The 72,089-nt window shown below is 43.9% G+C and overlaps 1 protein-coding gene across 4 annotated transcripts; it reads left to right on the top strand.

Moving 5' to 3' along the window:
- The first annotated feature begins 18,764 nt into the window (after window positions 1-18,764).
- On the top strand, window positions 18,765-62,658 carry TSKU (tsukushi, small leucine rich proteoglycan). 4 transcript variants are annotated; one of them, XM_056560301.1, is made up of 2 exons: window positions 18,765-18,928; window positions 61,313-62,657. In XM_056560301.1, the coding sequence occupies exons 1-2, from the start codon at window positions 18,877-18,879 to the stop codon at window positions 62,374-62,376; spliced, it is 1,116 nt and encodes a 371-aa protein (XP_056416276.1). In that variant the 5' UTR covers window positions 18,765-18,876; the 3' UTR covers window positions 62,377-62,657. The 4 variants fall into 4 exon arrangements, with proteins under 4 accessions (XP_056416276.1, XP_056416277.1, XP_056416279.1 ...); XM_056560302.1 differs by lacking the exon at window positions 18,765-18,928 and adding an exon at window positions 40,579-40,699; XM_056560304.1 differs by lacking the exon at window positions 18,765-18,928 and adding an exon at window positions 50,507-50,528.
- The last annotated feature ends 9,431 nt before the right edge of the window (window positions 62,659-72,089 follow it).

Below are 72,089 nucleotides of genomic sequence, written 5' to 3'. Positions count from 1 at the left end.
TCTTCTGACCCCTATAACTTTTTTATTTTTCCGTGTATGGGGCGGTATGAGGGCTCATTTTTTGCGCCGTGATCTGAAGTTTTTAACGGTACCATTTTTGCATTGATAGGACTTATTGATCACTTTTTATTCATTTTTAAATGATATAAAAAGTGACCAAAAATGCACTATTTTGGACTTTGGAATTTATTTTGCGCGCACGCCATTGACCGAGCGATTTAATTAATGATATATTTTTATAATTCGGACATTTCCGCACGCGGTGATACCATATATGTTTATTTTTATTTACACTGTGTTTTTTTTTTTTATTGGAAAAGGGGGGTGATTCAAACTTTTAATAGGGGAGGAGTTAAATGATCTTTATTCACTTTTTTTTCACTTTTTTTTTGCAGTGTTATAGGTCCCATAGGGACCTATAACACTGCACACACTGATCTCTTATACTGATCATTGTTATCCCATAGGGACCTATAGCACTGCACACACTGATCTCTTATACTGATCATTGTTATCCCATAGGGACCTATAACACTGCACACACTGATCTCTTATACTGATCATTGTTATCCCATAGGGACCTATAACACTGCACACACTGATCTCTTATACTGATCATTGTTATCCCATAGGGACCTATAACACTGCACACACTGATCTTCTATGTTGATCACTGGTTTCTCATAAGAAACCAGTGATCAACGATTCTGCCGGATGACTGCTCATGCCTGGATCTCAGGCACTGAGCAGTCATTCGGCGATCGGACAGCGAGGAGGCAGGAAGGGGCCCTCCCGCTGTCCTGTCAGCTGTTCGGGATGCCGCGATTAGCCGCGGCTATCCCGAACAGCCCGACTGAGCTAGCCGGGAACTTTCACTTTCACTTTTAGCCGTGCGGCTCAGCTTTGAGCGCGCGGCTAAAGGGTTAATAGCGCGCGGCGCCGCGATCGGCGCTGCGCGCTATTAGAGGCGGGTCCCGGCTTCACTATGACGCCGGGCCCGCCATGATATGATACTGTGTAACACCGCGTTATATCAGAAGAGCAGGACCAAGGACGTACCGGTACGTCCTTGGTCCTTAAGGGGTTAAAGGGGTACTCCGGTGAAAAACGTTTTTTTTTTTTTTTTAAATCAACTGTTGCCAGAAAGTTAAACAGATTTGTAAATTACTTCTATTAAAAAATCTTAATCCTTCCATTACTTATTAGCTGCTGAATACTACAGAGGAAATTATTTTCTTTTTGAAACACAGAGCTCTCTGCTGACATCATGAGCACAGTGCTCTCTGCTGACATCTCTGTCCATTTTAGGAACTGTCCAGAGTAGGAGAAAATCTGCATAGAAAACATATGCTGCTCTGGACAGTTCCTAAAATGGACAGAGATGTCAGCAGAGAGCACTGTGCTCATGATGTCAGCAGAGAGCTCTGTGTTTCAAAAAGAAAATAATTTCCTCTGTAGTATTCAGCAGCTAATAAGTAATGGAAGGATTAAGATTTTTTAATAGAAGTAATTTACAAATATGTTTAACTTTCTGGCAACAGTTGATTTAAAAAAAAAAAGTTTTTCACTGGAGTACCCCTTTAACCCCTTAAGGACTCAGCCCATTTTGGCCTTAAGGAATCAGACAATTTAATTTTTACGTTTTCATTTTTTCCTCCTCGCCTTCTAAAAATCATAACTCTTTTATATTTTCATCCACAGACTAGTATGAGGGCTTGTTTTTTGCGCGACCAGTTGTCCTTTGTAATGACATCACTCATTATATCATAAAATGTATGGCGCAACCAAAAAACACTATTTTTGTGGGGAAATTAAAACGAAAAACGCAATTTTGCTAATTTTGGAAGGTTTCGTTTTCACGCCGTACAATTTATGGTAAAAATGACATGTGTTCTTTATTCTGAGGGTCAATACGATTAAAATGATACCCATTATAACATACTTTTCTATTATTTTTGCGCTTAAAAAAAAAATCGCAAACTTTTTAACCAAATTAGTACGTTTATAATCCCTTTATTTTGATGACCTCTAACTTTTTTATTTTTCCGTATAAGCGGCGGTATGGGGGCTCATTTTTTGCGCCATTATCTGTACTTTTTTTTATACCACATTTGCATATAAAAAACTTTTAATAAATCTTTTAGAATTTTTTTTTTATAAAATGTATTAAAAAAGTAGGAATTTTGGACTTTTTTTTTTTTTCGTTCACGCCGTTCACCGTACGGGATCATTAACATTTTATTTTAATAGTTCGGACATTTACGCACGCGGCGATACCAAATATGTCTATAAAAAAAAATTTAAGCTTTTTGGGGGTAAAATAGGAAAAAACGGACGTTTTACTTTTTTATTGGGGGAGGGGATTTTTCACTTTTTTTTTACTTTTACTTTTACATTTTTTTACATTTTTTTTTACACTTGAATAGTCCCCATAGGGGACTATTCATAGCAATACCATGATTGCTAATACTGATCTGTTCTATGTATAGGACATAGAACAGATCAGTATTTTCGGTGATCTTCTGCTCTGGTCTGCTCGATCACAGACCAGAGCAGGAGACGCCGGGAGCCGGACGGAGAGGGGACCTCCGTGCGGCGTTCTGAATGATCGGATCCCCGCAGCAGCGCTGCGGGCGATCCGATCATTCATTCAAATGGCGCACTGCCGCAGATGCCGTGATCTGTATTGATCCCGGCACCTGAGGGGTTAATGGCGGACGCCCGCGAGATCGCGGGCGTCGGCCATTGCCGGCGGGTCCCTGGCTGCGATCAGCAGCCGGGATCAGCCGCGCATGACACGGGCATCGCTCCGATGCCCGCGGTTATGCGCAGGACGTAAATGTACGTCCTGGTGCGTTAAGTACCACCGCACCAGGACGTACATTTACGTCCTGCGTCCTTAAGGGGTTAAGGGGTACTTCGGTGGAATTATTATTATTATTATTTTTAAATGAACTGGTGCCAGAAAGTTAAATAGATTTGTAAATTACTTCTATTAAAAAATCTGAATCCTTCCTGTACTTATTAGCAGCTGTTTATTATATTGTGATTTCTTTTTTGTCACGAGCACAGTGCTCTCTGCTGACACCTCTGCCCATTTTAGGAACTGTCCAGAGCAGGAGAGGTTTACTATGGGGATTTTCTCCTACTCTGGACAGTTTCTGACATGGACAGAGGTGTAAGGAGTGAGCTACATGTTTCTAATGAATAAAAATAAAGTAACATAAATCGGTATACACTGATCCCTCAATTTACAATGGCCTCAACATACAATTGTCTTTTCTGGACCATTGTAACTTGAAACCAGACTCAACATACAATGTACAGACAGTCCAGATCTGTGAGACGTGTCAATGGCCGGAAGAACCGACCAATCAGAATAGACATTTACACCTGTACTACTGAAGTGTATGCACTGACTGTCTGGTAATCCCTCCTACAGTACAGGGAGGTATTACATGTCCTGTACTCTTTACCTGTATTACTGAAGTGTATGCACTGACTGGTGTCTGGTAGCGCCCCCTACAGTACAGGGAGGTATTACATGTTCTGTACTCTTTACCTGTATTACTGATGTGTTTGCACTGACTGGTGTCTGGTAGCGCCCCCTACAGTACAGGGAGGTATTACATGTTCTGTACTCTTTACCTGTATTACTGATGTGTATGCACTGACTGGTGTCTGGTAGCGCCCCCTACAGTACATGGAGGTATTACATGTTCTGTACTACTCTTTACCTGTATTACTGAAGTATATGCACTGACTGGTATCTGGTAGCGCCCCCTACAGTACAGGGAGGTATTACATGTTCTGTACTCTTTACCTGTATTACTGAAGTGTATGCACTGACTGGTGTCTGGTAGCGCCCCATACAGTACAGGGAGGTATTACACGTTCTGTACTCTTTACCTGTATTACTGATGTGTATGCACTGACTGGTGTCTGGTAGCGCCCCCTACAGTACAGGGATGTATTACATGTTCTGTACTACTCTTTACCTGTATTACTGAAGTGTATGCACTGACTGGTATCTGGTAGCGCCCCCTACAGTACAGGGAGGTATTACATGTTCTGTACTCTTTACCTGTATTACTGAAGTGTATGCACTGACTGGTGTCTGGTATCGCCCCATACAGTACAGGGAGGTATTACACGTTCTGTACTCTTTACCTGTACCAGGGTTAGCTGCTCCTTTGGACACCAGGTGAGGGCGGCTACATTTTGCGTGTACTGTACAGAACCCTGAAGAAGCTCCTGTCCTCTATATAGACCAGTCTTTCCCAACCAGGGTGCCTCCAGCTGTTGCAAAACTACAACTCCCAGCATGCCTGGACAGCCTTTGGCTGTCCAGGCATGCTGGGAGTTGTAGTTTTGCAACAGCTGGAGGCACCCTAGATGGGAAACATTGACATACACAGTGATTTACAGCTCCCAGCAGATCTTTATTACTTTTATATGTAAGGATTTGCTTTATCTATATTAGTTATCTATTTATTTTTCTTTAATCCTCACTTTTTTTTCTATTTTTGGATGACATTTTGGGAGCTTCAGAACCAATTACCAGGTTTCCATAGAGTTATGGTCTCAACATACAATGGTTTCAACATACAATGGCCGTCCTGGAACCAATTAATATTGTAACTTGAGGGACCACTGTACAGTGAGTTCCCTCATAGCCGGCAGGTGACTCTGTAGACTCGCAAGGGTTTCCCAGCTGCGGTCCTCCAGATATTGCAAAACTACAACTCCCAGCATGCCTGGAATTTGTAGTTTTGCAACATCTGGAGGACCGCAGTTTGGAGACTACTGCCTAATTATCTCCAACCTCACCAGCCATTGCAAAACTACAACTCCCAGCATGCACTTGGAGCTACTGGACAGCCCCAGATTGGGATTCTCTATCCAAGTGTTTCCCAACCAGGATGCCTCCAGCTGTTGCAAAACTACAACTCCCAGCATGCCCGGACAGCCAAAGGCTGTCCGGGCATGATGGGAGTTGTAGTTTTGCAACAGCTGGAGGCATCCTGGTTGGGAAACACTGCTCTATCCATAGGTATATAGCTTACACATGAATCATGACGTTTGTCTTAACCTTGGCGAGCAAAAGGTGGACGGATTCCTCTTATCTATTAATAAAACCATAATGTTTTATGAGATTCTGGCTGTTATGATCTGCAGGGAAGGCGCATTTTGGGAGGGAACTGCATTAAGCCCATTTACCTCCATTGTTTCTAATTAAAAGGGAGTTAATGGGATTCTGTCATAACCGGACACCAGACGCCTTTACTGTTCTGAAGAATTCTGAAATTTAAAAGGACAAGAACAAAAAAAACAAAAAAAAACAAAAACAAAATATATATATATAAAAAAACATATATATATATATATATATATATATATATATATATAAAATATAGAGAAAAAAATATATATATAAATATATATATATATATATATAGATCCAGCAGATCTTCTCCAGCTTCTACTTATGAGAGACCATAGGAGGGGTGGAGCTTAGGTTGAAGGGTGGAGCCTAAAGGGGGCCGTCCAGCTAAAGAAGCAACCTGTGTATGGTGATAAAAAAGTATAATAAGGCAACTTACTAATATCATGTTATTAGCTATAATGTACAGATCTCTTCATATCAGCTCTGCTTTCTCCCTTGTAAGCTGTGACGTCATGTCACAGGCTCTGAAAGCAGTCTGCTCCGACAGCCTTTGGCTGTCCAGGAATGCTGGGAGTTCTAGGTTTTCAACAGCTGGAAAACACTGCCATAGACAGTTCCATCAGATTGATTTCACACTCCTTTTACAGCCTATACTTTGTCTCTTTAGAGCCGCAGCTCCTGTCATTTCCCGTTCCTCTAATATGGTGTCTTCTTCTAGTTGGGTGTTCCTAGTACATGCATTGGCCAGTGCACACTGAAGATCTGCTCTACCCCACTAAATGCTTTCTGACCATATCTTCTTCTCCGGCATTAGTCATGTGACACAAAAAAAAAAAAAAAAGTTTATTAGATTCTGCAGTGTTTTTCTGATCAGTGTTCTTTGTTCCTGACCCGACGGGTTTCCTGACCAAGATTCTTCATCGGCCCTGACCTACTGCTCATTTTCCATACTGCAAGATCTATGTCCCCAGCTTGTCTTCCAAGCCTGCCCTGACATATGACCTGACCGACTACATCCCCTGTCTCCTCCTATGATACTGCACTTGTCACTGATTACTCTGAGCAAAGCAAAGTCCAGATCCCTGTACAAGGAATTCCTGGGGCCCCTTAGACTCTGACCCTCATCATAGCCATAAACCAAATTTCAATGGGCACTGTCATTAAAACTATTTTTTGCTATTGTACTCCTTATGGTAAATAAAAAATCTTTCTAATGTACTTTGTTAAAAAAAAAAAAAATGACGTTTTCTGTTTTATTTGTGCCAGTAGGTGTCTCCCTACTTGTCCAGAGCACATTATACCTCATCTCTTGCACAGACTTTGGACACCTGCTGGCCTGGCAAAAGTCCAAAATCAGGAAATGCAGCCTTAGCCAATCATAGCTCATCTCACACTGAACTGCTCTGGGCTGTGTGTAGCAGAGTGAGGGAGGAAGTTCTCCCCTGTATGGCTTCAGATGATGTCATGCCTGCTGGGGAACGCCCCTTCATAGTCTGTGAATATGACTGAGCAGAAAATACAGAGCAATTTCAAGGTAGAAAACGAAAAAATAATAAAAAATAAAGGCCGGGGGTGATTTATCAGGATGGGGGCAGGGAACTGGGAGGATTATAAAATGTAACAAGATCGTGACAGGTGCTCTATAAACCAACTCCACAAAGTCACATCCTCTGCCAAAGATAATTAATGATAATTAATACTGCATATTAGTGCCATAGAATTCAGTGATAGGTTTCTGTCTACCAATAGCCACCACTAGGGGGAGCTCACTGCATACACATTTAAATATCTCACTTTCAAGAGTACCTGTCAGTTGATAAAAACTTTTTATTGGTTGGAGTGTTCAGACCCTGACCTATCCTAAGAATGATCCAGTTCTTTGAACCGGTTCTGTGTCACGTGACCTGTATGAACTCATAATGTAAGTTTCTGGGGCCATCCAAGTCTCAGACAAAGAATGGGGCGGGGAGGGCACAGCTGCTCGCTTCTTTCCCTGCTTGGTCTCTTCAATGGTTGGGGTCAGAGCACTCAGACCCCGACTGATCAAAACGTATGAGATGCTCCTAGGAAATGTCATAAGTTTCTTAAAGGGGTACTCCGCCCCTAGACATCTTATCCCCTATCCAAAGGATAGGGGATAAGATGTCTGATTGCGGGGTCCTGCCGCTGGGGACCCCCGCATTCTCCCTGCTGCACTCGGCGTTCGCTTAGAGCATCGTGTGCAGTGCCGGAGGCTTGTGACGTCACGGCCACGCCACCTCAATGCAAGTCTATGGGAGGGGGCGTGGCCGTCCTGGCCACGCCCCCTCCCATAGACTTGCATTGAGGGGGCGTGGTCGTGACGTCAGGAGCCTCCGCTCCGCATGGAGTGAAGTTCGCTCCGTGCATCGGATATCTGGGGTGCCACAGCCAAGATCGCAGGGGTGACTACGACTAAGTGACTACTATATCATACTGTCGAGACAGTCGCCAAACAGACTTGGAAGCCTTTTTGTCATTTTCGTAACACGCGAGGAGCGCGGTTCCGGGAGACAACAATATACTGCAGACTTCATCCGTGCTAATGGATCCGCTTATTAAATTGATGCATTTTCTGAGACGAAATGCCGACACAAATGATGTCTATGAAGCTAAAGTGCTGTCTCTGGGGGACGGGGATTGTTTATTTTCTAGCACCCCGGGTACTGTAATTGGATTTCTGTATCAGTCCTCCATCAGTAGTGTCACAGGCACCGCAGTGTATTTCCTCCGCTTTGTGAGCAGTTTTCATTCTGTTTAGTAGTGAGGATTATTCTACTGTTATCCCAGAGGTGCAGCAATGTGCCCCTGTGTGTACACTACCCTCAGTGCTTACAATCGTATCCAGTCTAGACAATGCTCTGTGAGCGAAACATCCTGGACCCCAGATTGATACATTGTACATAGCTAGTCCTGCTCTCAGCTGAGAAGTGATACAATTGTATCCAGTCTAGACAATGCTCTGTGAGCTAAACATCCTGGACTCCAGACTGATACATTGTACATAACTAGTCCTGCTCTCAGCTGAGAAATGATACAATTGTATCCAGTCTAGACAATGCTCTGTGAGCTAAACATCCTGGACTCCAGACTGATACATTGTACATAGCTAGTCCTGCTCTCAGCTGAGAAGTGATACAATTGTATCCAGTCTAAACAATGCTCTGTGAGCTAAACAGTCTGGACTCCAGACTGATACATTGTACATAGCTAGTCCTGCTCTCAGCTGAGAAGTGATACAATTGTATCCAGTCTAAACAATGCTCTGTGAGCTAAACAGTCTGGACTCCAGACTGATACATTGTACATAGCTAGTCCTGCTCTCAGCTGAGAAGTGATATAATTGTATCCAGTCTAGACAATGCTCTGTGAGCTAAACATCCTGGACCCCAGACTGATACATTGTACATAGCTAGTCCTGCTCTCAGCTGAGAAGTGATATAATTGTATCCAGTCTAGACAATGCTCTGTGAGCTAAACATCCTGTACTCCAGACTGATACATTGTACATAGCTAGTCCTGCTCTCAGCTGAGAAGTGATATAATTGTATCCAGTCTAGACAATGCTCTGTGAGCTAAACATCCCAGACTCCAGTCTGATACATTGTACATAGCTAGTCCTGCTCTCAGCTGAGAAGTGATACAATTGTATCCAGTCTAGACAATGCTCTGTGAGCTAAACAGCCTGGACCCCAGACTGATACATTGTACATAGCTAGTCCTGCTCTCAGCTGAAAAGTGATACAATTGTATCCAGTCTAGACAATGCTCTGTGAGCTAAACATCCTGGACTCCAGACTGATACATTGTACATAGCTAGTCCTGCTCTCAGCTGAGAAGATACAATTGTATCCAGTCTAGACAATGCTCTGTGAGCTAAACATCCTGGACTCCAGACCGTTACATTGTACATAGCTAGTCCTGCTCTCAGCTGAGAAGTGATACAATTGTATCCAGTCTAGACAATGCTCTGTGAGCTAAACATCCTGGACTCCAGACTGATACATTGTACATAACTAGTCCTGCTCTCAGCTGAGAAATGATACAATTGTATCCAGTCTAGACAATGCTCTGTGAGCTAAACATCCTGGACTCCAGACTGATACATTGTACATAGCTAGTCCTGCTCTCAGCTGAGAAGTGATACAATTGTATCCAGTCTAAACAATGCTCTGTGAGCTAAACAGTCTGGACTCCAGACTGATACATTGTACATAGCTAGTCCTGCTCTCAGCTGAGAAGTGATATAATTGTATCCAGTCTAGACAATGCTCTGTGAGCTAAACATCCTGGACCCCAGACTGATACATTGTACATAGCTAGTCCTGCTCTCAGCTGAGAAGTAATATAATTGTATCCAGTCTAGACAATGCTCTGTGAGCTAAACATCCTGTACTCCAGACTGATACATTGTACATAGCTAGTCCTGCTCTCAGCTGAGAAGTGATATAATTGTATCCAGTCTAGACAATGCTCTGTGAGCTAAACATCCCAGACTCCAGTCTGATACATTGTACATAGCTAGTCCTGCTCTCAGCTGAGAAGTGATACAATTGTATCCAGTCTAGACAATGCTCTGTGAGCTAAACAGCCTGGACCCCAGACTGATACATTGTACATAGCTAGTCCTGCTCTCAGCTGAAAAGTGATACAATTGTATCCAGTCTAGACAATGCTCTGTGAGCTAAACATCCTGGACTCCAGACTGATACATTGTACATAGCTAGTCCTGCTCTCAGCTGAGAAGATACAATTGTATCCAGTCTAGACAATGCTCTGTGAGCTAAACATCCTGGACTCCAGACCGTTACATTGTACATAGCTAGTCCTGCTCTCAGCTGAGAAGTGATACAATTGTATCCAGTCTAGACAATGCTCTGTGAGCTAAACATCCTGGACTCCAGACTGATACATTGTACATTGCTAGTCCTGCTCTCGGCTGAGAAGTGATACAATTGTATCCAGTCTAGACAATGCTCTGTGAGCTAAACATCCTGGACTCCAGACTGATACATTGTACATAGCTAGTCCTGCTCTCAGCTGAGAAGTGATACAATTGTATCCAGTCTAGACAATGCTCTGTGAGCTAAACATCCTGGACTCCAGACTGATACATTGTACATTGCTAGTCCTGCTCTCGGCTGAGAAGTGATACAATTGTATCCAGTCTAGACAATGCTCTGTGAGCTAAACATCCTGGGCCCCAGACTGATACATTGTACATAGCTAGTCCTGCTCTCAGCTGAGAAGTGATACAATTGTATCCAGTCTGGACAATGCTCTGTGAGCTAAACATCCTGGACTCCAGACTGATACATTGTACATAGCTAGTCCTGCTCTCAGCTGAGAAGTGATACAATTGTATCCAGTCTAGACAATGCTTTGTGAGCTAAACATCCTGGACTCCAGACTGATACATTGTACATAGCTAGTCCTGATCTCAGCTGAGAAATGATACAATTGTATCCAGTCTAGACAATGCTCTGTGACCTAAACATCCTGGACTCCAGACTGATACATTGTATATAGCTAGTCCTGCTCTCAGCTGAGAAGTATATACAATTGTATCCAGTCTAGACAATGCTCTGTGAGCTAAACATCCTGGACTCCAGACTGATACATTGTATATAGCTAGTCCTGCTCTCAGCTGAGAAGTGATACAATTGTATCCAGTCTAGACAATGCTCTGTGAGCTAAACATCCTGGGCCCCAGACTGATACATTGTACATAGCTAGTCCTGCTCTCAGCTGAGAAGTGATACAATTGTATCCAGTCTAGACAATGCTCTGTGAGCTAAACATCCTGGACTCCAGACTGATACATTGTACATAGCTAGTCCTGCTCTCAGCTGAGAAGTGATACAATTGTATCCAGTCTAGACAATGCTCTGTGAGCTAAACACCCTGGACTGCAGACTGATACATTGTACATAGCTAGTCCTGCTCTCAGCTGAGAAGTGATACAATTGTATCCAGTCTAGACAATGCTCTGTGAGCTAAACAGCCTGGACTCCAGACTGATACATTGTACATAGCTAGTCCTGCTCTCAGCTGAGAAGTGATACAATTGTATCCAGTCTAGACAATGCTCTGTGAGCTAAACACCCTGGACTCCAGACTGATACATTGTACATAGCTAGTCCTGCTCTCAGCTGAGAAGTGATAGAATTGTATCCAGTCTAGACAATGCTCTGTGAGCTAAACATCCTGGACTCCAGACTGATACATTGTACATAGCTAGTCCTGCTCTCAGCTGAGAAGATACAATTGTATCCAGTCTAGACAATGCTCTGTGAGCTAAACAGCCTGGACCCCAGACTGATACATTGTACATAGCTAGTCCTGCTCTCAGCTGAGAAGTGATACAATTGTATCCAGTCTAGATCAATGTTTCCCAAACGATGTACCTTCAGCTTTTACAAAAGTACAACTCTCAACATGCCCGGACAGCCTTTGACTGTCCGGGCATGCTGGGAGTTGCAGTTTTGTAACAGCTGGAGGCACACCGGTTGGGAAACACTGCAAAATGCAAAATGATGCCTGTTTTTCTTATCAAACCAATGGATTTGCTCTGCACTTGCATCCTTCTAATAGTGCTGGTGGCGCTGTTGTATCTTTGTCTATGGAAATAATTTTCTGCCACAGTGGTGAAAATTGGTACTGCAAGTACTAGTGAAGATCAATTTGCTGATCGTCAATTCATTGACTATAACAATAACTGTCTACTGGAAAGGAGCGTAGTAATAAAATGTATTCTTCATGGTGACATCCTCAAACCCCTTCTGATAGAATAAAGGGGCACAACTATAAAATGGGTCACACACATCTATATCTCCCACATTTGAATTTAAGGACATTGCTGGTGCGGCAGCTCTAGGAAGAGTCCTGGTTGTTCCTTCTTCCATGTAAGAATTATGGAGGACACTGAGCTCTTGGGAACTTTCAGTGCAGCAGAAACATTTTGTGACATGTCACTTAAAAACAAAAGAGAGGTGAAACGCCGACGTGTTTCGAGCAGTTGCTCTTAGTCATGGCCATGACTAAGAGCAACTGCTCGAAACGTGTCGGCGTTTCACCCCTCTTTTGTTTTTAAGTGACATGTCACTTGCCACCTAGTGGCGAATTTCCATGTTTATTAGTTGCCATTAAAGGTTAAGTTTTATTGGATACTTCTACCCAGGAGCTGGACCCTCTCTACTTATCTTTTCCTCAGTTCCACGGGGAGTGGCGGCTCCCTGCCTCCGTGCTCCGGGACTATTGCCTGATGCTTGACACATATGGATTTTGGTGAGCTGATCTATTTCTTTGTGTTTCTCAGAAACATTTGGTCCCCTTCTCCAGATCTGTTCCTCCACACAATCCTGTCTCTGAGCTCTACAGGCAGTTCTTTCCTCCTCATGTCTTGGTGTTTTCCCTGATATACATTGTCAGCTGTGAGACCCTATATAGACAGGGCGGTGTCTTCCCAAATCCTGTCCAATAATCTGAATTTACCCCAGGTGACTCCAACCAAGGTGGCGAAACATGTCAGAGATGATCAAGAGAAATGGGAGGAGCCAAAGCGAAATATCACGTATTATAGAGATGATAGCGAAGGGTATGAATACTTATGTCCAGGCCAAATTTTAGTTTTTTTTACTTTAAATACATTTTCATAATAAAAATAAAAAAATAAAAAAAAATCTTTTTTCACTTTCTCATTATGGGATATTGAGGGAAGAATGAAAAATGAAAGAAGCGATCTGACCGGTTGCTATGGGCAACTGCACCGCTCTTCCCCCTGTGTTACCTGCCCTGTTATAGGGGAACTGTGTGGCTGGTCTTGTTATAGAGACACTATGAGGCTGGTGTTGTTATGGGGAACACTGTGAGGTATGTCTTTTTATGGGGACACTATTTGATTGGCCTTGTAAGGGACTCTGTATAGTCTGCTCTGTTATGGGGGACTCTGTATAGCCTGCCCTGTTATGGGGGACTCTGTATAGTCTGCTCTGTTATGGGGGACTCTGTATAGTCTGCTCTGTTATGGGGGACTCTGTATAGTCTGCTCTGTTATGGGGGACTCTGTATAGTCTGCCCTGTTATGGGGGACTCTGTATAGCCTGTCCTGTTATGGGGGACTCTGTATAGCCTGCCCTGTTATGGAGAACTCTGTATAGCCTGTCCTGTTATGGAGGACTCTGTATAGCCTGCTCTGTTATGGGGATCTCTGTATAGCCTGCCCTGTTATGGAGGACTCTGTATAGCCTGTCCTGTTATGGAGGACTCTGTATAGTCTGCCCTGTTATGGAGGACTCTGTATAGCCTGCCCTGTTATGGAGGACTCTGTATAGCCTGCCCTGTTATGGAGGACTCTGTATAGCCTGCCCTGTTATGGAGGACTCTGTATAGCCTGCCCTGTTATGGAGGACTCTGTATAGCCTGTCCTGTTATGGGGGATTCTGTATAGCCTGTCCTGTTATGGAGGACTCTGTATAGCCTGTCCTGTTATGGGGGACTCTGTATAGCCTGCCCTGTTATGGAGAACTCTGTATAGCCTGTCCTGTTATGGAGGACTCTGTATAGCCTGTCCTGTTATGGGGGACTCTGTATAGCCTGCCCTGTTATGGAGAACTCTGTATAGCCTGTCCTGTTATGGAGGACTCTGTATAGTCTGCTCTGTTATGGGGGACTCTGTATAGCCTGCCCTGTTATGGGAGACTCTGTATAGTCTGCTCTGTTATGGAGGACTCTGTATAGTCTGCTCTGTTATGGAGGACTCTGTATAGCCGGCTCTGTTATGGAGGACTCTGTATAGTCTGCCCTGTTATGGAGGACTCTGTATAGCCTGCCCTGTTATGGAGGACTCTGTATAGCCTGTCCTGTTATGGAGGACTCTGTATAGCCTGTCCTGTTATGGGGATCTCTGTATAGCCTGCCCTGTTATGGAGGACTCTGTATAGCCTGCCCTGTTATGGAGGACTCTGTATAGCCTGCCCTGTTATGGAGGACTCTGTATAGCCTGCCCTGTTATGGAGGACTCTGTATAGCCTGCCCTGTTATGGAGGACTCTGTATAGCCTGCCCTGTTATGGAGGACTCTGTATAGCCTGCCCTGTTATGGAGGACTCTGTATAGCCTGTCCTGTTATGGGGGATTCTTTATAGCCTGTCCTGTTATGGAGGACTCTGTATAGCCTGTCCTGTTATGGGGGACTCTGTATAGCCTGCCCTGTTATGGAGAACTCTGTATAGCCTGTCCTGTTATGGAGGACTCTGTATAGCCTGTCCTGTTATGGAGGACTCTGCATAGCCTGTCCTGTTATGGGGGACTCTGTATAGCCTGCCCTGTTATGGAGGACTCTGTATAGCCTGTCCTGTTATGGGGGACTCTGTATAGCCTGCCCTGTTATGGAGGACTCTGTATAGCCTGTCCTGTTATGGAGGACTCTGTATAGCCTGTCCTGTTATGGAGGACTCTGTATAGCCTGTCCTGTTATGAAGGACTCTGTATAGCCTGTCCTGTTATGGAGGACTCTGTATAGCCTGTCCTGTTATGGAGGACTCTGTATAGCCTGTCCTGTTATGGGGGACTCTGTATAGCCTGCATGTTATGGAGGACTCTGTATAGCCTGCCCTGTTATGGAGGACTCTGTATAGCCTGTCCTGTTATGGGGGACTCTGTATAGCCTGTCCTGTTATGGAGGACTCTGTATAGCCTGTCCTGTTATGGGGGACTCTGTATAGCCTGTCCTGTTATGGAGGACTCTGTATAGCCTGCCCTGTTATGGAGGACTCTGTATAGCCTGTCCTGTTATGGAGGACTCTGTATAGCCTGTCCTGTTATGGGGGACTCTGTATAGCCTGTCCTGTTCTGGGGGACTCTGTATAGCCTGCCCTGTTATGGAGAAATCTGTATAGCCTGTCCTGTTATGGGGGGACTCTGTATCGCCTGCTGTGTTATGGGGGACTCTGTATAGCCTGCCCTGTTATGGAGGACTCTGTATAGCCTGTCCTGTTATGGGGGACTCTGTATAGCCTGCCCTGTTATGGGGGACTCTGTATAGTCTGCTCTGTTATGGAGGACTCTGTATAGTCTGCTCTGTTATGGAGGACTCTGTATAGCCTGTTCTGTTATGGAGGACTCTGTATAGACTGTTCTGTTATGGAGGACTCTGTATAGCCTGTCCTGTTATGGGGGACTCTCTATAGCCTGTCCTGTTATGGGGGACTCTGTATAGCCGGCTCTGTTACGGAGGACTCTGTATAGCCTGTCCTGTTATGGGGGACTCTGTATAGCCTGTTCTGTTATGGGGGACTCTGTATAGCCTGTCCTGTTATGGAGGACTCTGTATAGCCTGTGCTGTTATGGGGGACTCTGTATAGCCTGTCCTGTTATGGAGGACTCTGTATAGCCTGTTCTGTAATGGAGGACCCTGTATAGCCTGCTCTGTTATGGAGGACTCTGTATAGCCTGTCCTGTTATGGGGGACTCTGTATAGCCTGTTCTGTTATGGAGGACTCTGTATAGCCCTCTCTGTTATGCAGGACTCTGTATAGCCAGTTCTGGAGGACTCTGTATAGCCTGTTCTGTTATAGGGGACTCTGTATAGCCTGCCATGTTATGGGGGACTCTGTATAGTCTGTTCTGTTATGGAGGACTCTGTATACCCTGCCATGTTATGGAGGACTCTGTATAGTCTGCCCTGTTATGGAGACCCTGTATAGTCTGCTCTGTTATGGGGAACACTGTATAGTATGTTCTTTTATGGAGGAGTCTGTATAGTCTGTCCTACTATGGGGACCCTGTATAGTCTGCTATGTTATGGAGGACTCTGTATAGTCTGTTCTGTTATGGGGGGGACTCTGTATAGTCTGCTCTGTTATGGGGGACTCTGCATAGCCTGCTCTGTTATGGGGGACCCTGTATAGCCTGCTCTGTTATGGGGGACTCTGTATAGCCTGCCCTGTTGTGGGGGACTCTGTATAGCCTGCTCTGTTATGGTGGACTCTGTATAGTCTGCTCTGTTATGGAGGACTCTGCATAGTCTGCCCTGTTATGGAGGACTTTATGGGGGGACTCTGTATAGTCTGTTCTGTTATGGAGGACTCTGTATAGTCTGCCCTGTTATGGAGGACTCTGTATAGCCTGCTCTGTTATGGGGGACTCTGTATAGTCTGCTCTGTTATGGAGGACTCTGTATAGTCTGCCCTGTTATGGAGGACTCTGTATAGCCTGCTCTGTTATGGGGGACTCTGTATAGTCTGCTCTGTTATGGAGGACTCTGTATAGCCTGTTCTGTTATGGGGGACTCTGTATAGCCTGTCCTTTTATGGAGGACTCTGTATAGCCTGCCCTGTTATGGAGGACTTTATGGGGGGACTCTGTATAGTCTGCTCTGTTATGGAGGACTCTGTATAGCCTGCCCTGTTATGGAGGACTTTATGGGGGGACTCTGTATAGTCTGCTCTGTTATGGGGGACTCTGTATAGCCTGCTGTTCTGGGGGACTCTGTATAGCCTGCTCTGTTATGGGGGACCCTGTATAGTCTGCCCTGTTATGGAGGACTCTGTATAGCCTGCTCTGTTATGGGGGACTCTGTATAGTCTGCTCTGTTATGGGGGGACTCTGTATAGTCTGCTCTGTTATGGAGGACTCTGTATAGTCTGCCCTGTTATGGAGGACTCTGTATAGCCTGCCCTGTTATGGAGGACTTTATGGGGGGACTCTGTATAGTCTGCTCTGTTATGGGGGACTCTGTATAGCCTGCTCTGTTATGGGGTACTCTGTATAGCCTGCTCTGTTATGGGGGACCCTGTATAGTCTGCCCTGTTATGGAGGACTCTGTATAGCCTGCTCTGTTATGGGGGACTCTGTATAGTCTGCTCTGTTATGGGGGGACTCTGTATAGTCCGCTCTGTTATGGAGGACTCTGTATAGTCTGCCCTGTTATGGAGGACTCTGTATAGCCTGCCCTGTTATGGAGGACTTTATGGGGGGACTCTGTATAGTCTGCTCTGTTATGGGGGACTCTGTATAGCCTGCTCTGTTATGGGGTACTCTGTATAGCCTGCTCTGTTATGGGGGACCCTGTATAGTCTGCCCTGTTATGGAGGACTCTGTATAGCCTGCTCTGTTATGGGGGACTCTGTATAGTCTGCTCTGTTATGGGGGGACTCTGTATAGTCTGCTCTGTTATGGGGGACTCTGTATAGTCTGCTCTGTTATGGAGGACTCTGTATAGTCTGCTCTGTTATGGGGGGACTCTGTATAGTCTGCTCTGTTATGGGGGACTCTGTATAGTCTGCTCTGTTATGGAGGACTCTGTATAGCCTGCTCTGTTATGGGGGACTCTGTATAGTCTGCTCTGTTATGGGGGGACTCTGTATAGTCTGCTCTGTTATGGAGGACTCTGTATAGTCTGCCCTGTTATGGAGGACTTTATGGGGGGGGGACTCTGTATAGTCTGCTTTGTTATGGGGGACTCTGTATAGCCTGTTCTGTTATGGGGGACCCTGTATAGACTGCCCTGTTATGGGGGACTCTGTATAGCCTGCCCTGTTATGGAGGACTTTATGGGGGGACTCTGTATAGTCTGCCCAGTTATGGGGGACTCTGTATAGTCTGCTCTGTTATGGAGGACTTTATGGGGGGACTCTGTATAGTCTGCCCAGTTATGGGGGACTCTGTATAGTCTGTTCTGTTATGGAGGACTCTGTATAGTCTGCTCTGTTATGGGGGACTCTGTATAGTCTGCTCTGTTATGGGGGACTCTGTATAGTCTGCTCTGTTATGGGGGACTCTGTATAGTCTGCTCTGTTATGGAGGACTCTGTATAGTCTGCTCTGATATGGGGGACTCTGTATAGTCTGCTCTGTTATGGAGGACTTTATGGGGGGACTCTGTATAGTCTGTTTTGTTATGGAGGACTCTGTATAGTCTGCTCTGTTATGGGGGGACTCTGTATAGTCTGCTCTGTTATGGAGGACTCTGTATAGCCTGCTCTGTTATGGGGGACTCTGTATAGTCTGCTCTGTTATGGAGGACTCTGTATAGTCTGCTCTGTTATGGAGGACTCTGTATAGTCTGCTCTGTTATGGAGGACTTTATGGGGGGACTCTGTATAGTCTGCTCTGTTATGGAGGACTCTGTATAGTCTGCTCTGTTATGGGGGACTCTGTATAGTCTGCTCTGTTATGGAGGACTCTGTATAGTCTGCTCTGTTATGGGGGACTCTGTATAGTCTGCTCTGTTATGGGGGACTCTGTATAGTCTGCTCTGTTATGGGGGACTCTGTGACCACCATAAAGCACTGGTCTCAGCTCTTGTAGTTTATATAAGTTGTAAGGAGTGAAGAGATTTAGAGGGATTTTCTTTGGTTGGGGATTCCTGCTTCTCCCTCTTCTTCCTCTTCCTCTTCTTCCTCTTCTTTGTCTAGGGATTCCGAGCTGCAAAAAGAATGCAACTAAAATAAAAAATAAAAACATCAAATCTCTGGGAACAAAAAAAGGTAGCAAGTGAAGGGTTAAGCCAGGCTTCTCCTGCGAGGAGGCTTCTAATAGGAGCAGCCGGATCCCATCCCACACACGGCGGATGACGGTGCCTGGGCTGGGGCTGTGCACGCTTCTCCCGGGCCCCGCTCTTTGCAGACGCTCCCTTACTCTGCAGGAGAATGCGGGGCTGAGGGCGCAGGGCAGCGTTCACACCACATCCATGAGAGCGGCATCTGGAGAGGATGAGCCAGGACCGGCGCAGCTCAGTGCAGGTAAGACACCCCCGGGAGCACTACAAGCCCCAGCAAGTTCACAACTTCTGTGCGAGCTGGGATTAACCCCTGGACCGCCGGCATGGCTTCACTAACTTCTGGATGTGACCCTGCAGGGCTTCCCTGACCCCCCTCTATACACTGCAGTAACCCCTTCGCTCCCTGCACTCATCCTATACATTGTCTAGATGCCCATTCACACACTATACATGGCTTCCTATGCGTTCCATTAACCCTATAATCCCACACTTGTGCTCTTCCCAAAAATTGTGTTAACCCCTGTGTAAGAGGCAGGGATCTGTGCCAAATATACCTTCTGTATACATAGGACTCCTGCACATGGCTGGACTATAACTTCAGTGCTAGCTGCCTATACATTGTATTACTGTTCCTGTAGAGTTCTTCCTATACATTGTATTAGTCTCTGTAGAGTTCTTCCTATACATTGTATTAGTCTCTGTAGAGTTCCCCCCTATACATTGTATTACTGTTCCTGTAGAGTTCTTCCTATACATTGTATTACAGTCCCTGTAGAGTTCTTCCTATACATTGTATTACAGTCTCTGTAGAGTTCTTCCTATACATTGTATTACAGTCTCTGTAGAGTTCTTCCTATACATTGTATTACAGTCTCTGTAGAGTTCTTCCTATACATCATATTACTGTTCCTGTAGAGTTCTTCCTATATGTTGTATTGCAGTCTCTGTAGAATTCTTCCTATACATTGCATTACAGTCTCTGTAGAGTTCTTCCTATACATTGTATTACTGTCTCTGTAGAGTTCCCCCTATACATTGTATTACTGTTCCTGTAGAGTTCTTCCTATATGTTGTATTGCAGTCTCTGTAGAGTTCTTCCTATACATTGTATTACTGTCTCTGTAGAGTTCCCCCTATACAATGTAATACCGTTCCTGTAGAGTTCCACCCTATACATTGTATTACTGTTCCTGTAGATTTCTTCCTATACATTGTATTAATGTTCCTGTAGAGCTCCCCCTATACATTGTATTAATGTTCCTGTAGAGTTCCCCCCTATACATTGTATTAATGTTCCTGTAGAGTTCCCCCTATACATTGTATTAGTTTCCATAGAGCTCCTCCTATACATTGTATTACTGTTCATGTAGAGTTCCCCCTATACAATGTATTACTGTTCCTGTAGAGTTCCTCCTATACATTGTATTACTGTTCCTGTAGAGTTCCCCCTATACATTATATTCCTGTCTCTGTAGAGTTCCCCCTATACAATGTAATACCGTTCCTGTAGAGTTCCACCCTATACATTGTATTACTGTTCCTGTAGATTTCTTCCTATACATTGTATTACCGTTCCTGTAGAGTTCCACCCTATACATTGTATTAATGTTCCTGTAGAGTTCCCCCTATACATTGTATTAGTTTCCATAGAGCTCCTCCTATACATTGTATTAACCCCTGATACTACACAGGGCTCTACTATCTTCCTTGGCCTATTTCCTATACATTGACCCCTGGTCAGCAGGCAGGCAGGGGTTATTTCTGTGCAGACCCCCCCCTTATTCATCCCTTCGGGTACATTCACACACTTTTTGCCAGTTAGTGAATAGTCGCCGCAGTTTGGCCGCAGCCTGTGAGTGTCGTCTTATCTGTTCTTGTATTACTAACATCTGTATACACTTTCTATATGCCACAATTAACCCCGGCATGGCGCTCAAGCTTCATATACATTGCATGTGCACACCTCTATGTACAAGGAGTGATCCCCTCAATCATATACATGGCATGTACACACCTCTATGTACTGTGATCCCCTCAATCATATACATTGCATGTACACACCTCTATGTACTGTGATCCCCTCAATCATATACATGGCATGTACACACCTCTATGTACTGTGATCCCCTCAATCGTATACATGGCATGTACACACCTCTATGTACTGTGATCCCCTCAATCGTATACATTGCATGTACACACCTCTATGTACTGTGATCCCCCTCAATCATATACATTGCATGTACACACCTCTATGTACTGTGATCCCCTCAATCATATACATTGCATGTACACACCTCTATGTACTGTGATCCCCTCAATCATATACATTGCATGTACACACCTCTATGTACTGTGATCCCCTCAATCATATACATTGCATGTACACACCTCTATGTACAAGGAGTGATCCCCTCAATCATATACATTGCATGTACACACCTCTATGTACTGTGATCTCCTCAATCATATACATTGCATGTACACACCTCTATGTACTGTGATCCCCTCAATCATATACATTGCATGTATACACCTCTATGTACTGTAATCCCCCTCAATCATATACATTGCATGTACACACCTCTATGTACTGTAATCCCCCTCAATCATATACATTGCATGTACACACCTCTATGTACTGTGATCCCCTCAATCATATACATTGCATGTACACACCTCTATGTACTGTGATCCCCTCAATCATATACATTGCATGTACACACCTCTATGTACAAGGAGTGATCCCCTCAATCATATACATTGCATGTACACACCTCTATGTACTGTGATCTCCTCAATCATATACATTGCATGTACACACCTCTATGTACTGTGATCCCCTCAATCATATACATTGCATGTACACACCTCTATGTACTGTGATCCCCTCAATCATATACATTGCATGTACACACCTCTATGTACTGTGATCCCCTCAATCATATACATTGCATGTACACACCTCTATGTACTGTGATCCCCTCAATCATATACATTGCATGTATACACCTCTATGTACTGTGATCCCCTCAATCATATACATTGCATGTATACACCTCTATGTACTGTAATCCCCCTCAATCATATACATTGCATGTACACACCTCTATGTACTGTAATCCCCCTCAATCATATACATTGCATGTACACACCTCTATGTACTGTGATCCCCTCAATCATATACATTGCATGTACACACCTCTATGTACTGTGATCCCCTCAATCATATACATTGCATGTATACACCTCTATGTACTGTAATCCCCCTCAATCATATACATTGCATGTACACACCTCTATGTACTGTGACCCCCTCAATCCCTCTTATAATCAAAGTCCTGAAATGTTGTTTTACAGTAATTTTCAGTGTTTAGAAGAAAAAAAAATGGTGTGTTCATAATCGTTATTTTATTTTTAATTATTATTTTTAATTCCATGCGTCTCCTTCCTCCTCTGGCAGCTAACAGTATAGTCCTCTCTTGCTTGCCCTGCAGATGTTGTCTCCTCAGCTATAGGGCCAAGACTCCTTTCCTGCCAAGTTAAATGGATTATACAGCATTAGAAAAACATGACTTTATTTCAAAACCAGCGCCACCCCTGTCCTTAGGTTGTGTGTGGTATTGCAGCTTAGTTCCATTGAACTCGCTAAAGCAGAGTCGTGATACCGCACACAACCTAAGGACTTCTATATAAAAAAAAAAAATCTTAATCCTTCCAGCACTTATCAGCTGCTGTATGCTCCAGAGGAAGTTGTGTAGTTCTTTCCAGTCTGTCCACAATGCTCTCTGCCGACACCTCTGTCCAGGTCAGGAACTGTCCAGAGCAGGAGCAAATCCCCATACCTCTCTTGCTCTGGACAGTTCCTGACCGGGACAGAGGTGGCAGCAGAGAGCACTCTGTCTGCCTAGAAAGACTACAACTTCCTCCAGGGTATACAGCAGCTGATCGGAGGATTGAAATTTTTAAATAGTATTTGAATAATTTTCAAATCTGTTGATAAATTATTTGAATGGGTTATCCAGGATTAGGAAAAATAGTCCTATGGTTGTGTGTGGTATTACAAAATAGAATAAAAGTTGTAATACCACACACAACCTGAGGACAGGGGTGGTGCTGTTCTGGGGGGGGGGGGGGGGGGGGGGGGGCAATTGGCAGCTTTAAAGGGGTTATCCAGGAAAAAACGTATTTTTTTTTTTTTTTTTTATATGTATCAACTGGCTCCAGAAAGTTAAACAGATTTGTAAATTACTTCGATTAAAAAAATATTAATCCTTTCAGTACTTATGAGCTGCTGAAGTTGAGTTGTTTTCTGTCTGAGTGCTCTCTGATGACACCTGTCTCGGGAACCGCCCAGTTTAGAAGCAAATCCCCATAGCAAACCTCTTCTACTCTGTGCAGTTCCCGAGACAAGCAGAGGTGTCAGCAGAGAGCGCTGTTGCCAGACAGAAAAGAACAACTCAACTTCAGCAGCTGATAATTATTGGAAAGATTAAGATTTTTTTAATAGAAGTAATTTACAAATCTGTTTATCTTTCTGGAGCCAGTTGATATATACATAAAAAATAAAAATAAAAAAAAGTTTTTTTCCTGGAATACCCCTTTAAGTCAGTGTTTCCCAACCAGGGTGCCTCCAGCTGTTGCAAAAGTACAACTCCCAGCATGCCCGGACAGCCTCTGGCTGTCCGGGCATGCTGGTAGTTGTACTTTTGCAACAGCTGGAGGCACCCTGGTTGGGAAACAGTGCTCCAGACTGAGAGTTGTAGTTTTGCAACAGCTGGAGGCACCCTGGTTGGGAAACACTGCTCTACTAGTTACCATTTATTCCCCAAGTACACTGCACATAAACATCTACTATCTTGTGCTCTGTACAGTCAGACTATGCAGGCAGGTTGGGCTCTATCTCTCTCCTTTTCCCACGCAGCATTATAACCCAACCCCTCTATATACACAGAGCAGACGTGACCTATGGATTCTCCTTATATAACCCAACCCCTCTATATACACAGAGCAGACGTGACCTATGGATTCTCCTTATATAACCCAACCCCTCTATATACACAGAGCGGACGTGACCTATGGATTCTCCTTATATAACCCAACCCCTCTATATACACAGAGCAGATGTGACCTATGGATTCTCCTTATATAACCCAACCCCTCTATATACACAGAGCAGACGTGACCTATGGATTCTCCTTATATAACCCAACCCCTCTATATACACAGAGCAGACGTGACCTATGGATTCTCCTTATATAACCCAACCCCTCTATATACACACAGAGCAGACGTGACCTATGGATTCTCCTTATATAACCCAACCCCTCTATATACACACAGAGCAGACGTGACCTATGGATTCTCCTTATATAACCCAACCCCTCTATATACACACAGAGCAGACGTGACCTATGGATTCTCCTTATATAACCCAACCCCTCTATATACACAGAGCAGACGTCACCTATGGATTCTCTTTATATAACCCAACCCATCTATATACACAGAGCAGACGTGACCTATGGATTCTCCTTATATAACCCAACCCCTCTATATACACAGAGCGGACGTGACCTATGGATTCTCCTTATATAACCCAACCCCTCTATATACACAGAGCAGACGGGACCTATGGATTCTCCTTATGTCTGGAGTCTTCTGAGTGTTTGTAAATACCATTTGTTACTTTGTTTCCAGTTGTTTCCCTTCTGAGTGATACAATATTTACTCTTGTTTCATAATATCCCAGTGTTCTATGGTGACAGCTCAGCGCGGAGGTCCTGATTGGGGAAATGATGGGTGATGACCCCTCCTAATCTTTATTATGATTATTTGTATTTTATTTTTTATGCTTATTCTTATTTTCTTATCCTTATTTTTAGAGATGAGCATAACTCCAGTAATTCGATTCGTCACGAACTTCTCGGCTCGGCAGTTGATGACTTTATCCTGCATAAATTAGTTCAGCTTTCAGGTGCTCCGGTGGCTGGGAAAGGTGGATACAGTCCTAGGAAAGAGTCTCCAGCCACCGGAGCACCGGAAAGCTGAACTCATTTATGCAGGATAAAGACTGCAAACGCCGAGCCGAGAAGTTTGAGACGAATCGAATTACTGTAAGTTCGCTCATCTCTACTTATTTTATCTATTATTAATAATATGAATGATAATAATATAATGATAAAATTAAGAAAAATTATAATATAAAATTGATATAAGAAAAATGTAAATAATGAGAAAATAATAATGAAAAATTATAATTGATATAAGAATAAAAAAAATAAAAAAATAAAAATAAAAAAATAATAATAATAATAATAATAATAATAATAATAATAATAATAATAAATTATAATTAATATAAGAATAATGAAAATAATAAAAAATTATAATTAAGAATAATAAAAATAAGAAAATAATAATAAAAAATTATAATTATTATTTTCTTATTTTTATTATTCTTATATTAATTATAATTTATTATTATTATTATTATTATTATTTTTATTATTCTTATAATAAAAAATTGTAATTAAGAATAAAAATAAGAAATTAATAATAATAAAAAAATTATAATTAATATAAGAATAATGAAAATAATAAAAAATTATAATTAAGAATAATAAAAATAAGAAAATAATAATAAAAAATTATAATTAATATAAGAATAATAAAAATAATAAAAAATTATAATTAAGAATAATAAAAATAAGAAAATAATAATAATAAAAAATTATAATTATTATTTTCTTATTTTTCTTCTTATATTAATTATAATTTTTTATTATTATTATTTTCTTTTTCTTCTTATAATAAAAAATTGTAATTAAGAATAAAAATAAGAAATTAATAATAATAAAAAATTATAATTAATATAAGAATAATAAAAATAAGAAAATTATAATAAAAAATTATAATTAAGAATAAGAAAATTATAATAAAAAATTATAATTAATATAAGAATAATGATAAATTATAATTGATATAAGAATAATAAAAATATTAAGAAAATAAGAATAAAAAATTATAAAAATAAAATGTCTATTATTCATTATTTCTATTAGTATTTAAACATGTACAAATATTATTATTATATAAAATAATATAACATAATTGGAGATATAATATTATTATTATTATTATTATTATTATTAATAAATTATTTCTAGAAAGTAACCATAGTCAAAACTTACCAATTTATCATAGACCTTCGATTACCTGATCATTTTTGATGGGATTTAGTGGAACATGGATTGAGCAAGCTGGAGTTTCCGACACTTTCCCCCAGAGATAAGCGGCTGCTTATACCTTCTATTATAGTCCCTGTAGGTCAGTGGTCTTAAACCTGCAGACCTCCCAGATGTTTCAAAACTACAACTCCCAGCATGCCCGGACAGCCAACGGCTGTCCGGGCATGCTGGGAGTTGTAGTTTTGCAACATCTGGAGGTGCGCAGTTTGACGACCACTGCTGTAGGTGTTATTGGGAGGGTCATAGGTGATGGCTGTGCATATGTCTCTGTTCACACGTTCAGGTTTTTAATAACAATAACTGAATACTTGGATTTGAACAGAGAAGTCCCAGTTTTCCTCTGTGTGGTCTAAAGCGGATCCCATGATCAGTAACAGGGGGTCTCGTATAATGGACACTAACTTTGTAATATTCTTATTGGTTTCCTGCGCCAACGCTCTCTCTTGCCTGATCCTTTGGTCCGTAGCCATGTCAGGTGACCGGGGCGGGTGATGATGTACCCACCCATGGTGACCCATTACAATTACTGCATGATAGGACTATAGAGATTGTGACCGCTCAGACCAGAGGGCAGCAGCGCAGGGACAGCATCAGGCGAGTGTATCTAAATTTTATAAATGTGTGGTGGCCCAGTACGGGAGGTGTTACCCCGAACCCTTGCTGTCCTGTCAGGCAGCATCCCTACAGAGTCCCCTGGGACCCCTTGCATCTGTCCCCCCGTGTAAATATGTGTCTAATGTATTATACCATGTAATGTGTTCAGGAAGCGTTGTCACTTTAAGACTGTTTATCATGTGACTTGTCATGTGATTGTTACCCAGGAGCTTCTCTCTCTTTCCTTACAAGTCTTTGCTGAGGTAAAGACGAGTCCTAGAGAGTCCAGAGTCCTAGGAGCCTCAAGTCCGGTCTGCAGCCACAAGTAACCACAGTCTCAGTATTATCAGTCAAGTCAGTCACAGTCACCATTTGTCAAGTCAACGTGGCCTGCATTAAATTGACCCCATCTATTACAAGTCCCAGCAAGCCCTTAAGGTCACTGGTCACCTCCTTGGGCCCTGGCTGAACTGTATAGACTGTACCATCTGTCTACCCTCAGTAAAGCTACTGTTGTCCGTAACTTGGCGTCGGAGTCATTATTGCCCCCGTGCCTAGCCCAGGATCCAGCGGTATACTTTCGGGTGGTATTGAGGATAAACCACACCCTGGCGTCACGAATACAAGGGGTTAATGCCATCTGCCTCTAGGGTAACATCTGCCCTCATCACACCCCATTACAGTGTGTGTGTGTATGTATATGTATATGTGTATGTGTGTGTGTGTGTGTATATGTGTATGTATGTATATGTATATATATATATATATATATATATATATATATATAAATAATATCTTTTTTTTTTTTTGTAACATATATATATATATATATATATATATATATATATATATATATATATATTATAAAAAATATATTTCCAATTTTGGGTATATTTTTATTTACTTATTTTTTTTAAATTTTTTTTAGCGCTGCAAACCCCATGAACTTCCCCTTTTAAAAAAATGTTTTTTTTTAAAGAGCATTGTAATACTTAAAGGGGTTCTCCGGTGCTTAAACATCTTATCCCCTACCCAAAGGATAGGGGATAAGATGCCTGATCACGGGAGTCCCGCCACTGGGGACCCCCGGGATCATGCACGCGGCACCCCGTTTGTAATCAGTCCCCGGAGCGTGTTCGCTCCGGGACTGATTATTGGCGACTACAGGGCGGGCGGCGTGATGCATGATCCCGGGGGTCCCCAGCGGCGGGACTCCTGCAATCAGGCATCTTATCCCCTATCCTTTGGATAGGGGATAAGATGTTTAAGCACCGGAGTACCCCTTTAATTCGCTTTCGGAATTTGTTCTTTAAAAAAATAAAAATAAAAAAATAAAATTTCTAATTATTTATTTATGTAATTTATTTATTTTTTTTACTTTCCTTTAGGACAGTGTTTCCCAACCAGCACGCGCTTCTCCATCTGTTGCAATACTACAGCTCCCAGCATGCCTGGAGAGCCAAGGGCCTTGAGATATGTTCACACAGGTTGTCTAGGCATGCTGGGAGTTGTAGTTTTGCAACAGCTGGAGAAGCGCACGCTGGTTGGGAAACGCTGACTTGGTGAATGTTTTACACAGGGCTTCAGATTTGTTTCAGATTTTACATTCCCTGTTGAGGTTAATTGGGGAAAAAATCTGCAGCAAATCTGCAGCATTTCAGTCCTTGTGTGAACACCCCCCTATAGGTTACATGTACAGGATCTGCTGTTATTGATATGAATGCAACTGAATGGATTGAACACCGCAGCAGATCCTGTACATATTAAAGGGGTACTCTGGTGGAAAACTTTTTTTTTTTTCTCTAAATCAACTGGTGCCAGAAATTGTAATTTACTTCTATTAAAAAAATCTTAATCCTTCCAGTACTTATTAGCTGCTAAATACTACAGCGGAAATTCTTTTCTTTTTGAAACCCAGAGCTCTCTGCTGACATCTCTGTCCATTTTAGGAAGTGTCCAGAGCAGCTAATGTATGGGGATTTTCTCCTACTCTGGACAGGTTCTTTAAATGGACAGAGATGTCAGCAGAGAGCACTGTGGTCATGATTAGAGATGAGCGAACTTACAGTAAATTCGATTCGTCACGAACTTCTCGGCTCGGCAGTTGATGACTTATCCTGCGTAAATTAGTTCAGCCTTCAGGTGCTCCGGTGGGCTGGAAAAGGTGGATACAGTCCTAGGAAAGAGTCTCCTAGGACTGTATCCACCTTTTCCAGCCCATCGGAGCACCTGAAAGCTGAACTAATTTATGCAGGAAAAGTCATCAACTGCCGAGCCGAGAAGTTCGTGACGAATCGAATTTACTGTAAGTTCGCTCATCTCTATTCATGATGTCAGCAGAGAGCTCTGTGTTCCAAAAAGAAAGGCATTTCCTCTGTAGTATTCAGCAGCTAATAAGTACTGGAAGGATTCAGATTTTTTAATAGAAGTCATTTACAAATCTGTTTAACTTTCTGGCACCAGTTGATTTAAAAAAAAAAAAAAAAAAAAAAAAAAAAAAAAAAAAAAAAAAAAAAAAGGAACCATAAGGGGAACAATTATCGCTCCAGGGTGGGCCTGGAAACGGCCTGCTTGTGGTCAGACTTAGGCCAGTCCGGGCATGCTGGGAGATGTAGTTTTGCAACAGCTGTAGGCACACTGTTTGGAGACAACTGGCTTATGCCAATGGAGCCGATGGTTTTTGTTACATTTCCATATTTTACCAGTTTTTGCCAGACAGTGACAGTAATCTATGGCAGTGTTTTCCAAACAGTGTGTCTCCAGCTGTTGCAGAACTACAACTCCCAGCATGCCCGGACAGCCAAATGCTGGGAGTTGTAGTTCTGCAACAGCTGGAGACACACTGTTTGGAAAACACTGATCTAAGTTTTGCAACATCTGGAAGTCCGCAGGTTGAAGACCACTGCTCTAGGGCATGCTGGGAGTTGTAGTTTTGCAACAGCTGGAGGCACCCTGGTTGGGAAACACTGTGCTAGGGTGAAGCCAGACCAACTCTGCTCTGCTATGTTTGTATTTGATTTAATCTAGGGCCTGCTGGGAGTTGTAATTCTGCAACAGCTGGAGACACACTGTTTGGAAAACACTGATCTAAGGATTAGCTGTGCCCAAGAGCTGTGTTAGAGGCATCAGATACGGTGGTCTGTAGGTTGTGGGCATTGTGGGAGTTTTTCCCCTTACTGGGAGTGTGTGTATATATGGACAGAGATGCCAGCAGAGAGCACGGTGTTCCAAAAAGAAAACCTTTTCCTCTGTAGTATTCAGCAGCTAATAAGTACTGGAAGGATTAAGATTTTTTTAATTGAAGTAATTTACAAATCTGTTTAACATTCTGGCACCAGTTGGTCAGACTTAGGCAAGTCCGGGCATGCTGGGCGATGTAGTTTTGCAACAGCTGTAGGCACACTGTTCGGAGACAACTGGCTTATACCAACGGAGCCGATGGGTTTTTGTTACATTTCCAATTCTGTTACCAGTTTTTGCAACACAGTGACAGTAATCTATGGCAGTGTTTTCCAAACAGTGTGTCTCCAGCTGTTGCAGAACTACAACTCCCAGCATAGGGTGGTCTGTAGGTTGTGGGCATTGTGGGAGTTTTGCCCCTTACTGGGAGTGTGCGCGTGTATATAGGGAAAAACCTTTTTGTGGTTAGTTATTTTATTTTTTCTCCCCTATTTTGTGAGTGGAGTTGAAATTGCCACGGCTGCAAGTAATTTGATCAGTAGCTGCACAGTTCTCGCCCCCCCCCCCCCCCCCCCCCCCCTGTCCTCCTCCTCCTCCTCCTTCCCCGCTGCCCAGCGACTGCCCACAGCTGCCCAGCAGGTCTCTGGTAAAACTTTTTGGAGAAGTCGAGCCGCTCCACAACTTTGCCATATCTACTGTTTTTGTTTTTGATTTATTTATTTATTTTTTTTGGGAAAGTTGGTGGCCGCTCTCTTGAGGCGTTGTGCTGATGATACAGATGTAGCAGAGCTGAAGGTGTCATTTGACTTTTTTAAAGGCCGTCATAATAGCAAAATGTGCCGTATTATAAAGTACTATAGGGCCTGGTTGGGGAAACGTCGTGCCAGGGTGCAGCCTGTTCAGCTCTGCTACATCTGTATTTGGTTTACTCTAGGGCATGCTGTAGTTTTGCAACAGCTGGAGGCACGCTGGTTGGGAAACACTGTGCTAGAGTTGTAGTTTTGCAACAGCTGGAGGCACGCTGGTTGGGAAACGCTGTGCTAGGGTGAAGCCAGACCAACTCGGCTCTGCTCCATCTGTATTTGGTTTACTCTAGGGCATGCTGGGAGTTGTAGTTTTGCAACAGCTGGAGGCACACTGGTTGGGAAACACTGTGCTACAACTCCCAGCATGCCCCAGAATAAGCCAGATACAAATGTAGCAGAGTCGAGCTGGTCTGGCAACTCTGCTCTGCTACATCTGTATTTGGTTTACTCTAGGGCATGCTGGGAGTTGTAGTTTTGCAACATCTGGAGGTCCGCAGGTTGAAGACCACTGCTCTAGGGCAAGTTGGGAGTTGGGGGGGGGGGGTTGGGGGGGGGAAGCCAGACCAACTCGGCTCTGCTACGTTTGTATTTGGTTTACTCTATGGCATGCTGGGAGTTGTAGTTTTGCAACAGCTGGAGGCACACTGGTTGGGAAACACTGTGCTACAACTCCCAGCATGCCCCAGAATAAGCCAGATACAAATGTAGCAGAGTCGAGTTGGTCTGGCAACTCTGCTCTGCTACATCTGTATTTGGTTTACTCTAGGGCATGCTGGGAGTTGTAGTTTTGCAACATCTGGAGGTCCGCAGGTTGAAGACCACTGCTCTAGGGCAAGTTGGGAGTTGGGTTGGGGGGGGAAGCCAGACCAACTCGGCTCTGCTACGTTTGTATTTGGTTTACTCTATGGCATGCTGGGAGTTGTAGTTTTGCAACAGCTGGAGGCACACTGGTTGGGAAACACTGTGCTCGGGGGGGGGGGGGGGGGGGGGAAGCCAGACCAACTCGGCTCTGCTACGTTTGTATTTGGTTTACTCTATGGCATGCTGGGAGTTGTAGTTTTGCAACAGCTGGAGGCGCCCTGGTTGGGAAACCTTGCTCCAGGCTGACTGCTATTATATACGCTCTTGATACATTGTACCAAACCCTCAGCTCAACAGTGCAACTGGCCATGCAAGTTAAGACAGGACATTTTTCAAATTTTTCCCATTTATTTATATATTTATATATATATATATATATTTAATAATTTTTTTTTTTTTTTGTCAAATTTTACCCAAACCTATTGCAATAAAACTGGACAAAAATACAGCAAAACTCATCATGACCTGAGAGGTTCTTACAATGTGTATACACGGGTGCACGCTGCTGTGGCAAATGCAAAGTATACAAAAAGAAGGTTGCAGCAGCACTCTTGGTCAAAAAAGTGAGGCTCGTAGCGTACTTTTTGATCAAAACGTGTCCCCCCATCCACCACGTGGATTTCGGATGGGACCCAAACACTCATTGATCAAAAAGTGCGCTACGAACCTCCATTTTTTTTTTTTTTTTAGAGTGCTGCTGCAACCTTCTTTTTTGTATACTTAGTATTTGAAACAGCAGCGTGCACCCGTGTATTAGGTGGTTGTGCTGGCTATTTTTGTTTTTGCTGTGCAATTTAGGGGGAGCGGCACCCCCTCTAGCCGTGCACCCCTCCTTATTCACAGGAGGTGTTTTAAAAAAACATTTTTTTTTTTATTAACTGGTGCCAGAAAGTTAAACAGATTTGTAAATTACTTCTATTAAAAAATCTTAATCCTTCCAGTACTTATTAGCTGCCGAATACTACAGCGTAAATTCTTTTCTTTTTGAAAAAAAAGAGCTCTCTGCTGACATCATGACTACAGTGCTCTCTGCTGACACCTCTGTCCATTTTAGGAACTGTCCAGAGCAGCATACGTTTGCTATGGGGGATTTTCTCCTACTCTGGACAGTTCTTAAAATGGACAGAGATGTCAGCAGAGAGCTCTGTGGTCATGATGTCGGCAGAGAGCTCTGTGTTTCAAACATAAAAAAAGAATTTCCTCTGTAGTATTCAGCAGCTAATAAGTACTGGAAGGATTAAGATTTTTTTTAATAGAAGTAATTTACAAATCTGTTTAACTTTCTGGCACCAGTTGATTTAGAAAAAATAGTTTTTCGCTGGAGTACCCCTTTAAATTGTTAGTGGATCCAGCATATCATCCAGTCAGAGGCCGTATGCCCAGCAGAGGTGAGTGGAATAAGTGTTGGGGTCCCACGGTGGTGGATGGGGGACACGTTTTGATCAAAAAGTGTGCTCCTTCTTTTTTGTAGAATATAAAATATATATCAATAATTAAACATTTTTTAAATGAAATAAAAAATAATTAACAATGATAATCATTATGATGAGTGTTCCCATTCACTGGCAGCAAGCAGAGATCTTGAAAGTGGTGCAGAAAAGAATGGAATCACAAAAAAGTATATTAGAATGTTGACATTTTTATTTATTTATTTTTAGACTTTGTAAAAGTCAGTTGGGGGGGGGGGGGGGGATTGGGCTTATACTTCCCCCTCCCCCGGCCCTTCCCCTGTTAGTCATTAAGTGGTTAATGGTTACATTGTACTTTTACAGGTATATCCACACTGAGTAATCTCATGAGTGTATTCCGCTTCGCTCATCCTAAATGACGCCAATTTCTCAATGGCGAACCTTATTGCGTAAATCTGCGCGCTCCCTTATTCCGGTTCCAAGGCTGGAGCGCTACAACGCCATTCTCTAGCCTTGTTGGTTTTGTTCTCCCACAGCTGCCGTCCCCAGAGCATATTTCTACCATTACAATATTCCCCAAAAATCTGCTTTTTCATCTGTTCCGGACAGCGGTGGCCACAAAAGAGGAGGGAGGTGGGGGAGGGGGACTACATCTCTCAGCGTAGACCGCGCCATTCCATTCCGTTCTGTGGAACGTTGTTTTAGGACTGTCCTTTTTAAGTAGGGGGGGAAAAAAAAAAAAGTTTGCCAAGTGAAAACTCAACTTTTCCAAACCCCTGAGAGTCAGGTCTGCCTGATTATTTGGGAATACTGAGATATGATGTGTAATCTGCTCCTATTTGTACGCCCGACTGCTGCGAAATCTGTTGCTGCCATATAAATAAATATTTTATTATTATTATTTTTAGCATTTTATTATATTATTGTTATGGTGTTGTTGGTGGTGGTTAGAGATGAGCGAACTTACAGTAAATTTGATTCGTCACGAACTTATCGGCTCGGCAGTTGATGACTTATCCTGCATAAATTAGTTCAGCTTTCCGGTGCTCCGGTGGGCTGGAAAAGATGGATACATTACTAGGAAAGAGTCTCCTAGGACTGTATCCACCTTTTCCAGCCCACGGGAGCACCTGAAAGCTGAATTAATTTATGCAGGAAAAGTCATCAACTGCCGAGCCGAGAAGTTTGTGACGAATCGAATTTACTGTAAGTTCGCTCATCTCTAGTGGTGGTCTTGGTGGTGTTGGTGTTTTGCTGTTTTATTATTGTTAGGATTATTATTGTTGTATATTTATAGATATGTGAGAATATGTCCCTTAACTGACAGCAAGCAGAGATCTTGAAAATGATGACGAGCTGAGATTCGTAGCTGTATATAAAAGTAGACGACCCCTAAAAGGATCTTTGTGTCTCTCTTCATCTTATAGGAGGTGTCCACGTTGCACAACCCCTTTTCAGTGGGGAAACCATGTTCTTCTGGGATCCTCCGGCCATGAATACAATAGTGGGGTGTATGGGGGGTGATGGTTTTGGGATCCTCTGATCTGTGCGGCCTCCTTGTGTCTTTGAAGACCCTTGACAATGTCTTCCCTCATGTGATCCGCTCCCCATCTCCTCCTCCCCCCAGGGTGGTAAATTCTGTGCTGTAGTTGAGGATGTGAGTGGCGGTGGTATATACCCGGAGGGGGACATGGGGGTCGGGTTGCAGTCATTCATGTGGTGATGGGTTGTGGAAGTGTCGTCTCGGAGTAATCCCTGACCGTCCGCCATCCCCCGAATCTGCTAAATATATAAGCGGAGTCTTCTCTGTTATGGGTGCATCATTGTTTTCGGTCACTAGGCGCGGCTCGTAATACGTAATATACGTAATAAAGAAATGGCCTCCAGATGTGGTCTCCAAACTGTGGAGCTACTGGATGGGGGGGGGGGGGGGGGGGTGTCTCCAAACTGTGGAGCTATCAGATGGGGGGGTCTCCAAACTGTGGAGCTATCGGATGGTGGTGGTGGGGGGGGGGGGGTCTCCAAACTCTGGAGCTACCGGATGGGGGGTCTCCAATCTCTGGAGCTACCGGATGGGGGGGGGGGGGGGGGTGTCTCCAAACTATGGAGCTATCGGATGGGTTTTTTTTTTCCAAACTGTGCAGCTACCGGATTGGGGGGGGTCTCCAAACTGTGGAGCTACCGGATTGGGGGGGTGTCTCCAAACTGTGGAGCTACCAGATTGGGGGGGGTGGTGTCTGCAAACTGTGGAGCTACCGGATGTGGGGTCTCCAACCTGGAGCTACCGTATGGGGGGGGGGTCTCAAAATTGTGGAGCTACCAGATTGGGGGGGGGGTCTCCAAACTGTGAGCCTCCTGGATGGGGGGGTCTCCAAACTGTGGAGCTGCCAGATTGGGGGGGGGGGGTCTCCAAACTGTGGAGCTTCCGGACAGCTGCCTACCAGATGTTGCAAAACTACAACTCCCAGCATGCCCGGACATCCGTTGGCTGTCCGGGCATGCTGGGAGTTGTGGTTTTGCAACATCTGGAGGTCCACAGTTTGGGGACCACTGTAGAAGATGGAGCTCAGGTACTAATTGTCATTGAAGAGATACAGTGATGAATGGACACCAGGCAATGCTCCATGGGAAAACCATATGCAAATTAGCTCTCCTTCAGAAGGAAGGAAACCAATACCAAACCAGAGTCTCTCCCTAAAATGAAGAGTCCCCCTTCTCTGTCTCTAGGCAGCCATTTTGGGATTCTTGTGCTGCTTGGCTGGAAAGACGCCTTAGACACAGCTCGGGTGGACGAAATTTGTCCATAACTGTTCAAATTATTATTATTTTTTTTTTCCTTTTTAAGAAGTTTTTCTGAAATGAATGGTTGCTATAGGCAACAAGGCCAGATTTCCTGTTAAACAGTAGTAAAGTGCGACGCCAGTGTTTGGAAACTTTTAACCCTTATCCACAGGATTGAGGATAAATGTCTGATCATGGGGTGGGCTGTCCTTTTGGGACCCCCCGCGATCACCAGACCAGGCCCAAATCTAGTGTGGGCTGACAGGCCAATTCTTTAAATGGAATCTGCTCGGAAATGCGTTGCCATCTATGGAGGCGGCGCATTCCCAAGCGGTCCTAGCGCCGACCTATGACCTGGCGTCTGCCACAGACAACATTTTCCGGCTGGACATTGTGCAAAATGTTACCCCGTGTGTACAGGGGCTTTAAAGTCAAAACCTGTCTCTTGTTGCCCATAGCAACCAATCACAGTACAACTTTCACTTTTCAAGACCACTATAAAGACCGGGTTTACAAGAAATATCGCAGCGTGTTTTACTTTACACATACATTTTTTTTTTTTTTTTGTCCAAAATCGGTAAAAAATTTTTTTTTTTTTTTACCCCCAGCCATTTTATTTATTTAAAGACAAAGATTATAGACGAAAATGCGCAAGTAAACTAAAATACACAACAAAATTTTCTAAAGTGTTAACCCGGCCTGAATCGTAAAGGCTGCGACAAACCGGTTTTTCTTCTAGGTACTTTCATAACTCTTCCCGTATGTGTTTATGGTGCTATTATGTTATATAATTCGCCGCATAACAGCACTATATATATATATATATATATATATATATATATATATATATATATATATATATATATATATATATATATAATATTATTTTCAAATTTGTTATTATTATTGAGGAGGCATCTGTGGTGTCCCGGTACCGTGTATGGTGGTCCCCAAAGTCAGAGTAACTACACTCGGGTAGGGTCCCCCAGGTGGGACAGCCCCTAAGTCGCCGCTCCTCTATTCTAATTCTGTGATGTTTACATGTACATATTTAATATAATAGTATATTTACCTTGTTAGCGTTGCAGGACCTTCGGTCATGTGACTGTTAATTCCTCTTTGGTATGTTGGAGGACCTTTGGAGGTCCTTGGGTCACATGCTACCCATAATTCTATGTGAAGGTGATTGACATCCATTTGGACCAATTAGCACTAGTCCAGCCCCTGCCCATATAAGGGAGCTGTAGCCAATTATCGCTCTTGTGGATGCCGGACTAGCAGAAAGGATCTGCGCAACTTTCAAAGACGCGCTAGGCCTGAAAACCTACCGACCTCAGCCTAAACTAAACCGTGAGTTCTAAAATAATCCCCCACTAAAGCTAGCGTGACTACTGGACCGCAACTAAATCTCCTAAATCCAGTGGAACAGCGCGTATCAGTCTACGGACTCTAAAACGCTTGAGGTCCCAACCATTGTCAATCCCTGAGAGACTTTGCATGTCTAGAGACTGTTCCTGTTATGAAGCTTGCATAAAATCTTCAGTAAAAGTTCCGACTGTTTTCAGCACAACTCTCCGGTTGTGGACATTCCATTGTTATCTACCTCCCTATCGCTCTTGGGAAGGGTGGCGGTAGGACAAGCATTACAGAGGAGCCCTCACCCTGGTGTCACGAATAGAAAGGGGTTAACCAGACACCCTTTAGTTACCGCACAGCTACTCCCCATATACCCTACTCCCCCAGGCTATCACACATCAAAAACTTAACAAAATGTTATTAAATTACTTGGATTGTTGGGAAAAGTTCCTTATAAATAGCTTAAAATTGACGACTTTCTTCAGGGAAAAAAAATAAAATTTTGGCGCACAACATTGATAGTCAAATCAATTTTCTCTTATTATATATAAATAAATTTATTTTTTATTTATTTATTTTTTTTCCCGCCTTTATTTGATCAGACCTCCGCTAGTACATGGCGGTCGCCCCGTTAATTGATTGCTCGCGTTATGGCCAATCCTAGTCTCAAGCGCATGTGGTTAGTGTAGAGCAGTGGTCTTCAATAGAGATGAGCGAACTTACGGTAAATTCGATTGGTCACGAACTTCTCGGCTCGGCAGTTGATGACTTTTCCTGCATAAATTAGTTCAGCTTTCCGGTGTTCCGGAAAAGGTGGATACAGTCCTAGGAGACTCTTTCCTAGGAATGTATCCACCTTTTCCAGCCCACCAGAGCACCTGAAGGCTGAACTAATTTATGCAGGAAAAGTCATCAACTGCCGAGCCGAGAAGTTCGTGACGAATCGAATTTACTGTAAGTTCGCTCATCTCTAGTCTTCAACCTGCGGACTTCCAGATGTTGCAAAACTACAACTCCCAGCATGCCCGGACAGCCGTTGGCTGTCCGGGCATGCTGGGAGTTGTAGTTTTGCAACATCTGAAGGTCCGCAGGTTGAAGACCACTGGTGTAGGGAATTGTGGCGTCATCTGGCGACTTTGCTCACACTTTAAATCCAGGCTTGTGGTGTTCTCCTCATTCATTTGCTGGACCTTGTGGCTTGTGAGGGGTTAAATAGATACCGCAGTGGGGATGTGGTGGGTGCTGGGGCCGTTATTGAGGTTTTTATGTCAGATCAGATTGTATCATAGGACGTCTGATAACTCTTTTTGTTTTAGTGAAATTTAAAGGGGTACTCCGGTGAAAACCTTTTTTTCTTGTAAATCAACTGGTGGCAGAAAGTTGAACATATTTGTAAATTACTTCTATTAAAAAATCTTAATCCTTCCAGTACTTATTAGCTGCTGAATGCTACAGAGGAAATTCCTTTCTTTTTGGAACACTGATGACATCACGAGCACAGTGCTCTCTGCTGACATCTCTGTCCATTTTAGCAACCATGCATAGCAGATGTAGGCTAAGGGCAGCATGGTGGCTCAGTGGTTAGCAGTGCTGGGGACTTGGGTTCAAATCCCACTAAGGACAACAATAAATAAAGCGTTACTATTATTATAATAACATCAGCAGAGAGAACTGTGCTCGTGATGTCATCAGAGAGAATTCCAAAAAGAAAAAAATTTCCTCTGTAGTATTCAGCAGCTAATAAGTACAGGAAGGATTAAGATTTTTTAATAGAAGTAATTTACAAATATGTTTAACTTTCTGCCACCAGTTGATTTAAAAGAAAAAAGGTTTTCACCGGAGTACCCCTTTAACCCCTTAAGGACGCAGGACGTAAATGTACGTCCTGGTGCGGTGGTACTTAACGCACCAGGACGTACATTCACGTCCTGTGCATAACTGCGGGCATCGGAGCGATGCCCGTGTCATGCGCGGCTGATCTCGGCTGCTGATCGCAGCCAGGGACCCGCCGGCAATGGCCGATGCCCGCGATCTCGCGGGCGTCCGCCATTAACCCCTCAGGTGCCGGGATCAATACAGATCCCGGCATCTGCGGCAGTGCGCGATTTGAATGAATGATCGGATCGCCCGCAGCGCTGCTGCGGGGATCCGATCATTCAGGACGCCGCACGGAGGTCCCCTCTCCTTCCTCCGTCCGACTCCCGGCGTCTCCTGCTCTGGTCTGTGATCGAGCAGACCAGAGCAGAAGATGACCGATAATACTGATCTGTTCTATGTCCTATACATAGAACAGATCAGTATTAGCAATCATGGTATTGCTATGAATAGTCCCCTATGGGGACTATTCAAGTGTAAAAAAAAAATTTAAAAAAATGTAAAAGTAAAAGTAAAAAAAAGTGAAAAATCCCCTCCCCCAATAAAAAAGTAAAACGTCCGGTTTTTCCTATTTTACCCCCAAAAAGCGTAAACATTTTTTTTATAGACATATTTGGTATCGCCGCGTGCGTAAATGTCCGAACTATTAAAATAAAATGTTAATGATCCCGTACGGTGAACGGCGTGAACGAAAAAAAAAAAGTCCAAAATTCCTACTTTTTTAATACATTTTATTTAAAAAAAATTATAAAAATTTTTTTTTATATGCAAATGTGGTATCAAAAAAAAGTACAGATCATGGCGCAAAAAATGAGCCCCCATACCGCCACTTATACGGAAAAATAAAAAAGTTAGAGGTCCTCAAAATAAAGGGATTATAAACGTACTAATTTGGTTAAAAAGTTTGTGTTTTTTTTTTTAAGCGCAACAATAATATAAAAGTATGTAATAATGGGTATCATTTTAATCGTATTCACCCTGAGAATAAAGAACACATGTCATTTTTACCATAAATTGTACGGCGTGAAAACGAAACCTTCCAAAATTAGCAAAATTGCGTTTTTCGTTTTAATTTCCCCACAAAAATAGTGTTTTTTGGTTGCGCCATACATTTTATGATATAATGAGTGATGTCATTACAAAGGACAACTGGTCGCGCAAAAAAACAAGCCCTCATACTAGTCTGTGGAGGAAAATATAAAAGAGTTATGATTTTTAGAAGGCGAGGAGGAAAAAATGAAAACGTAAAAATTAAATTGTCTGAGTCCTTAAGGCCAAAATGGGCTGAGTCCTTAAGGGGTTAAAGGCGTATCCCCTCTAGATGTTTGTTGCTTAGCGTGCGTCCCGTGGTCGCGTTCCTTCATACTTGCGGAAGGTCAGCTGTCAGTCATGGTGAGGCGTGACGCTCCTCTGACAATCTAGAGCCATGGGTGACATCATCGTAGTAGGGAGTGATGTCACTATCCGGTGTGGCTTAGGACAGGCCCTGAAATGACAGCTAAATACCTTACAAGGGATCGGCTGTTTTAGTTTTGTCCTATATGAATAAGTATTTGGGGGGGGGGGGGAAGATTTATCAAAACCTGTGCAGAGGAAAAGTTGCTGAGTTGCCCATAGCAACCAATCAGATCGCTGCTTTCAGTTTTAACAAGGCCTCTGCAAAATGAAAGAAGCGATCTGATTGGTTGCTATGGGCAACTGGGCATTTTTTCCCCTCTGAATTGGTTTTGATAAATCTCCCCCATGGTGCTTTGTAATTTTACATTCGTTTATGACCGTTTTTGTGCCCACAGCTCGATCTTTTCAATGGGATTTGCTGTCACGTCCTTCACCAGAGTTGGTTATGAAAATCCGTCTCTGGTCCCTGTTGAGCTCTCGGGCAGCACTATATCCCGCTGAGGTTTGCCTTTAGATCTCAGCATTGTCAGGGGTGGGGTATCCTTCATCCAATGGACCCCACTTCACTACACCACCCATTATCTCCTAGTACTATCCCAACCCAAAGCCACAGAACCCACTATCTAGGCCACACTTCGGGCCTACAGGGCCACCAAATTCCACAGCAGCTACTATCAAACAGGAAAAGGCATTTGACGTCGGACCCCAACAGGACACAATACAACTTCCCTGGGTCTCGGTCAGGCTTCCAGAATCATGGAAAAAATGCAGGACCCCTTGTTCTCACCAGGGGAAGACAGTGGTCCCAGTTCCCAGGCCATGAAGCTCTTTTCCTGGGTACAAGACTTAGGAAGGTCCTGGTCAGAGTCATGGTGGTCCGAGGGTCAGTCTTGGAGGGTTGCTCTGAACACGCATAGCCCAAGGCTGTCCGTGATCTTCTGTGGTGGCCTGTACAGAAAACACTGGACTCCACCTACCTAGCTCCTGGATAATAGTGGTTACTTCCATCTCTTCTACGACAATTAGGCCCCACAATCAAAGCAGGCAAACTTTCTCTCTTCAGACTCGACCCTCGCTTCATAGGAGGCTCCGCCATGCAGCTTTACACAGGCCCATGCCAAGCTGGCATCAGATCTACAGGTCTAAGGCCTAGTCTCGAAAATAGGCCTTATCACCCTTATGGGCTGTCCTGGATGGCAGCAAACCCGACCGATTTAACCCCTCTGCTAGGCTCCTCAGCGGCATCACCACGTACATTTTGGCACCGTCGCTTCTATATTCCGTCGCTTCTCTATCCCTTCGTTTCTATATCCCGTCGCTAGGCCTGTGACCCATCGCTTCTATATACCATCCCTAGGCCTGCCCCATCGCTTCTATATACCATCCCTAGGCCTGCCCCATCGCTTCTATATACCATCCCTAGGCCTGCCCCATCGCTTCTATATACCATCCCTAGGCCTGCCCCATCGCTTCTATATACCATCCCTAGGCCTGCCCCATCGCTTCTATATACCATCCCTAGGCCTGCCCCATCGCTTCTATATACCATCACTAGGCCTGTGACCCATGGCTTCAATATACCATCACTAGGCCTGCCCCATGGCTTCTATATATACACCATCACTAGGCCTGTGACCCATGGCTTCTATATATATACCATCACTAGGCCTGTGACCCATGGCTTCTATATATATACCATCACTAGGCCTGTGACCCATGGCTTCTATATATATATACCATCACTAGGCCTGCCCCATGGCTTCTATATATATACCATCACTAGGCCTGCCCCATGGCTTCTATATACACAATCACTAGGCCTGTGACCCATGACTTCTATATACCATCACTAGGCCTGTGACCCATGACTTCTATATACCATCACTAGGCCTGTCTTCTTCGGTCGGTCTGGCAGTCCCTTTTCCCTTTGTCTTCCTCTCCTCGCCCTATCGCGGCCGGCGCGGCTCGTGTTGGATCTTGTCGCGTTGGCCCAGCTCGTGAGCGTCTCTCAGCTTCCAGTCTTGGCTCGCAGTCCATTCTTGCTGCTGGGGGGGAGCGTGGGCCGGAATACCAAGTGCCCCTGCTGTTTATGGCCCCATTCAGCATGTTGGATCCTGTTTTTTTATGGTGGGCGACAACTTGTAAACCAGTAACCAGTGTTCAGTAGACTATAGGGGGATGGTGCTCAGCAGGGATCTGCTATTGTGGTCAATGGGGGCATCCTGATTAATAGACCCTCCTGAGTGATGGTGTAAGGTCCTCTGTCCAGACCTCTTAATGGATGTAACATGGACGTGTCACTACAGATTGTAATTTCCGCTACTTCCCCTTAAATAGAAGTTATCTTCTGTCCGAGTTTATGGAAAACCCAGCTTTTCTATTCTACTGAATGGCAATCCTGTATGCTAAAGCAGTGACACGTCCTCCACTACATGGTTTCTAAACAAGGGTGCCTCCAGCTGTTGCAAAACTACAACTCCCAGCATGCCTGGACAGCCGTTGGCTGTCCAGGCATGCTGGGAGTTGTAGTTTTGCAACAGCTGGAGGCACACTTATTGGGAAACGCTGCTTAATGGCAATATCGCTGTTCAGGATAACAAAAGCCCTAGTTTTAATAATGATGATGATAATTATAATTATTATGATAATTATCATAATTATTATCATCATCATCATAATGATATCGTTCCAATGGTTGCATGGCGGCGCTGCAGTAAAAATTTAACCCTCGTTGCACGGTTCCTCTACAAGATCACAGCCGGAGATCCCAGTATTTAGCTCTTTGGTAGAGGAGTGTCCCTTTAAATGTTTGTGGTAATAGCTGTGACGCAATCGTACGGCGTGATTTACCCGTCATTCTACCCGTAGCCATAATATTACACGTCACCTGGTCCACCGCCCTGACAATTACACCCACACAGCCCAGTAAATCTGATGCTGGTTTTTTATTTTTATGTTTTTTCTTCAGACCATGTTGTGCAGTTGTTTTATTATAATCGATGATGATAAAAATGTTTTATTATTAATAATAATAAAATGTTTATTAATAATAATTAATAATATAATGTTGATGTTAATGATAAAAATAATAATGTTAAAAATTATAATGTTAATAATATTATTATTATTATTATTATTAATAAACAGTTGATGTTGTTGTTGTTAATAAACATCATTTAATAATAATAATAATATAATAATAATGTTTATTAATAATGATGATAATGTTTGTTATTATTATACAATAATAATAATGTTAATTTTTGTTTTGTTTTTTTTATCAATTTTTTTTTCTTAAATTTTCTACTGTAGATTTGTTTTGAATGGTTTTTAAAGGTTCGGCCCCCCTCTTTGTCATCTATGCCCTAATAGGATAGAGCAGACGTTCCCAAACCCAATCCTTTAAAGGGGTGCTCTGCCCCTAGATATTTTATCCCTTTTATCTAAAGTATAGGGGATTTGGAGGGAGGTTAAAGGGGTACTCCGCCGGAAAATATCTTATCCCCTATCCCAAAGGATAATGGATAAGATGTCTGATCAAGGGGGTCCCGCCGCTGGGGACCCCCCTGCGATCTCTGGGCCGGCAGCGGTGGGGTCTGGAAGATGGAAGCTTAGCGCTTCCTTGTTCGTGATGTCACACCACGCCCCCTCCATTCATGTCTATGGGAGGGGGCATGTCAGCTAGTACGTAGCCGTCACGCCTCCTTTGGTCCTGTGGTCACCAGTCATTTGCCATGGAGCAGGGTTTGGAGCAATAAGACTTTTTTTCCGGCGGAGTACTCCTTTATCAAAAACTGTGCATAGGAAATGTTGACCAGTTGCCCATAGCAACCAATCAGATCACTTAATTCGTTTTTGAAAAGGCCTCTGAAAAATGAGAGAAGCGATCTGATTGGTTGCTATGGGCAACTGGTCAACTATTCCTCAGCACAGGCCTTGATGAATCTCCCCCCAAGATATTTGATCACCACAGCGTCAGGCCCCCTCCCATAGACACGAATAAAAGGGGCGTGGCTTCATGAACATGGCTGCCGAATCCAACGTTCTAAACACAAATGTTCAGAAAACTGGGAAGCTGGGGCAGAGATCACGGGGGGTTTCAGCGGCCGGACAATGCAACACTTCACCTGTGCACAGGGGGGGCGCTCTTTCTAATAGAGAACAGTTGTGGTTCCAATCCAGTAGTCTCTTTAATCTTTCTTCATTGCCAATTTTTATTTTATTTCTTAAAATCTATCATGTTCCTCAGGTCTGAATTTTCAGTGAAGGTCCCCACGTTCCTCCTCCAAATAAAGCTCAAATGATTTCAACCTCCATGACACTAGTGATGCCCCAAAAATAGATGGGGGTGGATTCAGTGATGGATTTCAACGCCGAATCAATTTATCCAAATTATAAAAAAAATTTAAAAAAAACTTCAATCTATTTTATTTTGAAACAAATTACATGGAAAACAAATGGCATCGCTTTTCTACATAGTCGCCTTCTTTTTACAGTGCAAGTCACATGACTCGCTGAGACCCGACCAATTACTTCTTCTCCCGTCACGCTTTTCTACAAGAATATAACCCTTCAGAATCACATTTTTCCATTTAGATTATTTACATAGTTTCAGTTTGACTTTTTGTAAAAAATTTTTGTGTATTTATTTATTTTTTGCTAATTTACTACATGAGGGGGGAAAAAAAAAATCTAGAACAACTGGACCAAGCCAGATGGAAGCTTATGCGTGCCTGTTTTTTTGTTTTTTTTGTATTTTATATATTTTTCTTTTAGAATAGGAAAGCAGCGAACATTGAAATATTTATTTATAAAGTTAACACTATATTGTTAAAGGGGTACTCCGGTGGGAAATTAAAAAATTTTTTTTTTCTTCTCTAAAATCAACTGGTGCTAGAAAGTTAAATAGATTTGTAAATTACTTCTGTTAAAAAAAAAAAAAAAAAAAAAAAAAATAATAATCCTTCCAGTACTTATCAGCTGCTGTATGCTCCACAGGAAGTTGTGTATTTCTTTCCAGTCTGACCACAGTGCTCTCTGCTGACACCTCTTGTTTGTGTCAGGAACTGTCCAGAGTGGGAGCAAATCCTCTCCCGCTCTGGGCAGCTCCTCACACGGACAGAGGTGTCAGCAGAGAGCACTGTGGTCAGACTGGAAAGAAATTCACAACTTCCTGTGGAGCATGCAGCAGCTGATAAGTACTGGAAGGATTAAGATTTTTTTAATAGAAGTAATTTACAAATCTATTTAGCTTTCTAGCACCAGTTGATTTGAAGGGGGGGGGGGAGAAATTGTTTTCCACCGAAGTACCCCTTTAACTTTATATTGCCAATTTTATTTTTTCTTTATTTCTTTTTTTTTTTTTTTTTTTATTTTTTTTTTTTTTAAAGGGGTACTCTGGTAGAAAACTAATTTTTTTTTTCATATCAACTGGTGCCAGAAAGTTAAACAGATTTGTAGATTACTTCTATTAACAATCTTAATCCTTCCAGTACTTATCATCTGCAGTATGCTCCACAGGAAGTTGAGTTGTTCTTTTCTGTCTGACCACAGTGCTCTCTGCTGCCACCTCTGTCCATGTCAGGAACTGTTCAGAGCAGGATTGTTTTGCTATGGGAATTTACTCCTGCTCTGCTGACACCTCTGTCCATGTCAGGAACCGTCCAGAGAGCACTGTGGTCAGACAGAAAAGAACAACTCAACTGCCTCTGCAGTATTCAGCAGCTGATAAGTACTGGACGGATTAAGATTTTTTTTTTTTTTTTTTATAGAAGTGATTTACAAATCTGTTCAACTTTCTGGCACCAGTTGATATGAAAAAAAAAAATAGTTTTCCTCCGTAGCGCCCCTTTAATAATTTAATTTTATTTTTTTTAATCTGGTTTCGGGCCTTGAATCCATCTGGACTGTAATAAATGACGGGCGGATGGTAGAGACAGAGGAAGAAATAATTTTGTATTCTGAACAGAGTAAGGGAATTAAAGGGCCCCATCCTCAACCGCACCCCCCACCTCTTCCTCCCCGGGCGGGGTCTCACACAGGGGGGCTTTTGTCTCTCTCATGCCGAAGACCTAAGTGACTCCTTCCACTTTCACAAGTTTGTGTCACTTTGCCTTTTGTTCCTGGGCCATAAAACAACAGGGTCTTGTTATGTTCCCGCGGCGCTGAGCGGACTCTGCTCCACCACATGACTCTGCTCCACCACATGACTCTGCTCCACCACATGACTCTGCTCCACCACATGACTCTGCTCCACCACATGACTCTGCTCCACCACATGACTCTGCTCCACCACATGACTCTGCTCCACCACATGACTCTGCTCCACCACATGACTCTGCTCCACCACATGACTCTGCTCCACCACATGACTCTGCTCCACCACATGACTCTGCTCCACCACATGACTCGGCCGCACTGTCTGATCTCTACAACCACCCTGTACCCTGGAGGCAGATGGAGCAGAGCTGTGTTTGCCATAACTTAGTGCGGATTTACATAGGACTGCTGGTAACCCTACCACATTATCTTTGCTTAGGCTACGTTCACACAGCCGTTGGTTCCCGTCCCGATATTCACCCGTTCAAGTAAAATAACGGAACGTGAAAAAAAAATATGGTGCAAACGGGTCTAGTAACCTGTTTTTTTATTTTATTTATTTTTTTATCGGTTGAAAACTTCTATATTACAGGGGTCCCTCAACATACGATGGTAATCCCTTCCAAATGGACCATCGTTTGTTGAAACCATCGTATGTTGAGGGATCCGTGCAATGTAAAGTATAGGACAGTGGTCTTCAACCTGCGGACCTCCAGATGTTGCAAAACTACAACACCCAGCATGCCCGGACAGCCAACGGCTGTCCGGGCATGCTGGGTGTTGTAGTTTTGCAACATCTGGAGGTCCGCAGGTTGAAGACCACTGGTAGAGGATGTAGTACTCACCTGTCCCCGCCGCTCCGGACCGTCACCGCTGCCCTGGATGTCGCCTTCCATCGCTGTCGCCGCGTCCCCAAGGTGTCCCCAATGCTCCGGCAAGGCCTCTGCTTCCCCAGCATCCGCGCTCTCTGTCGCCGCCATCACGTCGCTACGTACGCCGCTCCTATTGGATGACGGGTCGGCGTGCGCAGCGACGTGATGACGACTATGAAGAGCGCCGACGATGCAGGGGATCCCGAAGAGGACGCGCCGGAGCCCCGAGGACAGGTAAGTGATCGTCAGCGGACCACACGGGGCACCGTAAACGGCTATCCGGTGGTAGACGAAGCAGTCTGCGCTGCCGGATAGCCGTTTATGTGATGGCCCCGACATACAAAAGCATCGTATGTTGATGCTGCCTCTGAGAGGCCATCGCATGTTGAAATGATCGTACGCCGGGGCCATCGTAGGTCGGAGGGGGGGGGTCACTGTATATCCGTTTGCACCCGTTTTAATCCGTTAATTCCTGGTTCATGCCACCTCTTCTGAGCATGCTCAGAAGAAAATAGAGGTGAAAAAAACGACTTGAAATTAACGGGGATAAACGGGTACACTAAAGGGTAACCCGTTTCCCATAGACTTCAATGTTAAATTTAAAAGACCCGTTTTTCACCCGTTATTTTTTTGCCCGTTAGAAACAGAACGGGTGATAAAGGACTGTAAAAAAAAATCCCATTGGGATCCGATTAAAGCCCTTTACAACCCGCTTGCAAAATTAGGAAACGGGTTGCATAACGGGCATTTTTTGACGGGCGCCGGCGGCTGTGTGAACGATCCTTTAGGCTACGTTCACACTGTGGGTTGTCTCCGGAAGTGTGAAGTCCGTTATTTTAGGATCGAAAAAAGACGGTGAAAAAAAGCGCTTGCACCTTTCTTTTTCTCCGGCTTTTCTCTCCAATAACGGCTGCTATTGAATACAATGGGGTACATGGGGACGCGTTATGTGCAGGGTATGCTCCGGCGAAATTACGGTCGGCAAAATGCAAAAATAAATAAATAAAAAGAGGGAGTTTGGCGGCCGCTGGAGCATACCGGCAGTGTGAACGGGGCCTAATGCTCTATTGCTGCGGACAGCAAGTAAAGGATCTCTAAGAAAGCGCCAAGCGTGGTCACTAGAGATGAGCGAACTTACAGTAAATTCGATTCGTCACGAACTTCTCGGCTCGGCAGTTGATGACTTTTCCTGCATAAATTAGTTCAACTTTCCGGTGCTCCGGTGGGCTGGAAAAGGTGGATACAGTCCTAGGAAAGAGTCTCCTAGGACTGTATCCACCTTTTCCAGCCCACGGGAGCACCGGAAAGCTGAACTAATTTATGCAGGAAAAGTCATCAACTGCCGAGCCGAGAAGTTCGTGACGAATCGAATTTGCTGTAAGTTCGCTCCTCTCTAGTGGTCACCCATGGCCGTCCCTAGTTGGAGAGCCAACACTGTTTTCGGCTATTCGGCATGCTGTCGGGACATGTGGGTTTGCTAGAGCGCCACTGTTTGTGGAACGCCATCTTTAGATATATATTTGGAATAAGAGAAATTTCCGTTTTTGGAATTTCCGATTTTAATAGTGAAATTTACCATTGGAACTGTTCATTAAAGGGGTAATCCTTTTTTTAATTTATTTTTTTCCAAATCAAATTGTGTCAGAAAGTTACACAGATATTTAAATGACTTCTATTAAAAAAAATCTTAATCCTTCCAGTACTTATAAGCTGCTGTATGCTCTACAGGAAGTTGAGTTGTGTGTGTGTGTATTTTTTTTTCTGTCTGACCACAGTGCTCGCTGCTGCCACCTCTGTCCATGTCAGGAACTGTCCAGAGCAGAGGAGGTTTGCTGTGGGGATTTGCTCTGCGCAGTAACTGACTCTATGGTCAGACAGAAAAGAGCTACACAACTTCCTGTGGAGCATACAGCAGCTGATAAGTACTGGAAGGATTAAGATTTATTTTTTATAGAAGTAATTTACAAATCTGTTTGACTTTCTGGAACCAGTTGACTTGAAAAAATTTTTTTTTGCCACTTGAGAACCCCTTCTTTTTTAAGGGGGCTTCTGCCTCCTTCCAGGGGTTGTCCCCATTTGATTGTCTCGTAAGGAGAAGATGATGGTGTCTTAGTTGCTGGGATCTTCCTGCGATCCGCTGGGATCTTTTGAAGGAAGTATTGAATTTCCCTGCAGCGCCGCCGCAGGAGAAACGCGGTATTACACCATTGGCATTGAACCTTTTATTGGCCTTGGGTCCTCCAAGTGTGAATAAAGCAGCTCTGGTTAATAGACAAAGGTCTGGAATATAGGGGGGGCCTTGATTAATTCAAAAGAAGACACCCCCTTTTGATGATTTTTTATTTTTTTTTTATTTTTTTTAGTTATATTCCAATTTTGGAAGTGCTCTCCAAACTGTGGAACTTCAAGTTGGGGAAAAACTACAACTCCCAGCATGCCCGGACAGCCAACGGCTGTCCGGGCATGCTGGGAGTTGTAGTTTTGCAACAGCTGGAGGTCAACGGGGGGATGGAGTGTGGGTAAGGGGGCTTTTAATTTATTTTATTTGTATTTATTTAATTTCTCTGATGCTAAATTTCTTTAATATTCCTCCATTAGGGGGCAGCACTACTGTCCTCTTAGCACTCAATGAAAGTCATTCCAAAAAATAGAATATAGAAAATAAGGAATATCTCTGCTCTGTCAGGTTAAAGGGGTTATCCAGGAAAAAACTTGTTTTATATATCAACTGGCTCCAGAAAGTTAAACAGATTTGTAAATTACTTCTAAAAAAAAAATCTTTAATCCTTTCAGTACTTATGAGCTTCTGACGTTGAGTTGCTCTTTTCTGTCTAAGTGCTCTCTGATGACACCTGTCTCGGGAAACGCCCAGTTTAGAAGCAAATCCCCATAGTAAACCTCTTCTAAACTGGGCGTTTCCCGAGACAGGTATCATCAGAGAGCACTTAGACAGAAAAGAGCAACTCAACTTCAGAAGCTCCTAAGTACTCAAAGGATTAAGATTTGTTAATAGAAGTAATTTACAAATCTGTTTTAACTTTCTGGAGCCAGTTGATATTTAAAAATGTTTTTTTTCCTGGATAAACCCTTTCTAATCCATGGGGCTGCCTCGGGCCCCCATTCACTTTTATGTTGCTGAGCTGCAATACCAGTCACTACCAATGGACCATGATGGCGCTGTTAGCTGGAAAACAGCTGATACTTCTTTCCTAACCTTGTTCAACCCCCTCTGTGCTTGTTGGAATCAGATGGCCGCACCTCCAGGCCACTTTTTCCCTGCAGGGAGGGGGTCGTTCCTGTGTTTCGTTTCAGTGTGTCAGTTTTCCATATCCTGTAGAGTATAAACCGGGACTGAATGCTGTGAGTCATTTTTCCATATGTGTTTATGAAGGTGTTTCTATAGTTTTGTTCGCGTGGGTCCCCCCCCCCATATATAGGAGCTCCGCACCTGCACTTGTTTTGGGCCCTGGGGTGTCCAGCTGTATCGCGGCTCCCCCCCCCCCCCCCCCCCCAATATGTCACAATTCTCCTCCCCGAATATGCAGATGAAGAATTTCTCTTCTTTTCAGGAATGACAGAATAAGTTTATATAAACTCTAATATACTTAAAAATTGTCGTTGTTGCCCGTAGAAACCAGCCAGCGCTCATTAAGCTATAGTAGAACTGTTGTTGCCCATAGCAACCAGCCAGAGCTTAAGATATAGTATAACGGTCTGTTGCCCATAGCAACCATAACTCTGCTTTCATATCGTAAGGAACTCTGTCTTATTGCTATGGGCAACAACGCCAGTTACACTATGTCTTAACGAGCACTGGCTGGTTGCTATGGGCAACAACTACATTACACTATAGCTTAACGAGCTTTGGCTGGTTGCTATGGGCACGGACAGTTACCATATCTTAACGAGCTCTGGCTGGTTGCTATGGGCAACAACTACATTACACTATAGCTTAACGAGCTTTGGCTGGTTGCTATGGGCACGGACAGTTACCATATCTTAACGAGCTCTGGCTGGTTGCTATGGGCAACAACTACATTACACTATAGCTTAACGAGCTCTGGCTGGTTGCTATGGGCAACAACAGTAACACTGTATTCTAACAAGCTGTGGCTGGTTGCTATGGGCAACAATGACAATTAAACTATATTTTAACAAGCTGTGGCTGGTTGCTATGGGCAACAATGACAATTAAACTATATTTTAACAAGCTGTGGCTGGTTGCTATGGGCAACAATGACAATTAAACTATATTTTAACAAGCTGTGGCTGGTTGCTATGGGCAACAATGACAATTAAACTATATTTTAACAAGCTGTGGCTGGTTGCTATGGGTAACAGACAGTTAAACTGTAACACAGGGGGAGATTTATCCAAACCTGTCCAGAGGAAAAGTTTCTGAGTTGCCCATAGCAACCAATCAGATCGCTGCTTTCATTTTTGAAATGGCCTCTGGAAAATGAAAGTAGCGATCTGATTGGTTGCTATGGGCAACTTTTCCTCTGGACAGGTTTGGATAAATCTCCGCCCCCCCCCCCCCCCACAGTTTTTAATGATCTCCTCCTGTGTATTTCAATTCTTCAACTGTTTTTAAAGATCTCTGCTTGCTGTCAGTGAATGGGAACATTCTAGTTTAGGCTGGGCCGGATAAATCTAAACTGTATAGTCTAAGGGTACGTTCAGACGAGCGTATTTTACAGCGTATTTTACGCTGCAGATCCGCTGCTGACAGACCTCTGTATGGTGCCTTTACATGTGCCTGCTCGGAGCTGCAATACGCCGCTACGAGCAGACACACTGAAGCGATGTGAGAGTTGCCGCACTTGCGCAGGGTGTACTCGCACACATCGCGGCTGCTCCCCCCCCCCTGCTCTGAGCTAGGCCAAGAGATGCCGCGATGTGCGAGTATACTGCACATGCGCACGGCTACTCGCACATCGCAGTGTGTCTGCTCGTAGCGGAATATTGCCGCTCCGAGCAGGCACCTGTAAAGGCAGCATATAGAGGTCCTTCAGCGAAATATGCGCAGAAAATCCGCTCGTCTGAACGTACCCTTAGTCTAGACCAGTGGTCTTCAACCTGCGGACCTCCAGATGTTGCAAAACTACAACTCCCAGCATGCCCGGACAGCCGTTGGCTGTCCGGGCATGCTGGGAGTAGTAGTTTTGCAACATCTGGAGGTCCGCAGGTTGAAGACCACTGGTCTAGACCGGCTATTAATTGGCCTAAAGGGGTTATGCAGGTATAGGAAACCAGAGCTGATATCTTAAAAAGGTAGTAAGCAATATTGCAGCTCAGTTTTAATACCATACACCACCTGAGGACAGGGATGGTGCTGTTTTAGAAATAAATTAAGCCCTGTTTTTATATTTTTAATTTATTTTTTTCTGTTAATCCAAAAATGTGCTAAAAGTTTTTATTTATTTTTTGCTTAAGTTTTTTTTTTTTTTTTTTTTTTTTGCAGTTGCCTCTCACTTTGTCATTTTTGTATTTTAACACTCGGAGGGGGCGTGGCTTAGTGCACGCAGATAGATTCGTTGCTTTGGCCATCTGGGTAAAAAAAAAAAAAAAAAAAATTGCGCAAGGAGTATGCCTCCAGCAGCTGCAAAACCACGACTCCCAGCATGCTGGAAGTTGCAGTTTTGCAACAGCTGGAGGCACACTGGTGTATAGAGATTGTCCTGCTGTAAATGATGCAGTTTTCGGGTCCTAAACAAGTATCTCACTCATTTCCCCTAGAGGGGTCCAGCTGTCTCTTATATCAGATTTTAGTGTCAAGCACATAGCAGAGCCACTGTGCGCTGCGAAGTCCGTACGACAACACACCGGGTCCCTGTGGCTCTGCGTTATTGAGCTAGAGGCGCTCAAAAGTGCTTGTGTACAGCACCAGATATTCCCCGCTGCAGGCTATGGCTTCCTGGAGATGCAGGTGTAGCAGAGCAGAGTTTGTCATTTAACACTTTAGGGGTTGTATGATATAGGCATGTGGGGCAGTATGGCTGTTTTATCTGCAGAATTAATCTAAAAAATCCACTTTATCCTGATACAGCAGAGCTGAGTTTGTTATTCGCCCTGGCACATCTGGAAGGGACTGTGTAATTCCGTTGTGTCAATAAAACCTAATCCCTTTATAATGAAAATGTCTGCACCTTTTTCTTATAGACATTTTAATAGGGTTTTAATTCTGCATCATATTAAGATCTCACTTTGCTGTAGTTTACTGAAAATGTTTGCACTTACATCCAAGCTGAGGGTTTGCTACAGTTGCACCCAGTTTAGAGATCTGGTACATTTTTACCTGCAGATACATTGTGTATATATACCCCCCCAGTAGGTAGGAAACTCCCCTCACTATTAGGTAGGAGCCACCAGTAGGTAGGACCCCCCCACAATTTTGTAGGAACCCACAGTTGGTAGAGAACCCCACCCTATTAGGTATAAACCACCAGTAGGTAGGGAATCCCCTACCCATCCCCCCCCCCCCCCCCCCCCCCCCCAAAATTATTTATTTTTTTTAAATAATAATTAGGTAGAAGTCTGCAGTAGGTAGAAAATCCTCCCTAGCAGGTTGCATCCCCCCCCCCCTCCCCAGTAGTTTTTTCCCCTAATGGGTAGAAGCCCTCAGAAGATTGAGAGGGACCCCCTCCCCTCCTTTTAGGGGGATTCCCTACCTACTGGGGACTTCTACCTATTAGGTAGAAGCCCCCAGTAGGTAGGGAATCCCCCTATTGGGTAGAACCCTTCAGTAGGTAGGGAATCCCCTCTAATGGGTAGAAGCTCCAAGAAGATAGGTAGGGAAACACCCAATAGATAGATGGATTCAACCTAATACAAGGGAATCAGTATTTAGTAGAATCCCCCAGTAGGGGATCCCCTCTAATGAGTAGAAACTCCAAAAGATAGGTAGGGATTTTCCCTATTAGGGTGCGTTCACGTTGGGCAAATTACGCTGAATCTCCGCTCCCACACAAGTGGCTCAGTTAGTGCAGCTCATCCAGGATGGCACATCAATGCGAGCTGTGGCAAGAAGGTTTACTGTGTCTGCCAGTGAAGTGTCCAGAGCATGGAGGCGCTACCAGGAGACAGGCCAGTACATCAGGGGACGTGGAGGAGGCCGTAGGAGGGCAACAACCCAGCAGCAGGACCGCTACCTCCGCCTTTGTTCAAGGAGGAGCCGGAGGAGCACTGCCAGAGCCCTGCAAAATGACCTCCGGCAGGCCACAAATGTGCATGTGTCCACTCAAACGGTCAGAAACAGACTCTATGAGGGTGGTATGAGGGCCCGACGTCCACAGGTGGGGGTTGTGCTTACAGCTCAACATCGTGCAGGACATTTGGCATTTGCCAGAGAACACCAAGATTGGCAAATTCACCACTGGCGCACTGTGCTCTTCACAGATGAAAGCAGGTTCACACTGAGCACATGTGACAGTCTGGAGACGCCGTGGAGAACGTTCTGCTGCCTGCAACATCCTCCAGCATGACCGGTTTGGCGGTGGGTCAGTAATGGTGTGGGGTGGCATTTCTTTGGGGGGGGCGCACAGCCCTCCATGTGCTTGCCAGAGGTATCCTGACTGCCATTAGGTACCGAGATGAGATCCTCAGACCCCTTGTGGGACCATATGCTGGTGTGGTTGGGTTCCTCCTAATACAAGACAATACTAGACCTCATGTGGCTGGAGTGTGTCAGCAGTTCCTACAAGAGGAAGGCATTGATGCTATGGACTGGCCGCCCGTTCCCCTGAATCCGATTGAGCCCATCTGGGACGTCTCTCTCCATCCACCACAGACTGTCCAGGAGTTGGCGGATGCTTTAGTCCAGGTCTGGGAGGACATCCCTCAGGAGACCATCCTCCACCTCATCAGGAGCATGCCCAGGTGTTGTAGGGAGGTCATACGGGCACGTGGAGGCCACACACACTACTGAGCCTCATTGGGACTTGTTTTAAGGACATTACATAAAGTTGGATCAGCCTGTAGTGGGGTTTCCACTGTGATTTTGAGTGTGACTCCATATCCAGACCTCCATACATTTGATTTCCATTGCTTACAATTGCTTAATATACTGGTCCCCCAACCTGGGATCCTCCAGCTGTTGCAACACTACAATTCCCAGCAGGCCCTGACAGCCGCAGGCTGTCAGGGCCTGCTGGGAGTTGTAGTGTTGCAACAGCTGGAGGCATCCTAGCTGGGGGGGGGATCAGTAGCTTAGTAAATAAGTTGCCCCAGTATAACCCAGTGATAGCGCCATACTGATTTGCCATTTCCAGGACGCGCCGCCGGTATTTGTCCAGGGATTCAGCTGTTCGCACCTCCCCGGGTGCCGCTTCCTCTTTTATGCGCTCGCTTTTAGCAATTTACTAGTATAGACAGCTGCCTGACACCTGCGAGAAAACAGGGAGCGCTGCCGGCCGCGTCCTCAATACCTGCACATCTGCTCCCATGAGGCTGTGCGGAAAGCCTGGAGAAATTAGCTGCAGCATGGTCTATGCCTGGTATTTATTATTCCTATGTTTTTTGTTTTTATCTATTTACATTTTTGCTTTTATTTTTATTTATTTTATTTTATTTTTTTCTTTATTTTTTTTTCTTTATAATTTTACTTAATTTATTAGGGATGTGCCTGTGCCTGTCCTTGATACCCATCCCGACACAATACATGATCATCAGTGGGCACAGCAGCTTAGTCCCCCCCCCCCTTCCACCTTCCCTCCCCTACCATTCTGAGGCCTCCGTTATACGAAGTGGTGCAGGACCTGCCGGACGCATTGAAATCATGACTTCATCGCACGGCTTACAGTAGAAGGTCCTTCACCACTAATAGATCTGATGATGCGAGGGGACTTATTGGGGGGGGCATCAACCTAATAGGAGCTTCCCTACCTATTACTTGGGGCTTTACCTAATAAGGGGGATTCCCCACCTTCCTTCTGGGCTTTTAGCTAAAATGGGGGCTTCCTTACCTACTAGGGGCTTTTACCGAATAGGGGTGATTCCCTACCAACTGGGGTCTTCTACCTAATTAGGAGGATTCCCTATCTACCTACTGGGGGCTTCTACCTAATAGGGGAGGGTTCCCTTACTACTTGGGGGGCCTTACCCTCTAAGGGGCATTCCCTACCTACTGGGAACTTTAACTTAATAGCTAGAAGATGATCGTGTGTGTGTGTGTGGGGGGGGGGGGGGGGGGGGTTAGGGAACCCTACCTACTGACCTTCTGGGGGCTTCTACCTAATTAAGGTGATTACCTACCTACCGGGGCTTTTACCTGATAGGGAGGTAGCCTTACTACCTACTGGGGGCTTAAACCTAATATTGGGTCTTCCTTATCTACTGGGGGCTTTTACCCAAAAAGGTGCTCCCCTGCCTACCTACTGGGAGCTTCAACTTAATAGTGGGGGGGGGGGTCTCTACTAACTGGGGGCCTCTACTTAATTAGGAGAATTGCCTAACTACCTACTTGGGGCTTCAACCTAATAGCTAGAAGCTCCTAGTAGTTAGGGAATCCCCCCCCCCCAAATTGGGGGGATCCCTACCTACCGGGTGCCTTTACTTTAATAGGGGTGCTTTAACTTGGGGCTTCCTTACCTAATAATAAGGGGTATTCCCTACTAACTGGGGGCTTCTACCTAATTAGGAGGATTCCTTATCTACCTACTGGGAGCATATGTTTTATGAGTGTCAGTATGGGCCACCGGTTGCCTAAGAAATCAAAAAGTCTAAACGGAAAAAGAAAAAGTTGGGTACCTCCGCCTTAGCCAGACTCCTGGTCACAATCGCCCCCTGGTTAGAAGTTGCCACCAGGACCATTGTCGGTTGTTCCCTTTATGACTAAGCTGGGGCACCTCGTCATTTTCAGTGGCAGTTTTGCTTTAAAGGGGTACTCCACTGCCCCAGTGTTCGAAACATTTTGTTCCGAACACAGGGTGCAGTCAGCGAGTGTCGTGACATCATGCACACGCCCCCTAGTGACGTCACACCACGCCCCCTCAATGCAAGTCTATGGGAGGGGGTGTGGTGGATGCCTCGCCCCATCCTATAGACTTGCATTGAGGGGGGCGTGGCGTGGTTGCAAAACTACAACTCCCAGCATGTCCAGACAGCCAAAGGCTAGGGTGTCAGTAGGGGGCATGATACTGGAACCATCTATCAATCAGACCAAGAGCAACAAGTAACCGTAGCCTTCTTCAGGAGGGATGCAAAAGTCCTCTGACGTGGACACCTCTGTAGGTCAGGACACCACTGCGACAAGTCTGCGACCTTCACCCCTGGTCATAGATGGGCAAACCACTTATCGGGGGTTGATAAAGATTAGAACATGAACCTTCTTGATGGGGGGTGGCTGGTGTCACAGCTCAACTCCATTGAGATTGACCTCACACAGTGTATGGGTGGTGCTGTTTGAGATAGGCATTGGTTTTTCTTATCATGGACGGCCCTTTTTAAAGAGACTTTATCCACAGGATAGTTGACGGTCCAGGCACAAACCACTTATCGGGGGTTAACCAAGATTAAAACATGGCTAAAACCCCCTTGATGAGTGGTGTTTGGTATCGCAGCTCAACTCCATTGACCTTACACCGCCTATGAACATGGATGGTGCTGTTGGAGGAAGGAATCGGCCATGTTTCTTCTAATCATGGAGGGACCTTTTTTAAAGAGTCTGTACCATAAAGACCTATCCACAGAATAGAGGGTCTCATCGGTGGGTTTGGATGCTTAGGATGAAGTTGTGGTTGGACATACATGATGCCATTCCATCTACTCGCTGGAGGACCACTAAAGATCCAATGTCCATCCAAAGCCACCTGTGAAGTGGACCTAATTTACCTTGGACTGGACCAACATTTTTATTGTCCTCTTCATATCTCCTGTGAAGTCTCCGAAGGTGTAACCTATACTGTGTATTTATAGATTCCAGCTCTGTTGTCTGGATGTTGGTTTAACCCCCTCTGATACTTTCACCTTTACCTTTTTAATCCCAGAACCTTTTGTAAACATTCCTAGAATAGTTGTCCCCGGGGACAGCTCTGGTGTTAGTCTTTCTGGATGTCTTATAAAGTGGCGGTGGAATCCTGCCTGGACCAGTTACTACATCAATTATCGCCTCCCCCATGTCTTTTCTCACCTCTCCGGAGATCTGAGGAGGATACCACCCCATGTTGTGTAGTGGAGAGGAGGGGGTGCTGTGTAAAGGAGAGGCTTGGGGGGGGGGTGTTGTGTAATGGAGAGACTGGGGGGTGCTGTGTAATGGAGAGACTGGGGGGAGGAAGTTGCTGTGTAATGGGGGAACGGGGAGGTGGTGGTGCTGTGTGTAATGAGACAAGGGGCTGTGTAATGGGATGAGGTGGTGTGTAATAGAGACAGGGACTGTGTAATGAAGAGATGATGGGGGTGGGGTGTTATAAAGGGACGGACTGTGGGGTGTAATTGAGGAACCACCTATGTCTGGATTGTGGACAAGGAAACTGTCCACCATCCCCTATACTAGTGATCTGTCAGGGCCGTCCGGGGCCTGTTCACCATGTGTCCCCTCATGTAACCATTGCTCCCAGCACCTCCTAACAACATAGCCAACGCAGCCAAGATGGTGGCCAATTTGTGGAAGCGACCATCCTGCTTCTCTGTTCAGTGATGCATAGGGCCTACTGAGTCTACGTGGGATCTGGGGCAAATAGCTGTTGGCTGAATAGCCTTAGGCCAGCAGCTATTAAGGGTGTACGACTACCATTGGCCATCTGTTATGGCCGCCATATTTACAGACCCCTAGCTTCCTTATGAACTAAAATGCTTAAAGGAGTACTGCAGCCTAATACAACTTATCCCCTATCCACAGGTGGGGTATAAGTGTTTGATCGTTGGGACCCCCTGCAAACTCCTGTACGGGGGCCGACATGCCCCCTCCATGTATCTATGAGAGAGGCGGAGATACAGCTTTCATGCATCCCCTCCTCTTCCATAAAGCTGAATGGAGGGGGTCGTGTGTTGACCTCTTAGTGAGGTTGACGACACAAGTATTCGCCGTGCAGAGCCGCAGCAGTGCCGGGTCCCCATACCGGCCATCGCCGGAGGTCCCAGCGGTCGGAGCCCCTGCCATCAGATACTTCTCTCCTATCTTGCGGACGGGACAAGCTGTCTATGGCTGCAGTACTTCTTTAAATAGAATTGTTTTAACCCTAGATAATTTTTCTGGTTTAAGGGGGAATCTACCCCTTTTAGGGTACGGACGTGGTTTTGTTCTGTGGCGATTTGTCCTGTTTATAAGTCAGAGATGTTTTGTTTGAGAGATAACGCCGCCTCATCCCTAATAAGCCGAGTTTAGGACATTTCTTCCTGCTGCCGGGGTTTGTCTGGAATATAAAAGCCGCTGGCTCCCGGTGGATAATGGGCCCCGTCCTTTTTGTGCTCCGGCAGTAATTGCTTAATATTTACACTTGTGGCGCAGGAGATGTCCCGAAGAGACGGGTAATGGGGGCGCCTGCTGTGCCCCAGCAATGTGCAACAATAAAACATGGGCTCTGTGTAGGACAGGGTATTATCAGAACCTGATTACCAGGAACGCCAGGATACTCGCGCTTATGAAATTCTACCAATTATAGAAGGTACAAATGGTTTCATCGACACACTGCCCGCTGTGCCCGCTCCGTAATCAGACGGACAAACTGGTAATGATCAGTGATGGGACGGTGTCCATAGAGGAGAAGATCCAGATCATATTATAGAGAAAATATCACCAATCTTATTGTTTGGACTAGAGACGAAGCCTATTACATGACCCCATAATGAACCATGCTGGTAGAATATATGTACAGCTGGTATATACTGTATATAATATATATGTACAGCTGGTATAAGTTATATATCTCCTGTATATAGTGATATGGACCATGCTGGTATAACCTGGGTATATACTGTATAATATATATGTACAGCTGGTATAAGTTATATATCTCCTGTATATAGTGATATGGACCATGCTGGTATAACCTGGGTATATACTGTATATAATTATATATGTACAGCTGGTATAAGTTATATATCTCCTGTATATAGTGATATGGACCATGCTGGTATAACCTGGTATATACTATATATAATATATATGTACAGCTGGTATAAGTTATATATCTACTGTATATAGTGATATGGACCATGCTGGTATAACCTGGGTATATACTGTATATAATTATATATGTACAGCTGGTATAAGTTATATATCTACTGTATATAGTGATATGGACCATGCTGGTATAACCTGGTATATACTGTATATAATATATATGTACAGCTGGTATAAGTTATATATCTACTGTATATAGTGATATGAACCATGCTGGTATAACCTGGGTATATACTGTATATAATATATATGTACAGCTGGTATAAGTTATATATCTCCTGTATATAGTGATATGGACCATGCTGGTATAGTCTGGTATATACTGTATATAATATATATATGTACAGCTGGTATAAGTTATATATCTCCTGTATATAGTGATAAGGACCATGCTGGTATAACCTGGCTACATACTGTATAATATATGTACAGCTGGTATAAGTTATATGTTTCCTGTATATAGTGATATGGACCATGCTGGTATAACCTGGGTATATACTGTATAATATATATGTACAGCTGGTATAAGTTATATATCTCCTGTATATAGTGATATGGACCATGCTGGTATAACCTGGCTACATACTGTATAATATATATGTACAGCTGGTATAAGTTATATATTTCCTGTATATAGTGATATGGACCATGCTGGTATAACCTGGGTATATACTGTATATAATTATATATGTACAGCTGGTATAAGTTATATATCTCCTGTATATAGTGATATGGACCATGCTGGTATAACCTGGGTATATACTGTATAATATATATGTACAGCTGGTATAAGTTATATATCTCCTGTATATAGTGATATGGACCATGCTGATATAACCTGGGTATATACTGTATATAATATATATATGCACAGCTGGTATAAGTTATATATCTCCTGTATATAGTGATATGGACCATGCTGGTATAATCTGGGTATATACTGTGTATAATTATATGATTTGCCAGTGTAAGTTTTATACATCTTATGATACAATGTTGAAATAATTTTTCCTTGTTCTTCCAGGTATAACCATGGGGCTCTCTCTTTGGCACGTCGTACTATTCCTCACCAGCATCGTTGCTGGGAGCAAGCCTTGTTCCCCGGGATGTTCCTGTGACATTGAAACGTTTGGATTGTTTGACAGCTTCAGCCTGACCAAAGTGGATTGTAGTGGGGTTGGCTCCCACATTGTCCCGGTATCTCTCCCGCTGGACACTTCTTACCTGGATCTCTCCTCCAACAAACTGGAACATGTCAACGAGTCTGTGCTGTCCGGACCCGGGTACACCACATTGGTCAACCTAAACTTGAGTTACAACCAAATAGTCAGAATTTCTTCTACAACGTTCTCCAAATTAAGATACTTGGAGTCTTTAGATCTGAGCCACAACCGGTTGGAGGCCCTTCCGGACCATAGCTTTTTTTACTCTCCCCTTGTGGAGCTCGACCTTAGTTTTAACAAACTGGTGGAGGTCAAGATCGGAGCGTTCACCTCCCAAAATAACGGGAAAGCCATAAATATCGACCTGTCCAACAATTTGATCAGTACTCTGTTGAAGGGGCCGGATAATGTTCTGCCAAATATTCGGAGCTTGGATTTGTCGGAAAATAAGCTTCGTTCTGTCCAGGGGCTTCAAGGAATCCCTTTACAGTCTCTGAACCTGGATAGAAACCCAATTTCTAAAATTGGAGAACATGACTTTTTGGGGCTTAAGAGTCTAACCCATTTATCGTTAAGTAGTGTGCCGAATTTGAAAGAGATCGCCCCTCGTAGCTTTAGAGAATTGCCGTCTCTCCAAGTTGTTGACCTGTCGAATAATCCCAACCTGGTATCTCTGACCGAGGAGGTCTTCTATGGGTTGAGATCCTTACAAGTGCTGAACTTGTTGAATTCGGGGGTGTCGTCCTTACCCAAGGATACTCTCCACCAATTACCAGCCATGAAAAGCATCACCTGGGGAGACAATATCCATTGTATAAAGACAATGAAGGAAGATCAGTTCCACCACCAGAACGGCCTGGTCCGGAGAGAAGTTCTGGTGTGCCGTAATGACCGCGGTGCTGTATCAGCACAGGATGTTTTGTAATTTCTTTAATTTTTTTTACATTCTCTCATTATACAGTTTCCTGCCTTTTTGGGAGATTACGTGCCTTTTTGGGAAAAAAAAATGACTGTCAATAATTTATTTATATATAAGAAAAATTTATGAGCAATTCTACTTGACGTATAAAGGATGCACATTTTGTACAGATTTACTAAGCAACAAATTCATTCCAATTCCATTTCCTATAATTTCATTGAGATTTTATTTTTTTCCCCTCCCATGGTTTCTGGTTAAAATTTTTTGTTTTTTACTTTCTATATTCCAATAAAAGGAGTTTAAATTTTTTGGAAGTGTCAGAATGATGTGATTGTACGACTGGGAATTATCCAAATGATATCTAGGAGCAGGTTGTCGATCGTGTACACATTTTTGGGGAAATATATTTCACATAAGTGAGTCCACCCCTCTCACATTTAGCTATGGAAAATGGTTAGAAAGAGAGAAAAAAAAGGAAAAGTTGTAAGTTTTTCCACATAACATAGCTTGTGCAGGAAACTGGTACAGCAGCTTCATAAAAATTTTCCTCCTTTTTTAAATAAAAAAAACTACAAAACCTTGAGTCTCAAACAAACTCAAAGTTTCTAATCATGATCAAATACTATCTTTGAATCTGTCATCCTCCTCCAGAGGATCCTCCCTGTCTATGAAAGGTGATTCAAGGCTTCCATTATATTTCAGCAGCAGTTCAGTGGTTAGAGTAACCCCCTCCTTGCTGTGCTGCTGTTTGTCTTTACTTTCTTCTCACATAGCACCTTGCGAACCCAGTTTTCCCTCCATATACCATCTTTAACCCCTTAAGGACTCAGGGTTTTTCAGTTTTTGCACTTTTGTTTTTTCCTCCTTACCTTTTAAAAATCATAACCCTTTCAATTTTCCACCTAAAAATCCATATTATGGCTTATTTTTTGCGTCACCAATTGTACTTTGCAGTGACATCAGTCATTTTACCCAAAAATTCACGGCGAAGCGGAAAGAAAAAACATTGTGCGACAAATTCGAAGAAAAAATGCCATTTTGTAACTTTTGGGGGCTTCCGTTTCTACGCAGTGCATATTTCGGTAAAAATGACACCTTATCATTATTCTGTAGGTCCATCCTAACCTACATGCAGGAAAATTTATACGTTTAAAAATGTCATCTTCTGACCCCTATAACTTTTCTTATTTTTCCACGTACAGGGCAGTATGAGGGATCATTTTTTGCGCCGTGATCTGAAGTTTTTATCGTTACGATTTTTTTTTGGGATCTGACTTTTTGATCACTTTTTATTCATTGTTTTTTAATGGTATAAGAAGTGACCAAAGTACGCTTTTTTGGACTTTGGAATTTTTTTGCGCGTACGCCATTGACCGTGCGGTTTAATTAATTATATATTTTTATATTTTGGACATTTACGCACGCGGCGATACCACATATGTTTATTTATTTTATTTTTTTACACTGTTATTTTTTTTATGGGAAAAGGGGGGTGATTCAAACTTTTATTAGGGAAGGGGTTAAATGACCTTTATTAACACTTTTTTACATTTTTTTTTTTTTTTTTTGCAGTGTTATAGGTCCCATAGGGGCCTATAACACTGCACACACTGATCATTGTTATCCCATAGGGACCTATAACACTGCACACACTGATCATTGTTATCCCATAGGGGCCTATAACACTGCACACACTGATCATTGTTATCCCATAGGGACCTATAACACTGCACACACTGATCATTATTATCCCATAGGGGCCTATAACACTGCACACACTGATCATTGTTATCCCATAGGGGCCTATAACACTGCACACACTGATCATTGTTATCCCATAGGGACCTATAACACTGCACACACTGATCATTGTTATCCCATAGGGGCCTATAACACTGCACACACTGATCATTATTATCCCATAGGGACCTATAACACTGCACACACTGATCTCTCATGCTGATCACTGGCGTGTATTAACCACACCGACGCGATGTGATGCTTCATATCGCGGGAGCTGGCTCAGGACGTAAATATACGTCCTGCGTCGTTAAGGGGTTAATAGTCTACCGTGAGACACTTCCCAGCACAGGGCCAGCCTGTTCAGTCCAGTACACTTTTTTTTTTTTAACAACACTATATCATGGCATAGCAGAGAGGAGTAGGTGCTGTGTTAAACGCCGCTGCTCAGCGTCTGGATCAAACTGTTCTGAATGCTGGAGCCGGTGCTGGGAGCTCGTGACATCATAACCTGAAATCATAATATGCTGAGGGCATATTTATTTTGTCATGCTATGGCACTTTTATATAAACAATGTAGAACACTAGCTGATAAGCTATATGGTAGTAGTTATTTGGGCATTGTCTGGCGCTGCTATATGAATGACGTGTTACACTGTTGGTATTATTTGTTAAAACCATGGCACTAATATATAAAGAATGTATAGTATTACTGCTTAAAGGGGTATTCCAGGAAAAAACTTTTTTTTATATATCAACTGGCTCCAGAAAGTTAAACAGATTTGTAAATTACTTCTATTAAAAAAAAATCTTAATCCTTTCAGTACTTATGAGCTTCTGAAGTTAAGGTTGTTCTTTTCTGTCTAAATCCTCTCTGATGACACCTGTCTCGGGAAATGTCCAGTTTAGAAGCAAATCCCCATAGCAAACCTCTTCTAAACTGGGCGGTTCCCGAGACAGGTGTCATCAGAGAGGATTTAGACAGAAAAGAACAACCTTAACTTCAGAAGCTCATAAGTACTGAAAGGATTAAGATTTTTTAATAGAAGTAATTTACAAATCTGTTTAACTTTCTGGAACCAGTTGATATATATAAAAAAACTTTTTTCCTGGAGTACCCCTTTAAACCTGTGTTTCCCAATCAGTGTGCCTCCAGCTGTTGCAGAACTACAACTCCCAGCATGACCGAGCTGGCTGGGCATGCTGGGAGTTGTAGTTTTGCAACAGTTGGAGGTATACTGCTTGAAAAACACTGGCTTAAAGAGGTACTCCGCTGCTCAGCGGCGCCGGGAGCTCGTGACGTCATAGCCCCCCTCCTCATGACATCACGCCCCGCCCCCTCAATGCAAGTCTATGGGAGGGGGCGTGACAGCCGTCACGCCCCCTCCCATAGACTTGCATTGAGGGGGTGGGGTGTGACTTCATGAGGGGCAGGGCTACGATGTCACGAGTTCCCGGCACTGGCTCCAGCATTCAGAATCAGTTTGATCCAAACGCTGACCAGCAGAGTACCCCTTTAAGTCAGATAAGTAATGGAGGAAGCACCTTTGTGTGTACTTATGGCAAACAGCCCAGCTCTTGTCCTTCCCCCTGAAATGCAGAGAATGAGAAGAAAAAACTGTGCATGTCATAGAGGGGGCTCAATAAAATCAGTGGGTGTCTTCATGTATTAGGAGCATGCATCATGATTGACTCGCTATATTGTGACCTGCTCCATCACGTGGTATTACAGGGATATTCTCTTCTGTAGTAGAATAGAGTGATGTCTGGGTGCATCATATACACAAAATACATAGAGACCCGTAATATTGTGCCGCTAGAACACTACAACACCTGTGCACCTACAGACTTATGGGGAGATTTATCAAAACCTGCGCAGAGGAAAAGTTGCCCAGTTGCCCATAGCAACCAATCAGATCGCTGCTTTCATATTTCACAGGCCTTTTCAAAAATGATAGAAGCGATCTGATTGGTTGCTATGGGCAACTGGGCAATTTTTCCTCTGCACAGGTTTTGATAAATCTCCCCAATAGTGTTACAATTCGGCCATAGTTACGCACTCTGTAGCTGGCCTTTAAAGGGGTACTCTGCTGCTCGGCGTTTGGAACAAACAGTTTGGAGCGCTGGAGCGGGCAGCTCGTGATGTCATAGCCCCGCCCCCCTCATGCCATCACGCCCTGCCTCCTCAATGCAAGACTATGGGAGGGGGCGTGACAGCCGTCACGCCCCCTCCCATAGACTTGCATTGTGGGGGTGGTCATGATGTAATGAGGGGGCGGGGCTATGACATCACTAGCTCCACGCACCGGCTCCAGTGTATGGAACAGTTGGTTCCAAACGCTGAGCAGCGGAGTACCCCTTTAAACCCTTAGGACAGGGTCACAAAGGGCGCATCCGCAGAGTGAAATACGCGGCCGAAGCGCCCCGTGTGACCCTGCCTTTACTCTGGATTTGGGCCCAAAGTCGGACATATGAAGACTAAATATAATAATTATTTATTTTTATAAAAAAATTTCCTGGACATAAGTATTCAAACCTTTTGCTATGACACGTGATATTTAGCTCTGACTCCTCCCATTTCGCCTGATCATCTCTGACATGTTTCTCTACCTTGGTTGGAGTCACCTGGGGTAAATTCAGCTGGTTGGACAGGATTTGGGAAGATACAGCCCTGTCTATATAAGGTCTCACAGCTGACAATGTATATTAGAGCAAACACCAAGACATGAGGAGGGAAGAACTGCCTGTAGAGCTCAGAGACAGGATTGTGTGGAGGAACAGATCTGGAGAAGGAGACAAAATATTTCCGCTGCACTCAAAGAGCTCAGTGTCCTCCATAATTCTTACATGGGGTGAAGAAGGAACAACCAGGACTCTTCCTAGAGCTGCCGCCCCAACAAACTAGGTAATCGTGGGAGAAAGGTCTTGGTAGGGGAGGAGACTGAGAGCCCAATGGTCATTCTGGCCGAGCTCCAAAAATCCTGTGCGCAGATGGGAGAAACTGGTCAGGGTTGAGGAAAAGCTGAATGGAGTAAAGTACTGACATTCTTAAAGGGGTACTCCGGTAGAAAACGTTTAAATTTTTTTTTAAGCAACTGATGCCAGAAAGTTAAACAGATTTGTAAATTACTTCTATTAAAAAAAATAAAAATAATTTTGTGCTTCCGGCTGTATACCACAGAGGAAATTATTTTTGGATTTCTTTTGTCTGACCACAGTGCTCTCTGCTGACACTTCTGTACATGTCAGGAACTGTTCAGAGCAGGAGAAAATCCCCATAGCAAACCACCTATCCTGCTCTGGACAGTTCCTAAAATGGACAGAGGTGTCTGCAGAGAGCACTGTGGTCTTGACAGAAGAGAAATCCAAAAAGAAAAGAATTTTCTCTGTAGTTTACAGCTGCTAAGAAGTACTGGAAGGATTAAGATTTTTTTTTTAATGGAAGCCATTTACAAATCTGTTTAACTTTCTTGCACCAGTTTATTTAAAAAAAAAAAAATAATAATAATAATTTTCACTGGAGTACCTGATACAGAGCTCTGAACTAGAGATGAGCAAACTTACAGTAAATTTGATTCGTCACGAACTTCTCGGCTCGGCAGTTGCTTACTTATCCTGCATAAATTAGTTCATCTTTCTGGTGCTCCCGTGGGCTGGAAAAGGTGGATACAGTCCTAGGAGACTCTTTCCTAGGAATGTATCCACCTTTTCCAGCCCACCGGAGCACCTAAAAGCAGAACTAATTTATGCAGGATAAGTCATCAACTGCCGAGCCGAGAAGTTCGTGACGAATCGAATTTACTGTAGGTTTGCTCATCTCTACTCTGAACCTCAGACTGGGGGTAAAGAGTCACCTTCCCACAAGACAGTGACCCCAAGCACACGGCCAGGACAACACAGGAGCGGCTTAGGGACAACTCTGTGAATGTCCTTGAGTGACCCAGCCAGAGCCCGAACCCAATGGAACATCTCTGGGGAGACCTGAAAATGGCTTCACCGACAGTCTTTATCCAACCTGACAGAGCCTGAGAGGATCTACAGCAGGGGTCTCAAACTGGCGGCCCTCCAGATGTTGCAAAACTTCAACTCCCAGCATGCCTGAACATGCCCAGACAGCCATTTGCTGCGGCTGTCGGGAATGCTGGGAGTTGAAGTTTTGCAACATCTGGAGGGCCACAGTTTAAGACCCCTCCCCCCCCGAAACTACAGAGAAGAATGGCAGAAAATCCCCCAAATCAGAGTGTGTAAACCCTGTGGCCTCATCCCCAAGAAGACTGGAGGCCGGAATTAAAGATGAGCGAATTTACAGTAAATTCAATTCGTCACGAACTTCTCGGCTCGGCAGTTGATGACTTATCCTGCATAAATTAGTTCAGCTTTCAGGTGTTCCGGTGGGCTGGAAAAGGTGGATACATTCCTAGGAAGGAGTCTCCTATGACTGTATCCACCTTTTCCAGCCCACGGGAGCACCGGAAAGCTGAACTAATTTATGCAGGATAAGCCATCAACTGCCGAGCCGAGAAGTTCGTGACGAATCGAATTTACTGTAAATTCGCTCATCTCTAGCCGGAATCACTGCCAAAGGGGCTTCAACTAAGTCCTGAGTAGAGGGTATGAATACTTATGTCACTGCAAGATTCTAGTTATATCTTTTCAATAAATTAGCAATGATATGTAACATTCTGTCAGCACTTTGTCATTATGGGGGATTAAAGAGCAGAGTAATGGGGAACTTCAATTTTGGTTTTATTTTAGCACAAGGAGCAACTTAAAAAATAAAAATAAATAAAAGTGAAAGGGTCTGAAGACTTTTCATCTGTATTTATCCAGATTTTTTTAAATATTTTTTTTATTTAAATTGTATTTTTATATTTTGGAACATAGTGTTTAGAGATGAGCGAACTTACAGTAAATTCGATTCGTCACAAACTTCTCGGCTCGGCAGTTGATGACTTTTCCTGCATAAATTAGTTCAGCTTTCCGGTGCTCCCGTGGGCTGGAAAAGGTGGATACAGTACTAGGAGACTCTTTCCTAGGACTGTATCCACCTTTTCCAGCCCACCGGAAAGCTGAACTAATTTATGCAGGAAAATACATCAACTGCCGAGCCGAGAAGTTCGTGACGAATCGAATTTACTGTAAGTTCGCTCATCTCTAATAGTGTTATTGACTCAAGGCCATGTTTACCAAGTTCAAACACAATAGACTTCTATTGCAATGGTTTCCAAACAGTGTGTCTTGGGCTGTTGCAAAACTACAACTCCCAGCATGCCCGGACAGCCGAAGGCTGTCCGGGCATGCTGGGAGTTGTAGTTTTGCAACAGCCCAAGACACACTGGGGGAGATTTATCAAAGGAGAAGTTGCCCAGTTGCCCATAGCAACCAATCAGATTACTACTTTCATTTTGCAGAGGCCTTGTTAAAAATGAAAGCAGCGATCTGATTGGTTGCTATGGGCAACTGGGCAGCTTTTCCTCTGGACAGGTTTTGATAAATCTCCCCCATTGTTCTTTTTGGAGATCGGACAGACATAACTTCAGCCGATAAGTATGTTTGTTTGTGATAAAACCTTCTCCCCTGCGGCCTTTGATCCTATGTGCGGGGGCCAAGTGGGGCAGAGTATGGTACAGAGTTTTCCTCTATAGCGCTTAGTAAAGGGGTACTCCGCCCCTATACATGTTATCCCCTATCCAAAGGATGGGGGATGACATGTCTGATCGCCGGGGGGGGGGGGGGGTCTGGTCGCAGGGACCCCCGCGAACTCTGGGCCGGCGCTACGGTCACATGACGTCACGCCTCCTCCCATAGACATGAATGGAGGGGGCGTGGCAGCTGTGTTTGCCAGTTATCCGGCGCTACATGGAGTTCGTTCCGTTCACCGGATGACGGTGGTGCCGCGACAAAGATCGCCCCAGACTCCCCCTGCGCGATCAGACATGTTCTCCCCTATCCTTTGAGCCCCCCGCACTGTGTAACGCCTGCCACCCAGCTTTCCCAGTCTGGGGAAGTAGCCATATTGGAGCTATTCAAGACACTAGAAAAGCTGGGTGGCATGCAGTAAACAGTGCAGTACTCCCTTAGCCTCCTAAGGCTGTGTTCACACGTCCGGAATGTCCACGCGGAAAATTTCCATGTGGATATTCCAGAGAGTGCGGGAAAGCACGGAAATGCGCCGTCTCGTTGGCATTCCGTGTGGTGTCCACACAAAGAATGAACATAGCGGACACGGAAAACAGAATTTCCTCGCCAGGAACATCTGGCGAGGAAATTCCACCGTGCGCACAGCGCAGCAGAATCCTGTTGAAATCATTATATTTCTGGTAATGCAGCCATATTGGAGCTCTTCAGGGAACTTGGAAAGCTGGGTGGCATGTATACTGTGACTTCTTTAGCAATGCCCCTATATAAGTATATAGGGTTATCATCTGATATTATTTTTAAGGTAAATCATGAATGAGAAGTAGAGATGAGCGAATTTACAGTAAATTCGATTCGTCACGAACTTCTCGGCTTGGCAGTCGATGACTTATCCTGCATAAATTAGTTCAGCTTTCAGGTGCTCCGGTGGGCTGGAAAAGGTGGATACAGTCCTAGGAAAGTCTCTCCTAGGAATGTATCCACCTTTTCCAGCCCACAGGAGCACCTGAAAGCTGAACTAATTTATGCAGGATAAGTGATCAACTGCCAAGCCGAGAAGTTCGTGACGAATCGAATTTACTGTAAATTCGCTCATCTCAAATGAGAAGTTTACTTCTGTTTCTAAGTCCACAATAATAATGATTGGACACGATACGTCTGTTGTAGGAAGATGTCGGATTAATAACCCACCTGTTGGAATGTGACGTTATCAGGTCATGCAGCGCCCCCTGCTGGACTGGGATAAACCACATACAGATCTGTAAATGTCACCTTTATCCAGCGCAATAGGTGAAATGATTCTATATTCTCCTCATTTAAATCATTTTGGAACTAAAACTTCTTTATACAAACAGTAGGATAATAAACTTCACGGTAGCTTAGATCACAATCTTCCCCACCACATCCATGTCCTGCAACCTAGATGACACTGCTGATCTCCTCTATACTGAGGGGGAGGGGTGAAAGCCAGCGACCCGACCCCAGACACATATGACCCGACCCCAGATACATTGTACATAGCTAGTCCTGCTCTCAGCTGAGAAGTGACACAATTGTATCCAGTCTAGACAATGCTCTGTGAGCTAAACACCCTGGACTCCAGACTGATACATTGTACATAGCTAGTCCTGCTCTCAGCTGAGAAGTGATACAATTGTATCCAGTCTGGACAATGCTCTGTGAGCTAAACATCCTGGACTCCAGACTGATACATTGTACATAGCTAGTCCTGCTCTCAGCTGAGAAGTGATACAATTGTATCCAGACTAGACAATGCTCTGTGAGCTAAACATCCTGGACTCCAGACTGATACATTGTACATAGCTCGTCCTGCTCTCAGCTGAGAAGTGATACAATTGTATCCAGTCTAGACAATGCTCTGTGAGCTAAACATCCTGGACTCCAGACTGATACATTGTACATAGCTAGTCCTGCTCTCAGCTGAGAAGATACAATTGTATCCAGTCTAGACAATGCTCTGTGAGCTAAACATCCTGGACTCCAGACTGATACATTGTACATATCTAGTCCTGATCTCAGCTGAGAAGTGATACAATTGTATCCAGTCTAGACAATGCTCTGTGAGCTAAACAACTTGGACTCCAGACTGATACATTGTACATAGCTAGTCCTGCCCTCAGCTGAGAAGTGATACAATTGTATCCAGTCTAGACAATGCTCTGTGAGCTAAACATCCTGGACTCCAGACTGATACATTGTACATAGCTAGTCCTGCTCTCAGCTGAGAAGTGATACAATTGTATCCAGTCTAGACAATGCTCTGTGAGCTAAACATCCTGGACTCCAGACTGATACGTTGTACATAGCTAGTCCTGCTCTCA

The sequence above is a fragment of the Hyla sarda genome, chromosome 2 (assembly GCF_029499605.1).
Source record: "Hyla sarda isolate aHylSar1 chromosome 2, aHylSar1.hap1, whole genome shotgun sequence".
In the NCBI taxonomy this organism is placed as follows: domain Eukaryota; kingdom Metazoa; phylum Chordata; class Amphibia; order Anura; family Hylidae; genus Hyla; species Hyla sarda.
Note: the sequence above shows the minus strand (reverse complement) of the source record. Positions and strands in the feature narration are given on the sequence as shown.

Coding starts and splice junctions, on each gene's coding strand:
- TSKU (XM_056560301.1), top strand. CDS start 18,877: ATGAGAGCGGCATCTGGAGAGGATGAGCCAGGACCGGCGCAGCTCAGT. Junction 18,929..61,312: donor ACCGGCGCAGCTCAGTGCAG/GTAAGACACCCC, acceptor TTGTTCTTCCAG/GTATAACCATGGGGCTCTCT.